This window comes from Lactuca sativa, chromosome 5 (genome assembly GCF_002870075.4).
Source record: "Lactuca sativa cultivar Salinas chromosome 5, Lsat_Salinas_v11, whole genome shotgun sequence".
Lineage (NCBI taxonomy): Eukaryota > Viridiplantae > Streptophyta > Magnoliopsida > Asterales > Asteraceae > Lactuca > Lactuca sativa.
In genome coordinates, this window is record NC_056627.2 from 246,295,033 (window position 1) to 246,367,121 (window position 72,089).

Sequence of the window (72,089 nt, forward strand, 5' to 3'; positions counted from 1 at the left end):
AATCATACTCATTTCACAACTCCAAATCCTTTTCACAAGTAAAAGAATATCAAATTCTTGCTACTTATGGAATATGCTAGATTCTAACATTTTATGCAATGATCCTTTCGTAATGTCATAGCACAAAAGTCACAATGACTATCGCCAACGATATTATAAAGTCCTCTATCGAAGATTGTTACAAGACAATTCCTTAGATGTGATGTCTCTCACTCAAAGTACATTCCTTTGAACATCCTTTTGCATAAAAGTTTCTAATCTAGACATAGATTTTCAATATTCAATTCCCAATATGGACACGTTTCCATATTTTTCCATATGACAACTCATTCTTAATAGAATCTTTTCTATTCATAATAATGTCGATATGGTCCATCCAATACTATACTTCCAACTACTCACAAGCAACCAATCCTCGTCGAACTTTGGATTGTCCTTTGATAGTTGTTTAATTATTTTAGTCAAAACCGATTCTAGTCCCTTTTCCCTCTAAATGTGCTAGACATTTGGAAAATTTTAGAATGGTCAAATATTAAAGCATTTGCAATCGATGCTATACTCGAATCGTATGGGACACGATGCATAATGTCTTACATAAAGATTTGATACTTTATCAATCTTCTGCCAAAATATTTTATTTGCTATGTTCTCAAAATTCGAATTGTGAAGAGGAATGCCGTAATCATAATCGAAATTTTAAGAACACACTATGTACCTTTGACTAAATTTATTAACATTCCACAACCTAAGCATTTAGATTTGAGATGAAGCATAATATTCTCTCCCTTAATTATAGCAAAACAACTTTACAACCCTTACGACTTTGCAAGTTATAACTCTTGTTTTCTATAATTAATATTGCCAACTTGCAATACGTGCCTTAATAATCATACAATCATAACATTTATGCTCCCACTATCATTATTATTATTATAAAACATAACACTTATGCTCCCACTAGCTTCGACATGTATTCATAAACATCTTAACTTCCAGAAAAACAATACCTATTGAATTTCTTAAGTCCATGTTTCTAATACTTAATGCTTTGATAATCTTTTATCAAGGCCTCTTAAACTTATACACCTTTGCCTTAGATAGTTCATATGTGTGTCTAAACAATTAAGACTAATTGCCAAACCTCACTATTCAAATCATGGAAAGGGATACCGTAACCATAATCGAATTCGAGAATGCAATTTTACAATCACTATCTTCTTAAAATCTTTCTTAGTGAAAGTATTTCCTCACAATCATTTTCATGAAGGAGGAAATCTTATGACACTTAGATTTTAACGGTGTATGTGTTCCTATCCATGTGAATTTGTTAAAACCAAAGTTTACGACAAATTCAAACTCATATGGACCGAACTTTCTTAATCTTGATTTCTTGCCTTAAGGTATCACAGCTGCCCACCATGTCTTCCAAGTAGTTAAGCAACTCACCCTTTCCTATCAATGTACCTTTCATTGATTAAGGTGTCTTGCCTTTTATGCGTTCAAAATGAGAACTCATAGAACTCACATGCATAATTAACTCAATTGGAACAGCACAGAAATAATGTCAACACGATAGGTTGTAAACCTCAACTCGTGTGCTAGTGATGATCGATAAGGTTTATTTGATTTGTTCTTGAAACCTTTCAAGACCATTAAGACTCCCACTGACTCCTTGACATATAAGATTCTCTTGTCAATAATCATTTCTTGACAAACAAATATTCAAGAGTTAGTGTAGCTTATATCAAAACACTTCATAAATTGGTCTTAGTTGGTCTTTGTCTTATCCAAGACATCACAACTTTCCAGATTTGATGAATGTTATAAACCTTCTTAATACTTGTCACTCATTGTCACAATCTTAACTCTATGACTTATCTTGGAACGAAGTATGATTGACTTCTTGATTTAACCATTTCTTCAATTCTTGATTCCTCTTCTTAGACATACAATTGTACTAAGATTCTCTTAGAGGATCAATTGAGATATGGTCCTTAATCACTAAGACCTATCATAAAGCATAAAAGGTACTCTCCCTTCTTCTTAGAATGGAGAAACTTTTATCTTTCTGCCTACTTGATTCTTCTTATTCGTTCTGCTATTGATTTAAACTTTTTTAATCAATTCAGAATTATACTTAGTCGTATAAGTATAATCATATTTACTAAACCTTTAGCAAATCATGACGAATATTTTTGTTACTCTTATGGTGGACTTTGATCAACACACAACTTTGTGTACTCGATCTCCTAGTCCTTCACTTGACACTTTGTCAACGAATTAGTCTAATTTCCAAATATGAAATTTTTCATTCATCATGCAACCAAGTTGCATGATTCCAAGTTTCTGTCCAATTGAAACTTGGACGATGAGAAACTCTCCCTATTTGGTAAATTCTCGACATTTCCACAAATAATATAACTAAGAATCAAATCCATTATTGCTAATAATAGAAACATTCAAACATCAATTTTTCATATACGCCATTGTAAGGATAAATAAATAAAATCAAAATTTATTTTATTGCGGAAAAAATTTGTCCTTACAATGCAATTCATTGAAAAACTATGCTAATACATATTTCTTAGCAATCTAGTTCTAAATCTAAGTAGTGGCTCGGGAATCTAATCTTCAAGTAATGCAATCGAAATACATTTCTTCACGGTTAGATTCTGCTCACTTCTTCCCTTAAGCTTCCTCTCTTTTCTTCGATCCTACAAAACATCAATTGTAATCTTATGACATTATGTATTAAGAATCTAGAATAGCAGCTAAAAAAGAGTTAGTCAATGGATTTTACCTAAAGCAGTGCCATACGTTTTGACTCTCCCATCTCTTAGATCTCTTAGGTAAATAGGGCAGCTTCGTCTCCAATGCTCCTTCTCTTGGCAATAAAAGCAAATCGACTCTTTTGGAACAGGACATGGAACTACTTCAGACATTGCCATTCTCTTATGATCAAACTTTTCGATCATAGCATGTCTTTTGTTGCCATTGTCTATATCTATAGAGGTCTTGAAGGCAGATTCACCAATCAACTTTGCTTTTCTATTGCGCCAAACCATTGCTGATTCAGCAGCAATAAGCATATAGGTGATATCTATAAGGGTCACGTTGCAGTTCATCATATAGTACTCTCTTACGAACTCACTATATGAGTTAGGAAGTGACTGAAGAACCCAATCAACAGCCATCTCCTCACAGACAACGGATCCTAACATTCTTAACTTATCAATGTGTGACGTCATCCCTAGGACGTGTGCACACACTGACTTTCCTTCTTTGTGTTTACTTGCCAAAAGGGCTTGAGTGAGCTTGAAATTTTCAAGCCTTCGAACTTGTGGGTTAGGGAGAATAATTGGAGGAGGAGGAGGAAGCGAAGCATGATCTCTTGTTCCTCGAGCGAATCGTGGAATATCATCTTCATGCGGAAAGCTTGTTCCACGGGATTTAGGAAGACCATAGTTGTCGAACTTTGACATCCACAAAACGGGAGAAAACGAATTCAAGTTAGTTGATTGATTGAGTCCTTAGTAAATCACCCAAATGAGATACTAAGGCTAGGACCCAACACAATACGCTACAACCTAGAAAAGGGATGCGTAATCTAGTTGCAGAATATTTGAAGGTAAGTGAATGACGATTCACTAATTTCCACCACGAAAAATGAAAAAGAAATTTAAGTTTTAAAATTATGAAAACTCCTAGGTCCTATGAGATTCATTGAACATTTCAATGGCATGTTTAAATCTCGATATGCCCCTCTTGTTTGTGACTGGGATGCCGAGGATCACAAAGCGGGTGTGAATAACCATGCAAACTGACATGGTGCCCTCACATGTTACGGTCACCTATTCGATGTGCCGGTAAACCACACACGCTCCACCGAACTATGAAAAAAATTGAGTCACCCTTTGCTACCTTTGCTTAGAACCATTTAGTGTGCCGGTAAACCACACACGCTCCACTAACGTCTTCGCAAGGGCACAAAGTGTAATTTCATGGAATTGCATCAATTCACTTTTGCCTAAGTAACTATGATTGGGAATTTGAAAAATATTTAGTTACTTTTGTATTTCATTATACTTATAATGGAAGATTTCGTCCTATCCTACCCTTTCGGCTAACGACCCTCCGCTAGTCAAGAGTGCGGTGGGTAAGAGTGGATACCCATTCAATCGCCGTATTATAGGCAATTTCCTTAAACAACCCTTATAGACCAGCTTCGTGAATGAGGCCTACTAACGGTAAGACTGACTTTTACTCATACATATATATATATATATATATATATATATATATATATATATATATATATATATATATATATATATATATATATATAATGTTAGACATTTAATGTTATATATAGTATATGGAGTATTTTATACTTTTAAAATACTATGTGGTTAAATTTAACAATTATACCTTTAATTCAATTAAATTGTAAACCTAAACTTTTATGGATTTATTAAACTTCTTTTAATTATACACCTTAATTAATTAATAAAACCATAAGGGTGTGATTTGAACTTTTCAAAACAATACTAGGGTTTTAGAATTTAACATTCCCAAATTAAACTTTTAATCAACTTGTAAATTCCAAAACTTGAGGGCAAGTTTTGAAACATTTCAAAAACTTTGGGTTTAGAATTTAAATATACATCAAAATTAAACTTTTAATCAAAATTTAAATTCCAAAACTTGAGGACAATTTTTGAAACCTTTTCAAAACATTAGGGTTTCAACTATTTAAATTTCAAAACTAAACTTTTGAGTTCTAATTTAAACTATAAAACCTAAAGGGATTAATTTGAAAATTTTCCAAACTTTGTCAAGAATATTCTAGATCACATAATTCAAATAAGGCAATTAACTATAATTGGTGGTTATCTAATTAGATCTAGTTCAAATTTTTGCAAGATAATGATCAAATAATTTCCATAACTAAACATATATCAAATAAGGTAACAATTATCTAATTAGATGACCAAAATCTTTTATTTTGATAAGGATAATCATAAGGGATTAACAGAATTCGAATTTTATTAAGTTTAAACAATTATGGCAATTATCCTAAGCCAAAATAGGTAAAAATCCCGAAAATTCGCCTGTCTGACAGCAAAACTCGTCGAGTCCCCTTCTGGACTCGCCGAGTAGGGGCCTACTCGCCGAGTCCACAATGGGACTCACCGAGTACATCAGGCAGGAGGCAAAAAATGATTTTTTCAAGCATGAACAAATTAACAAGGCATCAATACAATAGAAACCAATCAAGGCTCTGATACCACTGATGAGTTTTGGCTATAAGAACATCCTATGTGCTCATACAAACCCTAATGCTTGGATCTAGGTTTCTCTATTGTACATGCAAGCTATCCAAGACTATAAACCCTAATTCTAGCATACAAGTAATCATATTTACATGAGAATGGGTTTAATATATTACCTTGATTGTTATGTAGCAATAACAATCCAATTCCTCCTTGTATTGACTTTAGAAAGCTTAGAGTCACAAATGTCACTCCTCTAATGGTTCACAAACACCATAAGCAAGAGGATGAAATGGAGAGAGGATCGAGGCTGCCCAAAAACGTGTGAAACCCTAGAACAAAGCTTAGCCACATTTTTGGGTCATAAGGGATATATATATATATATATATATATATATATATATATATATATATATATATATATATATATATATATATATATATATATATATATAGTTAGGCTATTAGGGTTATCTAACAAGGAAACCCTAATTTGGATGCTTAAGCCCTAAGCAACCCATGGATCCCTTTTCTTAAGGCCTTGGACGATTTTCCCATGGGTTTCCCATAGAATTCGTCCACTCCTTAATTTAAGACAATCCATATCCCAAATTGCAATTATCTTATAATTACAATTCCAGTCCCTCAAGTTTAATTAATCTCTTTTAGTTACACAACTAATTACCAATTAATTCTTGACTAATATTAATTAAACAATATGATTTCTCCTTTAATATATTATTCTCATAATATATTAATAAATCATATTTAATCCTTTCTCTCCATAATTCATCCTATCAAGTTGCTTTGGTGAAGGCAACCCAAAAGGACCATGCACCATCGGGTCAAATACATACCAAAATAGTTATGGACTTAGACACTAATCCAACAACCACAACCCTAGAAGGATTCTAAGAGCCGAAAACAACCTTCCCCCCTCTCTCTTTAATATTCTCCAATTGCTTTGGTGTTTGTGATCTATTAGAGGCATCACATTTGAGGTGCTAGGTTCCTAAAAGTTCAAGGTTATCAAGCTTCAACTAAAAGGTAACATTCTAACTTGTTTATTAGATGTAGTTTTTGATTTTTGTATCCTAGAGTTAGGGTTTACAAGCTTTGGATGATTATTGCATGTACAATTAGAAAAACCTATATCCAAAGCTTTAGGGTTTGCATGTGCACCATAGGATTGATGTTTTGCTCATAACCCAACATATTGTGCATCCTTTGTTTTGGTCGTGTTGGATTGTCCTTTCAGACCCTAGGATGGGGCCTAAGGCATAAAAATGAGGTCCCTTGAGCTAGTTTGGTCCCTTGTTCTTTGTAGGAGGTCTTAATGGATTAAGACCATGCATTAAGCCCTTTTTGGACGACCAAAGTCTTAAAGTTTGAGACTTTATGGTTCTAGAGTGCTTTTGAGTCATAGATCTGAAGTTTGAGCTTAAATGATTAATCCATTAAGCACTTCTGGAGGTATTAAGTCATGCGAGGGTACGCCCCGCATAAGGCATCGTACGCCCCGCATAAGGCAGCATACGCCCCGCATACTGAGTCAACCACCCCCGTGGTGGTCAATGCAAGGCGATGTATGCCCATCGTACCGAAGGGGTACGCCCCGCGTATGCCTTCTGTGTGGGTTTCAGAGTTTGGGCTTCGGGTGTTGGGCCATCTATTGGGCTTTGATACTTGGGCCCTAATGGACCATTTAGATAAGTGTGTTTTGGGCTAAGTAGAGGATCGTACCTTTGGATGAGGCCCAATAAGGGGTTTGTGCCCAATTTTGGAAAATTGAGCCAAGAATGGGCCTTGAAGTAAGTTGGGCCTTTTGGATCAAAGATTTGGACTTGGTCCTTGGCCCAATTAGGGAAAGGGTAAAATGGACAATTACCCTATGTTTGGGCCCTTAGTCAATAATGGTATCCTAATTGTTAATTGGGTGTTTGTTTATTGTAATAGTTCAAGATTCTCCGTGAGTCAGCAGTTAGGGATTTCAGTGCAGCTTGACATTTAAGAGGTGAGTTTTCCTCACTGTATTTACAGGTACAAGGCACCAAGGCCGACCCTTTGGATTGTTATCCTAATTATCGTATGATTTAGCATTGTAGTGATTTGTTAGATCTAAATCCTGGTAGATAGGATGATGTTATGCTTATTAATCTGTATGATATGTGCTTGACTATTGATTGATTATATGTTTATGAGTTATGCATATGTCGACATGTGTGTGTGGTTGGATTGGGGCGATCATGTTTTGTACTGAAGGGAAACATACCCAGGGAGGCCCAGATAGACTGAAGGCCTGTGAGGCGGACCAGTTAGGCCAAAGGCCCAAAGAAAGGTCTAGACAAGCTGAAGAAAGGGTGCGGAGGTCCAAACATGTTGAAGGTTCTGTATGCGTGTTGTTGCTATGTTATTTATGATTTATGTATTGTGGTGGTATTTTGGGGGAACTCACTAAGCTTGAGGCTTACAATTTGAATTATATTTCAGGTACCTCAGAGGATCGAGGGAAGGCGAAGACGTGATCTTGCATCTCCTTATGTTTTTGCTTTACGATTTTGGGATTTCTCTGATATGAAGCTTATTTTGAAAACAATTTGTAAACAATGATGGTTTTGGGTTTGTTTAAAAAGTTTAAAATTTTCAAGAATTATGAATGTTACAGTATATGTGATGGAGGTAGCGGTTGTGCGCTCGGTTGGTGGTAGTGGTGGTGGCGATGACGGCTGTGGTGGTGGGGAAGGTGGCAGAGGAAAAAGGAACAAGCGACGCTGAATAATCATTTATGATTATAACTCTCCTACCGCACCGGTACGTTGGAGCGCTAGAGCGGCAAATGAGAAATATGTAACTGAAGTTAAATCTCAAGATCTCTATTTTTTTTGAAATCTCAACGGAACCTACTTATATATATATATATATATATATATATATATATATATATATATATTGTAATAAATAAATAAGTTTATTCTCCTATTGATAAATGTCACAATAGTATAAATCTTCATTAATATTATATGTCATTTATCATGCCACATGTCAACCTATTAATTCTCCATTTTAAATTTTAAATTTTAAATTTTTCACTCTAATTACAATAAATTAATAATTGATTCTTCATTTCAAATTCAACATTTAAACTTCACACTCAAATTACATTAAATTAATAACATTAGAAATATATATATATATATATATATATATATATATATATATATATATATATATATATATATATATATATATATATTATAGAGTGATATAATTTCATATATTTATTTAAATTAACGATTATAATTTTATATAACTAAAAAAATATCTCTTAATTAATAAATGAAAAATAAAATCATTAATGAAAGACTACGATTGCATTTACTATAAGAAAGAAAATTCTAATTCGAATTTCAAATCCTGATTGAGGGGTAATATGGAGATTTGATATGTTCTTATTTTAGGCAACAAAGTATTCAAATCCGGATTTTAGGAATTCATTTTTTTTTTTGCAAAAAAATAAAAAAAAGCAAAATTCTAGGAGAACCTATTAAAAAAAATACACATTATTGACAGAGTAAGTTTTCATTATTGAAAGAATATGAATTTTTGGGGGCAATACATTCTTAAAAGAGCATCAAATGGAAATAAATAAAAAAAACATACACATTCCTAATAAGAATTACAACAAAAACAAAAAGTGTCTACTAAAATCTAAATTCATTCTTTAAAATTGATATATTTTTAAAAGAATTACATAAAAAAACATGTTCTTTCAATAATATGGTGTTATTTTAGAAAGAATATAACTTTTCTTCATCTTGGTGGTAGCTGGTTGTGTTGGTAATAAAAATCAATCCATTAATTGAACTGATGCATCAATGCAAGTGCTTCTTCCCTGATATATTTCTAATTTTACTAGTCATTCTTCAAGAATTTGTCATATTTTTGGGTAAGTTTATACAAAAACGATTCTAATGTCCATGAACACATGATCTTTCTTCAACAAAATTTATATGAACGTATGAGAACGCAAAGAAGAAGATCCATTTTTCATCCAATGATCCTGTAGACCGAAAGTTAAATAAAAATCAAATTCTAGTGAAAATGTTATCCATGAGAATTACAAGCAAAAAGAATGACTAACATGTTCATGACCTGAAAAAGAATAATAATACAATTAGTTGGATTTAAATCAAAATCATCAATGTGTTAATATAAGAAACTCAATTATTTCATCTTAAAGATGATTGGTTTATGAATATAGTTTTAAAATTAAAGTATCAAAACTAGGGTGTCAAAAAGGTAATTCAAAATTCAAACCATGACGATATCATAAAATAAATAAATTGATGATTCTTGATTGTAGTACAATTATACATTAAAATATTATCATTAATTAGTGGTTGAATGTCCATTGTATTGCAATTAAAATATATGTATGTGATTTGAATGCAGAGGATCCATAATTCATGGTGCATTCTACGCAAAAGACGATTATATATGGTTTTTAGTTTCATTTTTTTTAAACTAAAGTATATAATTACATTTATATTGCTTACTAGAACTGTTTTCTTATGGTTTGTGTGCATAAAGGAACAAAAAGAAATCATCAAAATTGGTATATCTTATTCTTTCTCTTCCATCAAATAACACCAGATAAATAGATATTTACCCCTTCTCCTTTAATCAATCAAAATTCCAGGAAAAAATATTTAATTCTTCTTGCTGTGCGATGAATATAGGAGCGTAGGAGGAGCATGTTATGAACGACGACTTGGAGGGTTGCCTCGATTAACTAGTTGTTGATGGCGGTGCACAGATGAATACAGTTGCTTGACGAACTGAAACATTGTCGATGGAGTTTTGTCAGTGGCCGAAGGATGATGTATTTTTGATGACACCATTGCTTCTTGACAGACGAAGATAAAATAGGTGGTTCTCGGCAGTGGTATTGGTGAGCACCAAGGGTTCGTCCACTATGGAGAGCTGAGCATTAGAGTGAGTTACCAGAATGGCAACTTGGAGGCTGGTTAGGGTTCAAGCGGACATATGTAAGAGACGTGAGAGAGAGAGAGAGAGAGAGAGAGAGAGAGAGAGAGTCTATTTAAAGTTAATTAGCCTGACATTTAGAAAGATAAATTCTTTATACCAAAACTACCCCTAGCTAATTAATTAAAAAGTCAAAAAAAATTAATTAATGATTGGTCTATATATATATATATATATATATATATATATATATATATATATATATATATATATATATATATATATATATAGATCCGGTAAGAAATTTTTTTTGGTAGGAAGGTAAGAAGTTTTTTTTCTACATATTTTTTTTACGAACAAAAGAAATGAATCACTAGATGATTCATTTGTAAGATGATTCACAAGAAAAAATTCCCCAAAAAACATCTTTATGATTCATTTTTAAGTAAATTAAGAAAAAATTCACTTTTGTGACAATTTTAGTGAATAACAACAAAATCATTGTATAAATGAATCATCGAGATATTTTTTTGAGAATTTTTTCTTGTGAATCATCTTACAATTGAATCATCTAATGATTCATTTCGCGAAAAAAATATGTAGAAAAAAAACTTCTTACCTTCCTACCAAAAATTTCCTTCTTATTTGATCTTGACTCTATATATATATATATATTTGTATGCACAACTTTATGTCATTATTTAGCAATGAAAAAATGAATATTCACATGTTAAAACTAAAATTATAATTTACTATAAAAATACACATACATAAATTTATAATAGAATAATAACATTCTAATGAATATATATATATATATATATATATATATATATATATATATATATATATATTTAAAATCAAATGTTAATATTCATATTAGAATTACTTCAATAATATACATATACAACATTCATTACAGAATAATAACATAAACCTAGTGTTTTTAAGTTCTCACACTACTTACTATTTTTATTTGAGCTTTTATATATATATATATATATATATATATATATATATATATATATATATATGTGTGTGTGTGTGTGTGTGTGTGTGTGTGTGTGTGTGCACGCACGCCCGCACAAAACAATGGTGATAAATAGTTTCTTACGGGGAAATAATTATTAGTTATTATAAAATAAAAAATTATAACTTTATATAAAATATTTATGTTTATTAATTATGTTTATATTATGTGATTATACTATTAATGTAAATTAATTAATATTGATGTTTAGTTTAAGCATGAATTTAATATTTTATACTCTTCATTTAATCCAAATTAAATTTCTTAATTACTTTCCTTAATTCAAATCTTCAAATTTTGACAAGTATTAATGAGTTATCTATTACATAATTGATTTGTACAAAAATAATTTATAACTTATACTTCTTAAAATTCAAAATATGACTAATATGCTTTATAATATAGTATAAGATATCAATTTATGTCTAATGTTTGACCATCAAAGAAAGCAAATGTTGTGTTTGACTAAAATGATAATCTTTCTATTACTTGAAGCTTTGTTGTTTTAAACTCATAACCAAACATGTTTCATAACTCCGAACCAATTTCTAACATGTAACCAGCAATCCTTAAGTCCCTAATTAGAAACTTCTGAGGAATTAAAATTTTACCTCCCAAATCTGATTTCATGGCTAAAATTGAAGTGTGTGGTGTCGACCGTCACTAAAACTGACTACTTTTGCTGTCGTCCAGCTGCCGAAACGGCTGACTCATACATAGCCCCTGGCTGCTCTTTCCTGCCTTACCAAAAAGAGACAAGAAAAATCATACTTAAAAAGGAATAAATGTTCATAAAAACACACTGTTTAAAAACTTGTATAACCTTTATTATTCTATTATGAGTTTGTAGCCACCCATGCACTTCAGATGTGACACGGAAAATAGTTAGAATTTACAAAGGCCATTTATTATTGAAGAAATCAAACCTCTTCCCTCTAAAAACAAAATTCGGTACATCTCTATTCATTTTGTCTGTCCACAACATATGATCAGATGCATTGACAAGATGAACCTGTTTTGTTTCCCCATCAAGCCTCTTCCCCCTAAAAACAAAATTTGATATATCTCTATTCATTCTGTCTGTCCACAACATTTGATCAGATGCATTGACAAGATGAACCTTTTTTGTTTCCTCATCAAGTAATTGCTGTTCGTCATTGCCTTCATATATTAAGTTTATACAACATTCCTCCACTACACCTGGACCCATAATGACGCGTATAAAAATCTCATCTCCAGCCTCCAATAGATTGCCACACCTCCAAAAGCTTAACCATGCGAGCTTTTCCACAGTCCTAGGGATTTCTTGATTCTTTTTTTGGTATGTCCACCACACATGCTCAGTCTTATTATAAACTTCAATCTCCAAAAAAGGATGGCATTTGTTTAAATAATAGAACACGACACACATATTAAAGCCAATTATTGTCCAACTATTTTGATGCCAAGGAACTTTGAATGAAATTTGTTTGCCCTTTTTTTTATACATGAAGAACGAAGGGATCTGTTTCTCTGGAACATAGGTGCTGAATATACCAAACTCATGTAACACCTGTGAATATACCAAACTCTTGTTATTTAGCCTAGAAGAAACATACAAACCAACAAGAGAGAGAAAGAGAAAGAACCTGAAGACACAAGTCTGTTCTTTCACCTGCATTTGATTCTTCTAAACCCAAACAACGTACGATTTTTCTATCAACTTTATCTAGTGATTGAAGCTTATAACGACCCTCCACTTCGCACAATTTTGGGCAGTTATGTTGGTAGACTGCGGTCATGGAAGTTTTTGCAGGCTGTACTTTTTCCAACGACTTATTGTAGTTGGCATACAATGTATGGACAAATTCTGGGAGACCTAGAATTGATTGGATTTTTGAACACCTTTCAACACTGAGCTTCTGTATTGTAGGTAGGGTTTGAATACAGTTTGGTAAGGAAGTGACATAGTTGCCACTTATATTCAAATCTTTAAGTGAGACGAGACCACTCCAGTCATTTGGGAAGGAATTATCAAAGAGATTGCAAAATGAGAAATTTGCTTTCGTCAAAAAAGAAAATGATGCAGATGGACGTGAACCAAAGCTTTGGATGCATCCAAGAACTCCAAGGAATGGGCAACCAGACATTTGAAGCGATACAATGGATGTAGGTAAGCATGGAAACTCTCTTAAGCTTCTACAATTGGTTAGATCCAACAAGACCAGTTCTTTAAGGTATGAAATCGATTCTCCAACCCGGATTAAACCCGAACAGCCTTTCAGGATCAAGCTCTCAAGACCAGGGAGTCCAGAAAAATCAGGGGTTTCGATTAGCTCAACAGAATAGCTAAGCTTCAGGATTTTTAGTGATCCGATAAACTGCAACATGAAAACACCACTCTCATATAAAGACCCTTTCATATAAATGAAAATGTGATGTAAGAAGGTATTATACCTTGTAGCCATCCCAGACTCGCTTTAGTTTGCTGTAACTCATGTCGAGAACCACCAGCTTCTCCAAAGAAATGTCACATGGTATAGCTTTTAAAGAAAATCCATGCCAACTCAACCATCGTAACTTTTTTGGCAGTTTCTTGTATCTCCCAGAAAACGTTACATAGTTTAGTTGAAGCAGCATTAGGTTCTTCATCTTTTCCAGTGCACCAATTTTGAAATTTGCATCATTTCCATGCATTCTTTTCCCAAGATAGGCTTCAAACCCATGTGTTGATTTAGTTTCCTTGATCTTTTGCATATCAAGCATGAATCCCTCTACTTTGTTTGTACCCTAATTCAGAAAATGAATAAATTTCTTTGACTGATCGACTCTTTATCAAAAATATATATATATATATATATATATATATATATATATATATATATATATATGGCTTAACACACACGATAAATTTAAGTAATGATACATGAAAGGGGTGTGTAAACATACAGAATGGCTTTGCAACACATTGAAACAGTCGTCATGATGCCACAGTCTACTTCTTTTTCCAGGATTCTTTGGTGATTCCTGGCGAACAACACCTCGTCCCATCTCCTTGATCAATTGATGCATCATCACTCTCTCATCTTCAATATATAGTAGACATCTATCCATAAGATTCTTGATCCCACCCACAGGGTATAGATCACATTGGTCCAATAACTTCACAATGTAGTCTTTTTCCTCACCCTCAAAGAAACAAGCAATATGCAAGAATAAATCTTTAACCGTGTCATCTTCCAAAGTCTCATAACTTATTTTTAGAACATTCTGAACCCCGGGATGAGGAATTGCTGCCAGCTTGTGCATTGTATCTTCCCATTCATCATTCGTCTTTCCACGTAGGGAAGAACCCAATACTTTGAGAGCCAAAGGAAGACCTGTGCAATAACGAACAAATGGATCTGACTTGAAAATGTAGAGCTGATTGGATTGATCTTGATGAAAGGCATAAAAACTAAAGAGCTCAACAGCATCATCCGTGGATAATGTTTTAACAGAGTGAACCTTAGGATGAACTGTGAAGGCGGTTGACAACCACTTGTGCCTAGTTGTTATCATCACTTTACTTCCAGGGGCGAACCTTTTAGGTCCTAGTAACACATCCAACTGTTTTAATGTTGCAACATCATCAAGGATAACAAGTACCTTTTTCATGTGTATGGCATTTTCAATCTTATTGGTTCCTTCATGAATGTTCCATATCATTTCTTCCTTTTCACTTTTCAAAATATTGGAAAGAAGCTGACTTTGCAAGCGAAGCAATCCACCAGGTTGATCTGAGGTCTCATTAATATCTGCCAGAAAGCAACTGGCATCATAGTTACGTGAGTTTAAGTTAAATATGCATTTGGCTATGGTTGATTTCCCAATGCCTCCCATCCCATCAATCACAAGGACTACTGCATCAGGTGATGGATCTTGTAACCATGATTCAATCTCAGCAACACCATTCTCTATTCCCACTAGTTTCTCCTCAATGTAAAGGGATTTGTAGTCCAGTTTCTTTCTTACAACATTCACAATGTTGATTATGAATTTGGACTCGTACCTAGAAAGATCAAGTTAAAACGATTACATTTGTAACATAGTTGTTACTACATCTAGTTTAACTTACACATAAAAATACATCTCTCTTCGTATCATGTAAGCCTACAAAGCATAAAAACTAAATTGTTTCATATAAAATACTTTTTCACAATACAAAAAGCATCATATGAATAAAAATGTATCTTTATTTCAACAATACAAATCTTCAATAAACAAAATTCAATCTAATCTTTACCTGGAAGAAAATATATTTTTTCTTTTTTCCTAAAAATATTATTTATTATTTATTTATAAACTTTTCATGGGTCCAAAGTCCAAACCACACAGAAAACAGATTAATCCAACATGACCGATTTATTGGATGAATGGAGTAGCTCGTTTCCATATAAATGGATCTCATGTGAGATCTGGATCAAGATCCAATCCTAAGTAACACACTAGTGATTTTTTCTATACAGGATAAAAGGAAGCATGCATACCCATCTTTAAATACCATTCCTGTGAAGTTTGCAGCTTCTTTAAGAGAATATCTCCATGCCCCCACCTTCTCCAGCAATTCTTTCTTCTTTTCAAGGTCTGTTTCTGCCTTGATTTCATCATCATACGCATCAAATGCTTCTTTAAAGCTTCCTGTTTGATTTCGGACATCAGATGGGTCTGTTTTATAGAATACAGGTATAACTTCATGTTTACAGGTTGAAGTCTTGTGTTCTTCAATAATCATCAAAACCTCATCGAGACACCACTTGGAGGATGCATAGTTTTTTGAGAAGACAATGAGTGATATTGCAGCATTGTGGATGGCTTTCTTCAGCTCTGGCTTCAGCAGTTTTCCTCTCTCCGTTGCATCATCCCGGAAAGTGCGGATTCCTGATTGAGTCAAGGCTGTATAGAGATGATCTGTAAAACCATCACGAGTGTCTTCACCTCGGAAACTTAAAAAAACACCATAACTAGAACAAGGTTGAGCAGCAGCCATGGAATGAGAAGCCATTGATCAAAGTAGAGACATGAATGTTGGAATGGAGAAGTCGATATTAAGTCCACTTGAACCCAACTGGTACCTACACGACATATATTTTTCTTATTACTCACATGAAAACAAAATCTTTAGGTAGGGCCCATTGTATTGTTATCGTAACATCTTTCATTCTCAAGTAAATTATAAATTTGGTCACTATGGTATGTCTTTTGTTTTGAATTGGGTTCAATAAAGAGCTTTGTTGCTTCACAAAAACACACTACAAAATGATTGACTTAGCAAGTGCCTGCATTTTCCCTCTGATTTCCACAACTAGGGGTGTTGATTGGGTATTTCCAAATAAAAAACATAGCTGATAACCGAACTGTATTGAAATTCAGTTATTAGGTTTCGGGTATATCGGGTATTTGTTCAGGTTGGGTATCTGGTTTGATTACCCAAAAAACTTGCAGTAGCAGTAGGTTAAATTACAACGATAAGCTAATCACAAAGGAATCAATTGTCTTTTATCAGTCGGTTAAACAGAAAACATAACATAGCAGTGATTGGAACACTAATGACAAACTTCATCTCTTAAAAATACACTCATTAACGTTAAACATAACAATTAGGGCACCACCGATCGCCAAGTACCACCACAACCCATTAATTGGGCAACAATTAACCTATATGTGATTACACGACTCTATTTATTTATCGAGCAAGCAAAATACTTTAAAAAGTACCACCATAACAGATAATCGATTCAAACATAACATTAGGGCTGACTAAAGGATCATATGAATGACATAAGTGGGTTAACATAACATCTGACGCAAGAAGCAAATCCCCTAAAATTAGACACTAAAAAAAACTCTTAAATTCGAAATTAAGAACCAAGAAACTAAGAAACAAATCCACTTACTTTGAAAATGGAAGACAAGCTATAAAAAAAACCCCTAAGAAATCGTAAAGCAGTAAAATCGCAATTCTTGTTGGTGGTGGTGGTACGTGTTCCTGAGTCCTGACTTCGTTCCTTCGTTGTCGTGATGATAGAAATGTTTAGACGACTCTGACCAATTATTTTAGTTGGGTGGTATTTTTTTTTTATATGATATTTTAATACATTAATATATCACATATTATATTATTTAGTTTGTTAGTAAGATTTATAGAAATAAAAATAAAAAAATATTTAATTATTCAAAAAGAAAAGGAAAAATGACTCTTGAGGATAATTAACTTTTACGTTTGTACTTATTTGGTTCATTTTTTTTTTTTTTTTTTATTCAATATACCATTGAACTTGTTGTTGGTGTTTACCATAGCCCTTTTGACCGGCTTTTGACCTGTGATAGTCGGTCAAAGGGTTATGGTAAACACAAACAACAAGTTCGATGGTATATTGAGTACAAAAAAGGAAAGGGACCAAATGAAAACAAACGCAACAGTTGGTTACCCTCCTGATTTATTTTCCCTTTACTCATTTACAACAAATCTCACATCATCTCCTACTGATATTAATGACTTTATGAGATTCATTCTTGCTTATCTTCAAAACATAACCTTCGAAAGGACATTATTCATACATGTACAACTTTGTAATGCACTTGAATATTTATTAGGGGAATCTTGACTAAGCAGGCACATTTCATGACTACATTTACATTTCCAATCAAATGATTTATTGTATCATGGATTCTAGACAAGTCTACAAACAAGTGGATTCACAAGTGCTGTGATTTTTGAGTTTACTTAGCTTTAAGATCGAACTCATGGGATAAGATACAACATCAATATGTACAATACAACATCAATATGTACATATTGATGTTGTATCTTATCCCATAAGTTCGATCTTAAAGCTAAGTAAACTCAAAAATCACAGCACTTGTGAATCCACTTGTTTGTAGACTTGTCTAGAATCCATGATACAATAAATCATTTGATTGGAAATGTAAAAGTAGTCATGAAATGTGCCTGCTTAGTCAAGATTCCCCTAATAAATATTCAAGTGCATTACAAAGTTGTACATGCATGAATAATATCCTTTCGTGAGTTATGTTTTGAAGAGAAGCAATAATGAATCTCATAGTCATTAATTTCAGTAGGAGATGGCGTGGGATTTGCTGTAAATGAGTAAAGAGAAAATGAATCAGGAGGGTAACCAACTGTTGCGTTTGTTTTCATTTGGTCCCTTTCCTTTTTTGTACTCAATATACCATCGAACTTGTTGTTTGTGTTCACCATAACCCTTTGACCGGCTATCACAGGTCAAAAGTCAGTCAAAAGGGCTATGGTAAACACCAACAACAAGTTCGATGGTATATTGAATACAAAAAAAGGACCAAATGAGTACAAACGCAAAAGTTAATTACCCTCAAGAGTCATTTTCCCAAAAGAAAATCAAAATGTCATGGAAAAGAGACATAAAACCCGCCAACCCCGTTGGGTGGAGTAAACTCAAGTTGGTTGGCACAATTCATGATGTCGTTTACTTTTATTATCTAACAAACTTAATAATTTTAGAAAATATGTTTTATTGGTTGAAAATAAAAAAAAAATTAAATATATTAAAATTCATAATTTATTTTTGTCTATAAATAGAGACTATTATTGATATATTTTTTTATTATTTTTTATGCTAAAAATTTGGGTTTTGTTAGGTTGCTAATGAGAGTAAAAGTTTAAGTTTAATTGGGTTGTATATATGGAATAGAGATAAATTAATTTTTTAATATATAGTTAGGTTCATTTTGGTTATGAATGAGAATGATCTTAGGTCATTGGTCCATGGAAAGTATAATATTAAAAATGGGTGGATTTAATATACAACAAAAAAAAGAAAGACAAAATTGCAAAAACGATCTCTATGGTTGGTAAATTTATGTACTTTTGGTTCAAAGCGAAATGTTGATGCATCATTAGTCCAATTTTGAATACTTTATGCGATTTTGGTCCCTATGATTGACATTTTTGTGTGGTTTTGGTCCACACCCAACTTAAAAAGACGGATATACTCTTATATTTCTTTTATTAATTTCCTTTTTAATTTCTTATTATTAAAAGAAAAAAGAAATAACACCTACCCCACCCCTCGTACTCACCTTTACCCCCACTCACTTATATTCTCTCTCTCTCTCTCTCTCTCTCTCTCTATATATATATATATATATATATATATATATATATATATATATATATATATCACCCTACCACCTACCGACCACCATCTATTGGACCTCCACCTGCCAGACAACCATCTTTTCATTTCCAGATCTGCATAATGAGACCGGTGTCATCATAACACCCATCTCCCACTACCGGCGTTCATCATTGTCACCTCCCTTCACTGCCACCGAGTCCGACACTGTCACCCCTTACCATTCATACCCTCACCGGCGACCATTATACCACCAGATCCGACGAAAAACCATAGCTCCGTCGTTAGAAAACCTTAACTTTGTTTATGCACATATTCGTTCCTCTTCCTCCATCAGCGGTTTGTTGGTTTCCCTTTTGTTGGTGGCGGTGAACAGTGGTTGGAGAAAGGACAGATCTCTTCGGAGAGGGTTCAGGAGGAGCAGAGTGATCAAAAGGGAGAAGGCCATAAAACCACCAGATCCAAGTTTTTGGGTTTAGTACACTGGTTCTCTCTCGTCGTCTATGTTTTCTGACGACTTCAACATCCAATTTCTTTTGTTTCACCTGAATGCCGACAGAGGATAACAGATTATCGGTTAGTGCTTGTCGGAGCTGCAACTTCTCGAAAAACAAGACTTGCCTCCGTCATCTATAGCCTTCTGTATAGAGATGGGGGAAGGAGAGATGGATCCATCACTAGTGGAGTCTGGTTAATCAACGTGTGTCAAATTCCGGTGAAGTCTTTCAACTAGGAATGACAACGGGGCGGGTTCGGGGCGGGGCATGGTTTCCCAAACCCGCCCCGATATCTTTCGGGTTTCTTATCGGGGCGCCCCAATGGGTTCGGGTTTTCCAGTCGGGTTTCAGGTTTCTTATCGGGTTTACAACAATTCATAACGAAATCTTTATTCCGTTTTAGGGTACCCCGATGTCTTATAAAAAATATGTGTTATAGTCTCCCTTTTAAATTAAAAATATGATGAATCACTTTAATAAAATTAAATTGACGTTATATTAAAAATTATTTTATTTAATTTTAGTGTATTACGTCAAAACATAAAAAATGATCGTTCACACCGGATTGTTAATAACTAAAAAGATTTTCCACAGTAAGTATTTTATCTTTGATGCGTGCCATTAACACACACACACACACATATATATATATATATATATATATATATATATATATATATATATATAATCGGGGCGGGTCGGGTCGGGGCGAGGATAACCCACTCCCTGCCCCGAACCCGATAAAAAACCCGATAACGACCCGTTACCCAACCCGAATAATCGGGTTCGGGTTTTTTTGCCATCCTTACTTTCAACACCGATGATGGTGGTGTTGACTGGTTTTGGTGGGTGTCGTGTTGGGGGAGAAGAAGCAAATGAATTAACTGATATAAAGAAAGAGAGATACACACAGAAAGAGAGATATGAGGAGGAGGGTGGTGGGTATACTCTTATTTTTAATAACTTAAAATCATTAAAAAAATTTAAAATTAAAAAAACAAATATAAAGGGTATAATAGTCTTTTTATGTTGATATGGACCAAAAACAATAGAAAGATCAAATTTTTGACCAGTAGTGCATCAACATTTCGTTTTAGACCAAAAATACATAAATTTGCCAACCATAGGGACTGTTTTGCAATTTTGTCAAAAAGAAAAGAAAATGTAAGTATATTATCAACAAATAAATTAAAGTCCATTGTGATTTCTAGATATAATTTTTTCATTTTATGGAATAAACCTACTAGTATCATTTGCAGTTCACCTTACAGATTTTATTTAAATACAAAAAAATTTATAAAAAAGCTCTATGGACTAAATGTTCTTAAATACCAGGTAAAAGGTATGTAAAAAAACTCTATTGACAATATTTAAATTTTTTTGGAACCAAGTTCATTTGAAAGTTAGAAAGATTTGTTTTATCAGAAATACAATAAATTATCATTAAACCTCCTCACCAAATACGGTAAAATAATTAAATAAAAAATTATTGATAAACGAAAAAAAAATATTGCTTCTAAAAGATTAAACATGGAAAAAACACTCTAAGCTTTAGCAAATACAACAAGTAGTTAAATAAATTATTAATTAATAGATATTTTTGTAGTTATATAAAATTATAATCGTTGATTGAAATAAATACGTGAAGTTATATTACCTTATAATATGTATTAATTTTATATTATTTTTTAATCTAATGTTATTAATTTAATATAATTAAAATGAAAAAATTTAAAATTTGAAACTTAAAATATACAGATATACAAACTGATATAAAGAACTTTGATGCCCTGGGCCAAGACCCAAGCCGTCGGCCGACCTTGAATATTAGCACCCCGACAATTCATAAAACTAATTAAAAACTCAATCAAAAGGCAAAACACTAACTAATTAAATATTTGCATTCAAAACTATTAACACAGAAGTAAACTAACAAACTTCATATAAAACATACATGTTTCGGCAAGTTAGAAAAGAGGAGAAGATGGAAAACAAGGGCAGAGACTCTGTCTTCGTGACAATCGGTCGGTGTTGTCTGCGGCGATTCTACGTGTGACAGACGACTACGTTAGAAATGAAAAAAAGATGGAGTCGTTTGGGTGTTTTGAGTTTGTTGAGAGAGAGAGAGAGAGAGAGAGAGAGAGAGAGAGAGAGAGAGAGAGAGAGATATCATTTGTTTTCAAATAGATTAAGGCTACCTGGTATGGTAGCAAATTCACACGTAGGAACCAATGTGGTGGTTGTGACAGAGCTTCTCTCTCTCTCTCTCTTAAACACCATTTCCACAACCTAATGAAATGATTAGATGATGATGCGACTTGCTTTTCATCCGTGAGTGCTACTGATTATCTCGGTGTATCAACATCTTAAAACAAAAAATATGTATATGTATATGTGGTGGGACCAACATTCAAGTGAGGGTCCATACACTAGCTGCGCCAATGACATCATCTTCAAATAAATCGAAAACTATTCCCCCATTGTGTTCATTATCGAACCTATGCCTGCCCCCACTACAAACATAATCCGATATATCTTTATCCATTCTGTCGGTCCATGAAATATGATCATCGTTATGAGCCTCCTTTGTTTCCCCATCAAGTAATTGTCAGCACTAAAAAATGGTTAATACAATACACCATAATATAATACTGTTGTAAGTAATCCGTATTAGAGACAGATGTACCGCTCTTATTAAACATGTATTATACGATTCATATACCATTATACATATTTAGTTAGGTTTTCAAATATTTTATTTTTCGGTCCCGCCGTTCAAAAAAAAAGTGAAAGGAACAGAGCCTCGTCTTTTCATCTCACCGCCAAACTGCCACTCGATCCTTCCTCCTCCCTACGACCGTCGCACCACCATCTCTTCTCCTCTAGACTATCACTAAACCGTCATCTCTCCTCATCCCGACGACCACTGGAGCACCGCCTCCTCCCTCTTTTTAACCAAACAGAAAGGATTTCATTTTTTTTTGGATATCAGTTCGGGAATTTGGGATGTATGATCGATTATTGGAATTCGCTCGAATTTGTGAGGCAAAAAGGATATATGTACCGCATATCATATCAGATGTATGGCAGATCGGATCGGAGATAGGGTTGTTGTTTCATTGTCACTCGATCTTTGTTTTTATTCGGTTATCTATCTTTTTCCTCAATGTCGACTCTAATTTTTGTCACTTACAACCATTTTCGTCTTGATTTTTTTACCTAGTTTGTTATTTGGTTGTTTCATTCAGGATCAGACGACAAAAGGAGGAAAATCAAGCCATGCTACGGGGAAAGTTGATACAAAGTACGATTTAATCTATATTATGTTTCATAGTGCCATCTGTTAGGGTTTATGTTGATTTTTTTTTTTATCTTCAATGAAATTAGGTTTTTGTTCTTCCCCATGATCACGATTTTGGTATTTTTTTAACAATTTTTTTGTTAGAATTTTAGGTTGGATGTAAAGAAAACTGCAGCCAAGGGGAAGCTGCTAAGGATCCCAATAAACCTAAGGGACCTGCTAGCACTTTCTTTGTATTCATGTTAGTAATTGTTTTTAGTTTATCTTTTAGCTTTTACTTTTACTTTAATTTCCAATATTTAGATAGTTTTCCTTTTGTTAATGTGTTGTGAAGGGAGGACTTTAGAAAGCAGTTCAAAGAAGATAACTCTGAACACAACTCTGTTGTTGCTGTGAGTGATCTTCCTTTTTGCTATTTGCCTCGAAATTTATTAAGCTTTGTTCAAGTATTCTCTATCTAAATTGAGTTGAGTTTATGCTTTCAAGTTGTAGCTTTGGATTTGAATTTCACTTGCGTATTATCAGGTTGGTAAGCTGGTGTAGCAAAATGGAAGTCAATGGCAGGTCCTGTAAGTATTATACATTTAGTTTTTGAGGAAAAATTATAATGCGAAATAAAAGGCAGAACAATAATAACCATATAGAATAACATTTGTAGGTTCGTTGAATAAAGGTTTTAACTTTTAACATTTAGAATTAAAACTTATAAGAATATATAGAAAATTGATGTAGTATTTACCTGTTTTTTTGGTGATGTGAATGTAGGACACAACACCTTTTATAGCTAAAGCTGACAAAAGGAAGAAGAAATATGATAAGAGCTTGGAATTCTACAACAAAAAACTTGTGAAATCTTTGTCAGAAGTCTTCTTTTAATCATTAATATATCGTAGTTTTGTTTGATTAACTTTGAGTTTGCTGCATGAACATAGGTTGCTGGTGATAATGATGATGATGATTCAGACAAATCTAGTACCATATAGTCCCTTCCCCAACATTAACAACAGGTTAGTACTATTATTTAACCATTTAATTCGAAGTCTTGGGCTAAACAGTTACAACTTACAGATATCATTTGATCAATGGTATTTTGTTGATGTCTAACTTTTAAAGCCTTGTGGTGTAGATTGTACTATGTTCTGATTTGAAGTTTTATGTAAGGGATAAAAGGTTCACCATAATAAGAGGTATGATGATTATGTCATCTTTATGACGAAAAAATGTTTAAATCTATGTTTACCCATTTTTTAATAATAACTTGTTATTGATACAATGAAACATTTTTTGTAGGGAATCCTGAAACTTGGACAATATCGAGATATGATAAAATAAAGAGCGTGACCTTGCAAGTAGATGAAACAGACATCATTATACCATTTTACCATTTTAGGTTTGTAAAACAACTTTTAGCTTCATAATCTTGATCTGTTTTTCTTTGTCTTAAAGACATGTGTAACAATAACTATGATTGAGTCTTTCATATATGGTATGATAATCACTTAATTATTGTTTCAGGGCATTCTTTTCCCTCTCAAATGTACTTAGTAAATTTCAACCAATAATGGTTGTCACAAGGCTCCTATGAATCTTTTTGAAGTTCATTGGGAAGGTTAGTAAATAGTAAGCAATGCGTTTAATACATCTTAGATCTCATATGTTGCATGCAGTTACTTAATTTCCATGTTATATAAATCATGTTATACGAAGAACAAATCATGTCCAAAAAATGAACTTTGATTTATTTTATAAATCATTAATGTTGTTATGCAAGAAATAACAATGAACTTTGATTTGTTTATTATAGTCTCTACTTTCCCTTTTATCTATTATAGCATTATTCTTTGAAAAATATACAAATTAAGTTAACATAGGTTACTTCCAATTAATTGTTTAGTTTTTCTATTATATCATTCAATTTTTTTAAATCAGTTTTTGACCTTTTTGCCTAGGAACCAATGCCTAAAAGGATTTGAGGCTTGATGTGTTTAGAGAACTGGTCTTGGATTTGCTGTTGATGGGAGTTTTGTGCATGTTGAATAAGTTCTAGCAATTTGCCTTTGTTGGCTTCTTTAGTGCTACCTTTCAATTTATATTTTGGCTTCCTCATTAATGCAAATGGATGCCTCACTAACAATGTAATTTTAGTTGGTTTTGTTAGTTTGTTAATTGCTGCATTTGGAGTTCCATTTTATATATTTTATAAATTTTTTGTTACATTTTATCAGATTTTCTGAGATAAAATAATGTCCATGGCAGATGATGGGGCTGGAGGTGAAGAAGATGTTGTCACTGAAATCATTACGATTCTTACACCAAGGTATTGCCTCTATTCCATGTGTCAAGTGTCATAATTGGTTTTTATCTTATTTATCAAGCATTATAATGGGAGTATCTTTGTATTACAGGGGTCAGTCGATACAATGTTGAACTTTACCTTTCCTTTTTAAGGCTTGAAGGGCAAGCCACTGATTTCAAAATTCAATACAACAGCCTAGTCGATGTTTTTGTCTTGCCTAAGGTTCTCGGTTGTTCTCCTTTACACATGGCAAAGAGTTGTTTTAAGTCCTGATATATTTTTGTCATTGGTTTTACTCACTTACAAAATAAAATGACTATATTACCCTGTTTGCTGATGCAGTTTAACCAACCTCACACGTTTGTGGTTGTCACTCTGGACCCTCCTATCTGTAAAGGTCAAACAATGTACCCATATATTGTAATGCAGGTACCATTTCTTCACTACTTTTCACATTACCCCCTCACAATCCGGGTCCCACATATGATGCTTTCTTTATTTTTGTTGTATCAGTTTGAAACTGATTATATGGTCGAGAGCTCTTTGATGATGAATGAAGACTTGTATTCTACAAAATACAAAGACATATTAGAATCATCATATAAGGTAAAATGTACTTCATACTTAAGCTTCATGATGGTATTAAGTATGCTAAATTTTCAAATTTATCCTTGAAATCAACAGGAACTTATTCATGAAGTGTTCACAATGATCTTGCGTGCATTATCTGGTAGAAAGTATAATGCCCTAATAAGAAAAAAAATCCAAGTATAGTTCTATATTTAGGTAGATCTTTGAAAGATATTATATAGTAACATGCCTTAATAAGATAAAAAGTTAAAAGCACAATGTTGCAATGAAAAGAAATGAAAGTATGTTGCTATTTTTAGCATTTAGCCCTCAGAAATATACTGCAATTTTAACTATTTTTTGGTGGAAGAAAATTTTCCTAGAAAGAAAAACTTGAAGCATCTAAAGAGATGATGGGGATGAAGCAGAAAGTGGAGCATGTGGCACATCTCTCTCTCTCTCTCATTATTATTATTTTAGTAAGACTGGAATGCAAAGCCAGAATGGGCATGAATGGTGGAAAGGAAGGAATGGAATGCAAAGCCAGAATAGGCATGAATGGTAGAATGGGTAGGCATGTATGGTGGAAAGGAAGGAATGGGGATGTGAGACATCAAGTACGGTTGTTTATTGGTGTATTAGTTTATTGGTGTATTAGATGTGCATATGTGGCGTATTAGATGATATGTTACACATCAAGTACGGTTGTGTATTGGTGTATTGGTGTATTAGATGTGTATATATGGCGTATTGGATGATTGTATGTGATGGTCCTAGAAAGTAGATAGGATACATATAGAGTACGGTTTAATAGCCGTACTCTATTAGGCATGTAATCTAATACACCCCTCTACTAATACGCCCTCTATGTACGTACTATATTCATAATTTCAACCGTATTACATTAACCTTTTTCTAGTAGTGTGTTGTTCCTCATCATCTTCATATATAAGGTTTATAACACATTCCTCTACATCTGGATGAAGATGTTCACCCCCTATTTTCCAATTCCTAGTGTGTGCTTCCAGATCATAGATGTTTATGAGAATTTGATCTTCAGCCTCCAATAGATTACCACACCTCCACAGGCTCAACCATGCATAATTTTCCACATTCTTAGGGATTTTCTGAAGACCTCTCCAGTAATCCCACAAACAATCCTTGGTAATGTTATGTACATTTATCCACAAAATAAAATTTTCATATTTCCTTGATGGAAAAAGCACAACACACATATTGAAGCCACGTATTCTCGATCTATCATTATGCGAAGAAACTTGGAATGAAATTTGTGGGCCCCTTTCTTTATACATAAAGTCGGAAAGGATTCCTTTTCCAGAAACATATGTGCTGAATATACCAAACTCATGTAAAACCTGTGCCACACACACGCACCATTTATGATTGTGTTTGATTTTAAGCATTAGCCTATTAAACAAATAATCAAGCCAGGACAGAGACAAAGAAAGAGAAAGCACCTGAAGACCCAACTCCATTCCTTCACCCGATTTTGCATTTACTTCTAAGCCCAGAAAGCATATGATTTTCCTATCAACTTTGTCTATTGATCGAACCTTCCAACGACTCTCGATCTCACACAACTTTGTGCAGTTCCTGTAGTTCATTGGGGTCTGACTATCTGGAAGCTGTACTTTTTCCAAGGAGTTATTGCTCTCGGCAGACCTAGAACTGATTGGATATTTGAACAATTTTCAACGCCAAGGAATTAAAGTATAGGTAGGGTTTGAATACAATTTGGTAAGAAAGTTATATTGTTACCACTTATATTCAACCTCTCCAGTAAAACCAGACTACTCCAGTCATTTGGGAAAAAAGTGTCAGAGAGATTGCAATACGAGATATTCATTTCCACCAAAGCAGACAATGATAGTACCAAATCCAAGCTTTGAACCTGTCCAAGAACTACACAACCAGACGTTCGAAGTGATACAATGGATGCGGGTAAGCATGGAAACTCTCTTAAGCTTCTACAGTCACTTAAATCCAACAAGGCTAGTTCTTTGAGGTATGTAATCGATTCATCGACCTTGATCAAACTTGAACAACCTTCAAGGATCAAACTCTCCAGACCGGGGAGTCGACGAAAATCAGGGGTTTTGGTCAGCTCAACAGAATAGCTAAGATTAAGGATTTTTAGTCAGAAAATAAAAAGGTGATGCAAGAAGACAGACATACCTCTAAGTCATCCCAAACACGTTTTAGTTTGCTGTGACTCATGTCAAGAACCACCAACTTCTTCAAACAGCTTTCACTTGGTATAGCTTCTAGAGGACATCCATGCCACCTCAACAATCGTAGCTTTCTGGGCAACGTCCTCCTGCATGTCCCAGAAAACATTACATAGTTTAGTTGAAGTAACATTAAGTTCTTCATCTTTTCCAGCGCACCAATTTCGAAATTTGCATCATTTCCATGCATTCTTTTGCCTTCTAAGCTATGTTTCCTTGGATTATTTATAGTTATAGCTGAAGTTGAATCAGCTTCCTCGGTCTTTTGCAGATCAATCCTGAGTCCTTCAACTTTTCCTGTACCCTGATTGAGAAATTCAAAAAAAAAGGTAAACTATGATGGGTCTACAAGCACGATAAATTAACTAATAATATTGTACAAATTAAAAAGGGGTGTTGTGAAAACATACGGATTGGTCTTGCAACACATCAATACAATCCTGATGGTGCCACAATCTACTTCTTTTCCCAGGCTCCTTTGGTGATTCCTTGCGAACAACTTCTCGTCCCATCTCCTTGATTAATTGATGCATCATCACTCTCCCATCTTCAACATACACTAGACATCTGTACATCAGATTCCTGATCCCAACAACAGTGTATAGATCACATTGGGCCAGTAATTTTATAATGTAGTCTTTTTCCTCACCCTCAAGGAAACAAGCAATATGCAAGAATATCGACTTATCCATGTCACATTTCAAATTTGTATAACTTATTTCTAGAACTTCCTGAATCTCTACAGGATCAGGATTGGCTGCCACCTGGCGCATTGTATCTTCCCATTCATCAATTGTCTTACCACATAAGGACGACCCCAATACTTTAAGAGCCAAAGGAAGGCGCTTGCAATGGTGAACAAATACTTGTGATTGGCTAATGTAGGGTTCAACGGGTTGATGTTGATGAAAGGAATACAAACAAAAGAGCTCAATAGCGTCATCCGCTGATAATGTTCCAACAGGGTGGACCTGAGGATGAACTGAGAATGCAGTTAACAAGTCCTTGTGCCTGGTTGTTATGATCACTTTACTTCCAGGATAAAACCTTTTCGGTCCTAGTAATGCATCCAACTGTTTCCTTGTTGCAACATAATCAAGGATAACAAGTACCTTTTTGTTGGATATGACTTTCGTAACCTTGTCGGTTCCTTCATGAACATTCCATATAGTTTCTTCCTTATCATTCTTTAAAATTGTGGAAAGAAGCTGACTCTGCAAGCGACACATTTCCTTATCTTGATTCGACACCATCTTATTAATATCCGCAAGAAAACAATTGTCCTCATAGAAACTAGAGTTTGTGTTAAATATGCATTTGGCTATGGTTGTTTTCCCAATGCCCCCCATCCCTGCAATGAGAAGGACTACTGCATCAGGTGAAGGATCTTGTAACCATGATTCGATCGCATCAACGTCATCCTTTATTCCCACTACTTTCTCCTCAATGTATAGGGCCTTGTATTCCAGCTTCTTTCTTATAATATTCACAATGTCGATTATGAATTTGGACTCTCATACCTACATCAATTAAAGGTAAAGATAAAGCAATTAGATTTGTAATATATTTTTTTTACTACATTCATTTTACAGTACACAGAGAAATATATCTCTCTTTGTACGTACCGACTAAGCCTAGAAAGCATAATATATATCTAAATTTACTCCGTATATAGTATTCTTTTACTTTACAAATGGTACCATATTAATAGAGATGCGCCTTTATTTGAACAATACAATATTCAAAATCAAGTACCCTATCTTTCTCTTTCGTTGTATTAAGTTTTCTCAAAATATTTACATTTATTGAATTCAAGAAAAAGGTTAAAGAAAAACTTATTTCTATTTTTTCTCAAAAAACTTATATAACTTTATTTTCGATATATATATTTTCATGTATCCGATCCATGTAGATCATAAATCAATTCAAAAGGATGGGCTTATTGGATCAATGGATTAACTTGTTTCCATATAGAGGACGTCATATGCATGTCAGATCTACATCAAGATCCAATCCTAAGTAACAAACTAGTGATTTTTATAACTGGAAGCATACATATATACCCATCCCCAAGTACCATTCCTGTTAAAGTTGCAGCTTTTTCTAAGAGAATCCTTCCATGCCCCCACCTTCTCCAACAATTTTTTCTTCTTTTCAAGATCTGTCTCTGCGTTGATTTTATCATCATACGCATCAAATGTGTCTTCAAAGCTTCCTCTTTGATTTCGAACATCAGATGGTTCCACTTTATAGAACACAGGTACAACTTCATGTTTAACGGACAAAGTCTCGTGTTCCTTAATAATCATCATAACCTCATTGAGACGCCGCTCAGAGGATGCATAGTCGTTGGAGAAGACAATGGGTGAAAGTGCTGACTCATGGATGGCTTTATTTAGCTCTGGCTCCAGCAGTTTTCCTCTTTCCATTGCATCATCATCCCGGAAAGTGCGGAGTCCTGCTTGCTTCAAGGCTGTATAGAGATGATCTGTAAATTAAACTCTTACGGGTGTCTTCACCTCGGAAACTTAAAAAACCATCATAACTAAAACAAGGTTGAGCAGTAGCCATGGGAGAAGATGGAGAAGAAGCCATTGATTAAAGTAGAGACAAGAGTGTTGGAATGGAAAAGTTGATATTAAGTCCACTTGAATCTTCAGCAATAACTGGTACCAGCCCCACATATTAATTCCTATCATTCACATGGAAAGAAATAACTTTAGGTAGGGCCCATTGCATTAATATTGGAAAATATGGATGATCTCACATTTTTTTATTCCTCTGACTTCCATAGTTGGTAGTTCACCTTGAACTCAATGTTCCATAACCAGCCCAACTTTGCAGGGTTTTTGTGCAGTAGAAAATGATGCATAAGTGATGATTGAACTCAGTGTAATGTGTAATTAATTATAGTAATGTTAATGGGGATCAACTGAAGCTCTTGCTAACTACAAATACTACTCCGTTCGGAGAACAAATAAATAAATACGTGTTTTCCCTGTGGCTACATGTACTACTAAATTTAAGAGTTGAAAATCTAGAAAGGGATGACTGGAAAACAAAGGAAAAACTGCTGCCTGCCAATGGATCGAGCAAGTGGAAGAGGGCCGAATGGCCATTTAAAACATACCTTTTAGATCAAAACTAAGGTTATCGACTATAAAATCTAAATAAACAAAAAAAGGCACACATCACAACTTCACTTAGGGAATTGGATACAATTGATGTGAGATTTGTTGTACAGAGGAAATGCTTCTGAAGCCACCATTCAATACACATCACCGCTTCAATTAGGAAACTTCAAGACGTTATAGCATCCTACTTTAAAAGTTTTGTTAGCATTACCTAGATGGTATATATCATACTATCGTAATTGCTGAAATCTTTTGTGTATTTGTTGTTACCTAACAATTTTAACAACTTTTAGAACAAAAGATTCAACATGCATCAAGAATCACCAATTATCCCCAAATTTATAAACCCTAATCATGTCGAAGTTCAAGATTAAGGTAAGAAAGTGGTATACCTTAAAACTTCTCTGATCCAAAATCACCCAAAAATGGAAGAAATGGAAGGAACTGATGAAGTATTAAGGAAATCTCAAAGAACTGGTTTGAACCCAAAACGACAGGTTTTTACGATATTTGGCGTCTTAGAAAGTTGGCTAATAAAAGTCAAAGCATCAAGAGTCATGGTGCTTTACATGAACATGGTGTCCCATGTCACAACCTCCATGATACTTACAAGTTTCAACGGTAATGCAAGTGTAAAGGGATAAAACTAGGGATGAGATTTAGAACCGGAAAACCGGAATCGGACCAGAACCGTTAGAACCGGAATATATAGAACCGTTTTCGGTTCCGGGTTTAAAAGTTTGCTTTATCAGGGTCCGGGTAATTTGGGTTTGGGTCCATCGGGTCCGGGTAAACCGGGTCTTAAAACCGGAACCAGTGTTTGGAACCGGAACCACTTTTAGGGCCGGAACCGGTTTTTGTGAAACATTTAAAATATGCATATTTCATTCGTTTCAATTCCGATTGACATGCAGTTTTTTTCCAACGTGTAGCTTAGAGTTTATACATAATTTTAGACTATAAATTTTTCATTTTTTGTTTTATATTCATTGAATTACAGTCCCCTAAAGTCGAGATATCAAAGCTGAAAGTTTTTAATTTTTCAGTTTTTTTGTATTCTGTGAAAGTTTTAAAACATACATATCTAATTCGTTTGAAGTCAGATTTACATGTGGTTTGTTCCAACTTGTAGTTTAGAGTTTGTAGATGAGTTTAGACTATAATTTTGTCATTTTTAGTTTAATATTCAATGATTTATATTCCTCCGAAGTCGGGATATCAAAATTGAAAATTTTCAACTTTTTAGCTATATGTTTTTGTACTTTGTATTCTATAAAATTGTTAACACATGCATATCTCATTCGTTTAAAGTCGGATTGACATGCAGTTTTTTCCAGAATGTAGTTTAGAGTTTATACATGATTTTAGACTATAATTTTGTCAATTTTGGTTTTATATTCAATGAGTTACAGTCCCTCAGAATCGGGATATCAATATGAAAAATTTCAAAGTTCAAGTAAGTAATTACCAAAAAATTCTGGCTTTTTCGGGTTTTTCGGTTCTAAACCATTTTCATCCCTAGATAAAACTGTGTTATCGTTACCCCCAATTTGACCATGACTATTTAGTATTTATATTCAGCCTTGACCTCAAACTAAAAATCGAGGCTTGTTATAATCAAATTGATTTATTTAGGACGATTTGAAATATTTTATTTAAGAAAAAAAACCCAATAAACCCTTAAAAGGATAACAAGGAAGAGTGAAAGACCCAATCACCCAACTAACAAATTATGTTTTTACTCAATTTGGTCACTGAACTTAGGTTGTTACAATTCTTTGGTATTTGAAGTCGCTCACAACATGGAGAAAGTTGAATAAATGAATAAAACCTGAAATATGCAATAGCACTAGAAACAGTAGCTCTAATCTGTCACAACTATAGCATCAACCCCTAGCATCATGTTCATGTGCAGCTGGGACCAAAATTCATGGGAATACGCTAATATTACACTTGTTGTAAGCCCTTCGGAAGAAATTTTTAGCCTTTATGCCGTTCATCTTTATTTTAGCATTCGAAATGGTCTTTGCAGAATATAAATAGTTTAAAACTAGTTACATGCAGAAAAGTAGATGAGTCAACTCTTGGAAGCAGGAGTTAAGGTATGCCTCTTTCCATTTAAAGGATTGAATCGACTATAAATAATGAAAAAAATCAACTACATATGTTCAATGGAGACACCTTAACAAGGAAAGTCAGGGTCGTCCACTCTTCCCCTGTTCCTATCCTCTGTTTTCTTTCTAAGAGCTAATTAAGTTTTTTCTTACATGAAAGATTTCAAGTATGTTTGAAACAAATCAATCTAATAATTATGGAAACAACATGATTCTTTACTTGTATAGAAACCCGTCATTTGTGATTGTGGGCATCGGTAAATAGTCATGATCATACTTGGTGAGTAACAACAACATTCCTTTATCCCATTCTGCTTGAATCCCCAGAATTTGTAAGAAACAACAAACATAAGTGAATCAACACCAAAAACTACGGTTTATTAGTTTCACCAGGTTCTTTATCTTTCAATCTCCACAGCAAGCCTCTATCAACATTTGTGCACCAACTAAAAGTGATTAGAGGGCAATTCCCCTTACAACTATCCATGAAATCGTAACAAAAGTCTAGCAATAAAAAGTTTTTGGATGAAACAGCAATGCAAAACTCAATTTAATCAAAATACATGTTGATGTATTGAACTAAAAAAGAACAAAACTAAAAAGAGAAACAAAAATGATCAAATAAAAAGAAACCAGTTATTAAGATTCTTTTAAAAAACATAAGGAACTTTCATATAAAACAAGCTATAGATCTCGTATAACCAATATAAAAATATATTCAAGCTACTACCACAATTTGTGATTTTATAATGAGTTTCTCTAATGTTTTCATGGACATGACGTATCAATAAAATTTAGAAAAGATACATTCTCTAATAAGTTAATCCAAAATACAGATCCACCTCAAGATGGTAAATGATGCCACTCCACACATGAAAGTTACAAATGGACCAACAATGTGATCTCCATTCTCCACACACCAATTGATTGACTCACCTGCAAATAGATGTTCCGAAACACATGTGCTGAATATTCCAAACTCATGACAAACATTCCATTTGTTATTTAGTTTGATTGTCAGCAATAGCCTAAAACATATATGCAAACCAGAGAGAGAGAGAGAGAAAACACCTGAATTATTCTCTCAACTTTGTCTATTGATTAAAGCTTATATTGACCCACCATTTCACACATTATCTGGCTGACCATTGTCATGCTTGATCAAACGAAATGTGTATCCAATAACACACTAGGAGTTTCCCAGCAGCACTGATATGGCATCCAAGAAGAAGATTAATTTTCCACATCCAAGAGGAAACAGGAGACATAATCTTTGACTTTTAATTGGCTTAATTTTGTCGATGCCTTCATTTGATAGAGCAATAAGAAAACTAGAAACGTGCAATGTTTGAACCTTGAATCCCCTTTATGAAACCACTAGGCTCCTGTCTTGGGGGCTATTAATGGGGTAGGAGATTGTTGGTCTCTCCCATTTTTCTTTTATTGCATTATATTCCAGATGATCATCTCGGAACACATGTTTCTTCCCTGGGAAAACATAATGAGATATATCTTTATCCATTCTATCAGTCCATGACATTTGATCAAAGACATTGACATCATGAGCCTCCTTTCTTTCTTCATCAAGTAATTCTTCATAATCTTATAATATAAGGTTTATGCAACATTCCTCTACACGTATTATACGAGAAAAGTTCATCTCCACCCTCCAACAGATTGCCACACCTCCAAAGGCATAACAATGCGAACTTTCCTGCATTCTTACGGATATTTTGATCTCTTTTAAAGTAACTCCACAGCAAATCTTTGGTCTTGTTTTGTACTCCAATCTCCAGATCAAAACCCATTTGCAAGAATGATAGAGAAAGAACGACACATATATTAAAGCCAATTATTCTCAAACTATTACTATACCATGGAACTTCAAATGAAATTCGAGAGCCCATTAATTATACGTGAAGCAGGAATAAGAAGGGGTTTGTTTTTCTGAAACAAATGTGCTGAATATGCCAAACTCATGAAACACCTGTGACACACTCACACATACACCTTATTAGTTATTGAGTTTGATTCTCGGCAATAGCTTATAAAACAAATATACGCAAAGATTAAAGAAGAGATAGAGAAAGAGAAAGCACCTCAAGATCCAACTCCATTCCTTCACATGCATTTGATTCTAATCCTAGATATCGTATGATTTTCCTCTCAACTTTATCTATTGACTGAATTTTATAACGACCCTCGATCTCACACAATTTTGGGCAGTTCATGTGGTGCACTATGGTCCTTGAATTTTCTTCAGGCTGTACTTTTTCCAATGATTCATTGTCATTGACAAACAGATGATTGACGGAATTTGGGAGACCTAGAACTGATTGGAGTTTTGAACAATGTGAGACTCTGAGCTCTTCAATTCTCGGTAGGGTTTGAACACATTTTGGTAAGAAGGTTATATTGTTGCCATCTATATTCAACTTCATGAGTGAGACCAGGCTACTCCATTCATCTGGGAAAGAATTGTCAAAGAGATAGGAGTGTGACAAATTGAATTCCGTTAAAAAGGAAAGTGATGAAAATGAACCCAAGCATTGATCGACCCTTCCAAGAACACCACAACCAGACATTTGAAGCGAGTCAAGGGATCTAGGTAAGCACGGAAGATCCCTCAAGCTTATACAATAGCTTAGATCTAATGAGTATAGTTCTGTAAGGTTTGCAAACGATCCAAGAACTTCAAGCTTTTTGCAACCATATAATTTAAGATAATTAAGGGATCTAGGTAAGCATGGAAGATCTCTCAAGCTTTCACAATTGGTTAGATCTAATGAGTATAGTCGTGTAAGGTTTGCAAACGATCCAAGAACTTCAAGCTTTTTGCATCCATTCATTTAAAGCCATTCAATGGAACTAGGCAAGCACCAAAGATTCCTCAAGCTTTCACAATCGCTTAGATCTAATGAGCCTAGTTTTGTAAGGTCTGCAATCGATCCAAGAACTTGAAGCTTTTTGCAACCAGATATTTGAAGGGATTTAACGGATCTAGGTAAGCATGGAAGATCCCTCAAGCTTCTACAACTGGTTAGATCTAACGAATTTAGTTTTTTTAAGGTATGGAATCAATTCACCAACCTTGATTAAACTCCAACAATGTCTAGTCTCAGGATCAAGCTCTCCAGACTAGGGAGTCCGCCAAAATTCGGGGTTTCAATTAGGTCAAATGAATAGCTAAGATTAAGGATTTTTAAAGATCCAATGTACTGTGACAAGAAAAACCACAATTATACAAAGAACTTTCTACATAAACATCTTATAATTAAAAGAATAATTTGATAACTAACAAACAGTCCAAAACTGAAATGGTGATGCAAGAAGACATACCATGAAGTCATCCCAAACACGTGTTAATTTGCTGTAGCTCATGTCAAGTATCACCAACTTCTCCAATGAAATGTCACCTGGTAGGGCTTTTAAAGAAAATCCATGCCAACTCAACAATCGTAACTTTCTGGGAAACTTCTTGTATTTCCCAGAAAATCCTACATTTTTAAGTTGAAGTAGAATTAGACTCTTCATCTTCTCCAGGGCACTAATTTGGAAATATGCATCATCATTATCTCTTGATTGGGCTTCCAAGATCTTTTGTATATCAAGCGTGAGTCCTTCCACAGTTTCTGTACCCTAGTTAAGAAATTCAAAAAGGTAAACTATGGCTCAACATGCATGATTACTATTACTGAAGTAATAGTAATATACAAAAGGGGTGTGTAAGCATACGGTATGGTCTTGCAACACATTAATACAGTCCTGATGGTCCCACAATCTACTTCTTTTCCCAGGTTCCTTTTCTGATTCCTGGCGAACAACTTCTCGTCCCATCTCCTTGATTAATTGATGCATCATCACTCTCCCATCTTCAACATAAACCAGACATCTATCCATTAGATTCTTGATCCCAACAACAGGGTGTAGATTACATTCAGTCAATAATTTCACAATGTAGTCTCTTTCCTCACCCTCGAGGAAGAAAGCAATATGCAAGAATAAACCTTTATCCTTGTCATCTGCCAAAGATTCATAGCTTATTTGCAGAACTTCCTGAATCTCACGATGAGGAGTACTTGCTGCCAGTTTGTGAATTGCATCTTCCCATTCATCATTTGTCTTTTCACGTAGGGAAGATCCCAATACTTTAAGAGCCAAAGGAAGGCCCTTGCAGCGCTGAACAACTAATTCTAAGTGGACAATAGAGGGTTCAACGGGTTGATAGTGTTGACCAAAGGCATGCAAACTAAGGAGCTCAGTAGCGTCACCCATGGATAATGTTCCAAGGGAGTGGATCTTACCATGATCTTTGAAAGCAGTCAACAACCATGTGTGCCTAGTTGTTATGATCACATTACTTCCAGGATAAAACCTTTTCGGTCCTAGTAACGCATCTAACTGTTCCATTGTTGCAACATCATCAAGGATAAGAAGTACCTTTTTGTTGGATATGGCATGTGTCACCTTATTGGTTCCTTCATCAACATTCCATATAGTTTCTTCTTTTTCACTCCTTAAAATAGTGGAAAGAAGCTGACTCTGGAAGCGATTGAGTGAACTATTTTTATTCGACGTCTCCTTATTAATATCTGCCAGAAAGCAACTGGCATCATAGTTACGTGAGTTTAAGTTAAATATGCATTTGGCTATGGTTGATTTCCTAATGCCTCCCATCCCATCAATGAGAAGGACTACTGCATCGGGTGACCGATCTTCTAACCATGATTGGATCTCAGCAAGATGGTCCTTTATTCCCACTAGTTTCTCCTCAATGTGTAGGGCCTTGTTGTCCACTTCCTTTGTTACAACATTTAGAATATTGATTATGAATTTGGACTCGTACCTAGAAAGTTCAAATTAAAGAAATTAGATTTGTAATGTATTTGTTTATTATACAAATGATATATATATATATATATATATATATATATATATATATATATATATATATATATATATATATATATATATATATACTAGCCGTTTGCCCGCGCAAAGCAGCAGCGGCGAATAGTTTCTTTCAAGCAATTAGTTCCATTCGGAGACATGTTATATTTCTAAGAACACTTGCACCATTATCGATCGGTTTCACAAAAATAAAAAGTGCAATGCCAAAACAAAAAAATATTGTGGTGGTGGATTCCATGGAGGAAAAGGAGATGAAGATTTGAATTAGTCTCCAGTCAACTATATTTTATGCAAAAAATTAGAGAACTCCAATTTGAATGAGCTTTTAAATTTCAAACGATTTGTCGAAAAGTAGTGTTTCAGATTTCGAATGCACTAGATACCAGAGAATAGATATTTTAGGTGTACAAGTTGGGTTAAAATTGATGAAAATACTAATTCAATCCCTAAAAATAAGTAAATACTAATTTAAATGTGTTTCTAATACTTGTATCCCTAGCATTATCATTTGTAAGATATATATTATAATATTATTATATTAATAGTTGGTTGTACTTTAAGCTTAAAGACTTGAACGTCTTAAAAAAATATTATTATTATATTGATTCTATTTATAGAAATAGTAAGATTTTTTTTATAAGGTAGTATATATATATATTAATGAAAGATGCATCTTTATTTGAACAATACAATCTTCAAAATCCTATATCCTATCTTTATCTTTTAAATTTCAAAGTTTTGGAAAAAATTGTTGAGAATATGAGAAATAAATAATTTTTGACAACTTATTTTATTGAAAAACCAATATATCAAAATTCATGAATTTTCATTCTCTCTAAATAAACATTTATCTTGATGTGGTTTTTTTAGTATATCAATTCTAGTCATAACTCATAAGTATTATTCATATCTGAATAAACTTTATATATGATTATTATTCAGATGTAATAATATTCTTATTCACATGTGAATAAAAGACCAATTGTACTAGAAATTGAATGCAATGTGTATTCACATGTAAATAATATACATGAGCAAATCTCATGTAAAAAGTATATAAAAAGTATATCGATGTTAATGTCGATTTATAGAGAATATAAAATTATAAATTTTGATATATTTCGGAAATCTTTTTTGATAAAAATAGCACTAAAAATGGAAGTTTTCGAAAATACTTTTATTATTTTTTATTTATTGTATTCAAGAAAGAGGTTGAAGAAAAAATTATTTCTATTTTTCCAAAATACTCATAATTTTATTTTGAATATTTTTATAGATCCAATCCATATAGACACGAGTCAACTGACAACTGGATCAACGGATTAGTTTGTTTACATATAAATGGATCTCATGTGAGATGAGGATCAAGATCCAATTCTAAATAACACACTAGCTAGTGAATTTTTTCTTTACAGGATTTAAGGAAGCATGCGTACCCATCTTTATATACCAATCCTGTAAAGGTTGCAGCTTTGTTAAGAGAATCTCTCCATGCCCTCACTTTCTCTAACAATTTTTTCTTCTTTCGAAGGTTTGATTCTACGTTGACTTCATTATCATACACATCAAATGCGTCTTTAAAGCATCCTGTTTGATTTCGAACATCAGATGGTTCCACTTTGTAGAACACAGGTACAAATTGATGTTTACAGGATGAAGTCTCGTGTTCTTCAATAATTATCATAACCTCATCGAGACACCATTTGGAGGATGCATAGCTTTCTGAGAAAACAATGAGTGAAATTGCAGACTCGTGGATGGCTTTCCTCGGTTCTGGCTTCAACATTTTTCCTCTCTCCATTGAATCATTGTCCCAGAAAGTGCGGATCCCTGCTTGCTTCAAGGCTGTATAGAGATGATCTGTGAAACCGTGGCGAGTGTCTTCGCCTCGAAAACTTAAAAAAACATCATAACTAAAACAAGGTTGAGCAATAGCCATGGAATTAGATGAATGAAATCTAGATAGCATAGCTGTTGGTCAACGTGGTAAAATCTGAGAAGAAGGTTGGAATGAGAAAAGTCAGATATCAAGTCTACTTGAACCGTATAAGAGCATCCACGCTGGTTCTGTGATATGTCAAAGGAATTGCATGCTCACTTTGAAAGCCGCGCATAGGAAAATATTATTTCAAAAATGGAAAGCCTTGCAAGATGGTTGATGGTCCAGCTCACACATCTATTTATTATAATGAAGTTTTTTTTTTTTTTTTTTTTTTTTGCCGTTCATTCATTTGGACACATGCCATTTTGTAGAACTTTTAAATTTTTTATTTTCCACTTATCATTTTATTGTATTTTTTATTTTATTAAATTAAAATTTCACATTTAATATGCAAGGTAATATATATGTAAGCTATTTATTAAAAATGGTGTATATATGTAATGTATTTAATACATTAAAGCCTCATTAATTTTAATAATTCAAAAAAAAAAAATCATTTTTCTTACAAATTCAAAATTTTCAAATTGTTAAAATTTCATATATATTTTTTAAATAAACCTATGTAATACATGGGTTTCACACCTAGTATAATAATAAACTAGGTATATAATAATACATAGGTGTGATGGATTTATTTAAAAGAAAAATTAAATACGTAGTTCTAAATATTTTAAGTTTGAATTTATAAAAGTGACAACAAATATTGAATTATTAAAGTTAAAGTGTGTTTGTCTCTTTTAAAATTTTAAAAAATAATTTAGATAAATAAACAAAATAAAACTAATGAGACTTTAATTTAGTAATTTTGAAATTAAAAAGAAAGTTCATTAATGAATTAATTGATATGGATTTATTATTACATTAAAATATTATATGCAATTTAATAAAATGGAAAAACCATAAAATAACATGTGGAAAAAAAATAAAATGAAAATAATAATAAAAAGTCATGAGCCATAGTGCATCAAAAGTTGATAAGTGACACAATTATTTTTATTTATTAAGGAGGATTGCAAGCAATGGATGACACAATTATTTTTATTTATTAAGGAGGATTGCAAACAATGGATGGTTCCCTGTGGCATCTTAAATTATATATAGTTGTTTAGAATAATTATGTTATTATATTAATAGTAGGTTTAAACGCATGGAATATAAATTTACATAACATATATAGATAATAATAACAACATAGTACTTCCTCCGTCCCAAAATTATTGTCCATGTTTGACTTTTTAAGTCTCTTTTGTTCAACTTTAACCTTAAATAATTTACTTTTTGTTGTATAAATTTTTATGCATATATGAATAGATTGTTTTTTAAATATATTTTCATTGTTATAAGTTTCATCAAAAATTATATAACACAAATAAAGTTATTTATGGTCAATGTTGATATGGAAAGACTTCAAAAGTCAAACGTGGACAATAATTTTGGGACGGAGGGAGTATAACACTTATTTGCAGTTCAAAAATTACCATAAAATTAGTAGGTAAAACTGAACAATGGTAATTTTATAATCGATGCAAAACCATATCTTGATTAAATGACAACAATTTGTGTGTGGTAATTAGATGTGTATGTTGTGAAGGATCGATAATTAATATATAAAATTCAAAATCAAAAAGATTTCCTTCTTGAAATTTTGAGATTAGGATAAGCAAATCATAAATGCATTATTGATTTGAAATTGAATGTGCAAAGAAAGGAAAGAATGGAGAGAAGAAATAGAAAAAGTGATTGTGTTAGAGGAGGAAAAAATGATTGAAGAAGCAATAGGAGGAGCAAACAATGTTTTAAAAACCGGTTGGACCGGGCATCGGGGGAGAGAGTGACTCAACTATCACCGGTTTTATGTCAATTTTTGAACCGGATTGAACTGACCGAACTGACCGGTTTTTAGAAAAAATCTGGTTGAACCAGTCAAAATAAACCGAATTGAATAAAAACACATGAGAAAGAAACATTTGCATAATAAACTTTGGTGATTTTTTTCAAATTTATTTAGTTTTCTTTAAATAAAAACATATGGTAAATGTTATAATATTTTTTTATGTGTTTGTATTCATCTAAAACTATATTTTGTTTCGGTATTATATTTTCTTTTATTTTCGACGTATATAGATTGATGTAAAAAACACTAAAACTTATGGTTAGGTGTTATTTTAATATATTTTGAGATCTACAATTTATTTTTATGTATATTTTTAATGTTTGAATTAGTAACGTCAAATTCATGATTTATATATATGTAGGAAAATAGAAAAAAAGATAAAAATTATGGAAACCGGTTGACCCGCTGGTCGGCAGTCGAACCGGAAACCGATCACCATACCGGTTTAACTAAAAAATCGGTTTTTAAAACTTTGCTTGAAACACTTCTCCCATAAGTGATTGCTCTACAGGAACCGTTCGCCTTCTAGGATCTGCCTCTACCTACCAAGTACTAACCCAACAATTTAAAAACCTTAAAGTATCCCAATTCCGTTAAAACATTCTTACAAAGCTTATTTATGAATCTACAAATTAAAGAACCATGTCACTAAATTGAGTATTATTATAATTAAAAAAAATAAAATAAAATAAAATAAAATAAATAAATAAATAAATAAATAAAACTAATATTGTTAATCCTCAATGCAATTCCATGACTTTCTTTAGCACATCAAGATATAACCTCGTTAAATCAATCGAGCACCAAAGGAAAAAAAAAACAACAAAATGAAACGAATACACCAACATCAAAATAAAGGCAACCAACAAAAATAGAACATAATCCAAACCGAATATTACAAAGATTCAGTATGTATATAGAAGGCAGTTGATGAGTATTATTATTGTATACTCGAAGCAGATACTTCGGTGAAAGCTGTTAAGTCAACAAACGATCCTTGGATACACACAAGCAAAGTCATTTAAACAGGATCCAACCATCAAAAGCTCCTAATTAAAGGTATTTGTAGACAACACTAATCCATACCCACCTATTCTAAGTTAAGACTCTTACACCAGGATTTCATAACACGTTATATCTTTAAAGAAAAACCCAAACATCTTTCCATATGATTTCCCATGAGGTGAGGTCTTCATCGACCCTGCAACAAAAGATTCAGTAAAATGGGCATCAGATAGATTCAACAAGAAATAGCAATGTACTTTCTTTATTTGTTTATTATAGCATCCTAGTTTTGAAACATTTAACTACAGAATTGTAAGCCATTGTACTTGGAAAAATTCATTATAATTTCAATTTATTCTTTCTTAATAGGATATTCTACTTTGCAATTTTCACCCAAATATAGCAGTGAAAATTGCTTTGTATTTGGACGATCTTGCTATAATTAGATGGATTTTTCAAGGTATAATGATGTAATAAAGAAATGAAAGTATGATGCTATAGAAAACAAAAAATAAACGAAACTATGTAGTTATTTCTTGCATTTGACGTTTTAACCAGGAAATAATATATTAACACCTAAGAAACCGAAATGTTCTTGTCAATCACCTAGCTTAAAACATGGAAGACTGTAAACAACATAACTAATAGTACAAAAACAACAGAATTAAAATTTGAAAGTAAGTCGATATTCCTCCATCTACAAGACCTTTTTCTTAAACCAAGACCTAACAAAACATTGGGTATGAAAGCAATTATCATTAACTCCTTCAGTTCCCACAAAACATATACACATCTAGTTTTCTTTTCAGGTCAGGAACTGCTATTTTATTTTCATGCTCAAACATATATTAATCATTTTGAAAATCTAGCGGTATCATGAGCTAACTGCATTAAATAATGATATAAAGATATATTACAAAGATAACATGTGAAAGATAAATTCACTTAACTTACTTCTTTCTTTAAAGTACAAGCCGGAACCCCTTGGATAAAAAGTCATCTCTTTTGTTGTCATCTTTTTTCTCAATTTTCTCCTTCTTTGCACCACTTCCAGTAGGGTTACCAATGTTCACCTGAACAAGGCTTCCTGTAAAGGTTTCAGTAACAAATAGCCTTGGCATGCCAGCAACCTTAAATCTTTTCACTGTCTTATTCTCAAGATGATACCAGTAAAGGCTGTCAAAGTTCTTTTCAAAGAGCACTTCATCACCACTCCTAGAATACGAAACAGGCCTCAAGAAATCCAATTCCCTGATGAGCTTCACATCTGTGGTTGAAATCAACTTAGTCCATGAATCTTTGACTCCATAACTTCTCATCACCCATATGTCTACATTTTTCATGGGATAATGACAGACCATAGACAGACATCCTCCCAATATAGCCAAATTGACATGGAAATGCTCATTTGAAAGTTCAGGTCGGGGAACCAATCGCAACTCATCATTTGTGAGGTCAAAAGCAGCAATTAGAAAATCAACCCTCTTTCCAGGTTTTTGACTCACCAACCAATGCAAAGCACCCTTAGTAAATGTATTGAAGTTTCTTCTGTAACAAAGGTAGTAAGGGAAATCCCCAACTTCTCTCCATGCATCTGTTTTTGAGCTGAAAACCTCTATCTTCGAGTGAACAAGTTCATTATGCAAACTACAATACTGAACCAATCTCACCACCTTGTGGTCATCGTGCACATGGTCGTAACCAAAACCCTTGATGCATACTCCTCGACCAAGACCTTCTGAACATTTCGCTGGGGCTAACCGTATTTTCTTAAACTTCCGGACTATTGGATTCCAAAACGCAATTTCATTATCCGGTTCAGTCGTACACAGGCACACCACGCCGTTACAAGAACCCAAAATTACAGTTTCGAAAATTGCAAAGTATAAAGGGTTATCTATTTTGTTAACAACTTTAGCAGATGAATCTAAGTTAAGATAGCAAAGCGTTCTATCACCGCCGAAAATGATATTGAGATTAGTGTTGGTTTGGAGTGAGTGATTGAGTTGGAGCTTAATCACATAGTCGCTATCAATTAGGGCACGAAAGGTTTTGGAAACAGACCTGAATCGCAGAAGCGGAGCTACCGGCAACCATGAGAGGATTTGGGCGAGTAGATCCGGCGGCATCGGAACATCCGACATAGTTCATAGATCACTTGTGAGCATCAACTGCTTTTTGGCTTGCAAGCTTTTTACTTCTTTCAATTTACTTTACGTTCCGTCTATGGACCATTTCATTTTATCACTTTATCGGAACCAAATGCGCATTTGCCATTTGAATGGTGTAAATAGGAACCCCAACTACCATATTCAATTCCAAATCAACCCCTCAACTTTTGAAGAATCACATGCTTGTCCTTAAAGCTTAGGGAAAATGACTTATGTGAGTAATTAACTATTGTCTTTTTTGGTCATTTTTTTTTGTATTTGATTTACCGTTAAACTTGTTGTAGGTTTTCACAAAAACCATTGAAACCGGCTATTAAAGGTTTCCGACAATTTCTTATCTCCGATCGTCTTCTTCGGCGAGCCTCCGACAAAAATGAGTTTTTCAACGGATCATTGGGTCTCGACTGGATGACATACATAGGGATGTCAAAAACTCCCGCGGGACCCTGTCCCCGTGGGACCCCGATACCGTACGAGACTAATTTTAAAAAAAAAAAATCGGGAGCGGGAGCGGGAAGGGGGCGATATTAACTCCCGTTTATTTTCGGGACCGAGGGCAGGAGTGAGTATTTCCGTCCCGTACTCCCGTAGGGGCCCCGTTTATTTTTTTATTATATATATATATATATATATATATATATATATATATATATATATATATATATATATATAATGGAAATTACAAATGAAAAATTAGGGCTTGATCTTTCTTCCGTCCGTTTTCAATCGTCACTCACGAATGGGGGGCAAATAGGAAGGGCGACTTTCTAGTTTTGAGGACTTCATCTTCCTTCTCCTTCTCCTTCCGGTTCCCATAGTCGGCGACCTGTACTCCCAGTCTTCGACCGGCGAGTGGTGAGTGAGTAGTGACGACTGCCTACGCAACTTCTCCAATCTCCAACTCCCACGGGCTACCTGCGAGGCTGCGACTTCGGCTTTCTTCCGTCACCGGCTCACCGTTGCCGAAGCCTTCCACAATTAACGGTAAATACCACCTGTTGTTGCTATCAATTTCTGCTGCTTTCAATTTCTGCTTCTAAATTCTCACTCTCACCGATTTCTACTTCTCACTCTCACCGATTTCTGTTTATCACTCCCACTGATTTCTGCTGCTTGCAATTAATCTTTTCCAGGTTTCGTAATTTCATATACTGTATGTTATCAATGAATTAAGTATAAGTTTGTAGAATACTGCTATAGAACTCGATGCTTGCAATTAATCTTTTCTAGGTTTCTTAATTTCATATATTGTATCTTTAATCATTTATATTGTTGCTATCAATTAATTAGCTACAAGTAAGAATGCTTGATCAAATTTTGTAGAAAGTTTGATGTTTGCAACCTCTAGTGAGAATGTTTAATCATTTTATTGCTGCTTGCTGTTTGCCTAAATAAATAGATAGCTTTGCCATAAACAAAGCAGTTTTTTAGCAAAAAAAAATCTAATTTTAAGTCGGGGAACCGGGGGAGCAGGGGCGGGACTGGGGGCTGTGTAAACGGGGGAACCGGGGGCGGGAGCGGGAGCGGGGGCAAAAGCTGATTTTGGGGGCGGGGGCAGGGGCACCTATTTCTGCTCCCGTTTGCCCCCGTTGACATCCCTAGACATACAGCAGCAGCAGGAAGTGGTGATGGTGGTTTACCAACGGCAAAAGGGAGGTGGCAGGTGGGTTCCAGTGATGGCAGGAGGAGGTGGCAGGTGGCATGCTGCCTCGTCCTTTCTTCATTTTTCTGGCAGCAAATCGACATGAGGGAGAGAGGGGAGGGTAGAGAAAGCTAAGCAGCAGTACCAACAGTGGGTGTCGCTTGGATGACAGTTGAGAAAAGTCCGCTGGAAAAACTCATTTTTGTCGAAGGTTCGCCGGAGAAGACGACCGGAGAGTCGCCGAAGATAAAAATTATCGGAGACCTTCAATAGTCGGTTTCAATAGTTTTTATGAACACCTACAACAAGTTCAATGGTAAATGAGATAAAACAAAGAAAAAAAAAAGTAACCAAATGAGTACAAAGGCAACAATTAATTTCCTTCATAAGTCATTTTCCCTAAAACTTACTTGGCATCGACTTTTTTCATTAGTATGTAATATTCTACGTTTAATATGTTCATTAACTTTTACATGATTGGACCTAAGTAGTTGTTTCTCAGAACATAAAACATAAATTTTTTACTTTGATTATAGGAGTTTGTTACTCCCATGCAATTTGACTCGTAAGTTGTAACAAAATGTACTTGGAATATTTCGAAGTTTTCTAAACATGCTATTTGATTTAGCTTTTAAATACTTAGTAAATTAATGAGAAATGTATAGAAAAATTAAAAATAAGTACAAAGACGTTTGTCATATATGCCCTACACATATTATTATTTTCTATAAATACATTCCTATACACTCTATAAATATCTTGTTATTATTTTATATAAATAAATATCTCTATTCTAATAAATAAATAAATAAATTCTCTTATTGACAAGTGCCATAATATTAGAAATTTTCATTAATATTATATGACACATATCATACCACAAGTCAATCTATTAATTCTTCATACCACATCTCGATCCTACTCGTCGAGTCCTTTCATGAACACGTCGAGTTCATCCTCATAGTCATAGCATAATCGGGACCTTTTATCCACAACTCATCATGTCCCTCCTTGAACTTGTTGTGTACCTCAATCTTCATAACCCAAACCATGGCCAACTCACCGAGTCATCTTCTAGACTCAACGAGTTTGCTCAGTAACAGAAAAGGTTAGGGGGACCACGAACCAACTCGCCGAGTTGTATGAACAACTCGTTGAGTCCCCCATAGTCCAAATCCATTTAGTCGTTTCCAGTCGAGTTCTAAGCTTCCAAACCATAGATCTGGTTTCATAGGGTCGATATATCACATAAAGTTTCTAACTTTACGTCTATACGTGGGTTACTTAGCTCAAAAATCCCTAAAAAGTCGTTCACAAGTTGCATGGGACTTCTATGGCCAAAAAGTTGGTACCTTTATGCCTTGGAGTCCCCAAAGGCTCCAGATCTAAAGCCATGACTCAAAAACATGCTTGCATCCATGAATGGTTCCGAAATATGCTCCTTAAATCCCTAAACCACCCCATGAAGAGATCTAGTAAATGAATAGTCAAGGTATAGACTTTATACCTCAATAAGGCTGCTTTGACAACGAAATCTCTAGATCCAAAGCTTCATCCTTCAACCAAGCACTTTAAGCTTCCAATCCTTCAAGGAAATACCAAAGAATCACTCTCTTTTCATTCACACACACTCAAGAGGCTCTAGATCACGGATTAGGGTTTTATGGACTGGGGGAGGCGATGAGGGAGGCCCCAATGAAGTGTTAAGGTCCTAAAATAGGTGCAAACCCTGAAAATTAGGGTTTCACTCTGGCAGCTCTACTCGTCGAGTTGAGGCTTCTCAACTCGTCGAGTAGACTTCAAGTCTGCGTCCAAAAATCCAATTCCTGCTCGACGAGTTTAGGGCCTCCAACTCATCGAGTCCCTTTGCAAAAATGAATAATTCTTATTAAAATACATACCAGGAACCGGGTGCTACAAATCTCCCCCACTTATTTTAGACTTCGTCCTCGAAGTCTGTTGCATCTGGGAATAGCTCGGGGTAGTGCTCCCTCATCTTGTCCTCCGTATCCCAAGTCCGTTTCGATCCCTTGTTGTGCTGCCATTGCACCTTCACTAACTCGACCTTCTTGTTCCTCAGATCCTTCGTCTTCCTGTCGAGGATGGCTACCGGTTGCTCGATGTAGTTCAGGTTGTCATCCACCTGAATATCCTATAGAGGTACCACCGCAAAGTCATCTACCAGGCACTTCCGCACCTGGGAGACATGAAAGGTATTGTGGATTTGACTAAGCTCGGCTGGCAGGTCCAGCCTATACGCCACCATGCACACCTTGGCTGCAACCCTGAAAGGACCAAAGTACCTGGGGTCCAACTTGCACTGCTTCCTGAACCGGATGACACCTTTCCAAGGTGACACCTTCAGGAGAACCATATCCCCGACTTGGAAGTCCAGGTCCGATCAGTGTCTATCAACATAGCTCTTCTGCCGACTCTGAGCAGTCTGAAGCCGACTCTGGACCTATTGAATCCTCTCCGTCGTCTTAAGTACCACCTCGATACTCCCCATGACCCTCTGTCCAACCACACCCCAACATATCGGGGTTCTGCACTTCCTCTCATATAATATCTCAAAGGGAGGACGGTCGATACTCATGTGGCAACTATTATTGTAGGAAAACTCTGCCAAGGGAAGGTAGGTATCCCAGCTACCACCGAAGTCCACGACGCATGCCCGTAACATATCCTCCAAATTATGGATGGTCCGCTCGCTCTGACCATCCGTATGTGGGTGAAAAGTCGTGCTAAAGTGCAGGCGAGTACCCAACTCATCATGAAATTTCTTATAGAATATGGAAGTAAATCGCACGTCTTGGTCAGAAATCACAGAAACTAGCACTCCATGTCGAGCTACTACCTCTCTAATGTAGATGTCAGCAAGCTTCTCGTCCGAAATGCTCTCCTAGATCTGAATGAAATGGGCACGCTTGGTCAACTGATCCACGATGACCCAAATCGAATCCACTCCACGTGCGGTCCTGGGAAGTTTCGTGATAAAATCCATAGTGATATCCTCCCACTTCCATATAGGGATATCCAACGGTTGTGTCTTGCCATAAGGCCTCTGGTGCTCAGCCTTGACCTTCCTGCAGGCCGGGCATCTCTCGACGTACCAAGCTACATCCTGCTTCATGCAAGGCCACCAGTAATCAGGACGAATATCTCTATACATCTTCGTCGCCCCAGGATGGATGGAAAATCTGGACTTGTGGGCCTCATCCATCAGAATCTGTCGTACTCTACCCCAGTACGGAACCCATACCCTCCCATGCAAGCTCAGAAACCCATGACTGTCATAGTCAAACGAGGCCACTTGGCCTATGATCCGCTCACACTTTCGGCACTCCTCTTGCATACCCTCAACCTACGCCTCTCAGGTTTGCTCCAAAAGTGGAGTCACCACCATCATCCTTAAGAAAATGTCTCTGATCAGGGCTGCCTTTCGGCTAAGTGCATCAGCCACCACATTGGCCTTCCCCGGGTGGTAGAGGATCTCACAGTCGTAATCATTTACCACATCTAGCCACCGACGCTGCCTCATGTTCAGATACAGCTGATCCATGAGGTACCTCAAGCTCTTGTGGTCCGTGCAAATGGTACATCGGACCCCACAGAGGTAGTTCTGCCAAATCTTGAGGGCGAAGACAACCGTCCCCAACTCCAGATCGTGTATCAGGTAGCTCGCCTCGTGAGGCTTCTGTTGCCTCGAGGCGTAGGCAATGACGTGCCCCCTCTGCATCAAAATTGCACCTAATCCCGCAATGGACATATCGCAATACACTACAAAATCCTCCACGCCCTCTGGCAGGGCAAGGTTCGGCGCCTAGCACAACCTCCGTCTCAACATCTCGAACGCTGCCTGCTGCTCAGACCCCTAGCGAAATACAACGGTCTTCTTCGTCAGTCGGTTCAAGGGTACTGCTGTGACATCCCCAAAATCACGGCCAGAAAAGACCGGTTTGTTTATGCTTTGTTTAAAAATCAGAGTTACATTTTAAATGAAAGTGTTGCGGAATTTGTCCCAAAACAAAAATATGATAAAGATTTATCAAAGCATTTCCATAGAAATGTATTTCATTAAAAGACTCGGGATGTCATGTTCGTACAGATCAAAAGCATAAACAGTACAATATAAGCCTTACTACATTATTTCATATCTACAGGCCTATATCCGTAATCCCTCGTCCAAAACATCACACCTATGCTCATGCGCCACTACCTGTAATACATAAAACTGAGTGGGTCAGGCTTGGGAGCCTGGTGAGCACATAGGGTTTTCAACCCACAATAAATAAGTTTATTAATTCAATCAACAATAACCCGATTACCCGTTCCCGTTATCCTCACTTTACGTCCCTAAACACCTATCATAAGGGACCTAGCCTAAGGATCATCATCGGGACGGACACTACTGCTAAGGGGATTCCTCAGCAATAAATGTCCTAAAGGCAACCATGTGGGGGATGGAGTACACCGGTGAACACGTCGTTCACAAACACCTACAGGTTGCGAGCCTGCTAGCGTTCCACTGGACTGTCTAGAAGAGTCCGTGGTCGTCATCCATACTCCGCTAGATGACAGAAACAACAACATCAACATCGAGGCCTCTCATCATTTTATCACACATCAGCTATTACATCTACCCATGTTTTACCCCAACATTTTCGTAGATATAAAATACATATACAGTTTAAATCATTGAAAACATGTATAACAATGTTCATCTAGCATAGATAGCAAGTATTCAGATAATATGCACATATAGCACGTAATTTATATAAAATACTTCATATCTATGTGTAAGCTGAAAGTAACTATGCACTCACTTGTTAAGGTGATGATTCCAAAATCGGGCAGCGCTTGCTTCTAACGATTCTATTTTCCTTCGACGAAACCTAGCATTATTATCGCTAAATTTTAGTCTAATATTTACCGTGACCAACTATTAGTCTTAGTATTATTATTATTATATAAGCGTTAAACAATATTTTCCAACCACTATGTACAGACAGGGGCCAGACATAAAACACCGGAGGGCAGGACCATTTTGGCATATAGCACTTCTGAAATCCAACAACCCTATGCGGCCCTTTAAACCAGATTCCCCGTACCGCGAGTAGTTAAAAAAAATATTATAACGACACTTATATAAGTTATAATAATAGCTCAAATATTTATTATAAGTTCATAATAACAATATTAATTTTAAATATAAGCTATATTAAAATAAGGTAAGCATAACTTACTTACAAGGGGGTTTTAGCTAGGAGTCGGGCTCTGCAGGGGCAGAACTTCGTCGCTGAATCTTTCTAAGAAAGATTCGTGCAGCGCTTCAGCGCTCACCTTACTATACTAAGCTACAGAAAGAGAAGTCGAATCACGAGGGACCGAAATGCTCGGGGGATAAGGAGAGAAAGACTCTTGAATCAAGAGAATGGTGCAAGAAATATGAGAGCCCAAGGCTCTTATTTATACTAATTGAATTTTCAAAAACTACCCTCCATAATTACTTAATGACCTTTTAGTTATATAAACAACTAAACACCCCTCTATAATACTATTATAAATGGATTTAATGATATTTGTACTAAACTAATGTCGAAAGAACTCAACATTAGTCTTATAATGACCGCATCGTCGATACCTTTCTAATGATATATACATATGTATATATATGTGTACGTATACATGATTTATACTTTATTTTAATACGTAAATATGTTATTATAATTTGTAACTCGTTCATACGAACTCCGTTTTTGACGTTCTTTATATCCACGCGTAGGTGAAGACGTACTCTACAACTTTCGTTTAGACTCCGTCAGCTAATTCTTGACCGATCTCAAATTTAACAGTAGGAGGCCTTTAGACTGTTAAATGACCGCAAAGAATTCGTAACTCCTTCATACGAACTTTGTTTTCGTCCATCTTTTTACCGTTGAGTTCCTATTAATGAGATCTTCAACTCTCATTTAGGTTGCGTAGGCCAAAAACCGCTCGAACTAAAATTCGAGTTTCGGGTCGTGCACTGCTAAGCCGAATCTTAGAAAAATCATAACTTCCTCATACGAAGTCAGATTTGGGCGTTCTTTTTATCGACGCTCTTAGTTTAACATATTCTACAACTTTTGTTTAGATTGCTAAGGCTAAATCTCGCTCTATCGTAAATTCACTATTTACGCTTCCCGGTGCCGTGCCGGTTTTGCCGTAAAACTTCGACGGGTCATAACTTCTTCGTTATAACTCGGATTTCGGCATTCTTTATATGTACGAAAACCTTGAGACATATTCTACAACTTTATGTAGAGATATCGGGATTATCTTATACTTTAATTTTGACACTTATTTTTATTATTTATTAATTATACATTTATAATTAAATTATAAGCACATAAATACACATAATTCACATAATACTCAAATATTTCATTTTTATTACTTCAAAAAAAGAGTTACAAGAGTTGACCTAGACTATTATATTGACAAAAATGCTTAGCCCTGTAACCCGGGCGTTACAATTCTCTCCCCCTTAGGATGATTCCGTCCCGGAATCATGCATCAGCAAACAGATGTGGATAGCGACTCATCATGTCATCCTCTGTTTCCCAAGTGAGATTCGGCCCATTCGAATGTTTCCATCGGACTAGCACCAAGTCGACCATCTTGCGTCGTAACTTCTTAGTCTTATGGTCAACAATTGCCTCAGGCTCTTCGATCAACCTTTTATTTTCATCCATCCTTAACTCTGAGATTGGAATTATGTCGGGAACATCTCCCGTGAATTTCCTCAAATAACACACATGGAAGGTGTTATGAATACCATTGAGTTCTTCGGGCAATTCCAGCTTGTAAGCTTGGTTCCCTATCTTCTGAAGAACTTTGAACGGTCCAATAAACCTTGGACTCAACTTTCCTCGTTTCCCAAATCATATAAGTCCCTTCCACGGTGAGACTTTAAGCAAAACGGAATCCCCAACTTTGAAAGTTATCGGTCGTCTTTCTTGTCAGCATAGCTCTTCTGACGATCCTGGGCTGCTAACATCCTTTCCCTAATCTCCTTCAACTTCTCAGCAGTCTCATGGACTATCTCGGGGCCCATAAACTGCTTCTCTCCGGCTTCAAGCCAACAAGACGGCGTACGACACTTCTGCCCATACAAGGCTTGATAAGGAGCCATCTTGATGCTCGAGTGAAAACTATTGTTGTAGGAAAATTCTACCAGAGGTAAGTGCTCGTCCCAATTCCCTTGGAATTCGAGGGTACATGCTCTCAGCATATCTTCCAACGTCTGAATCGTTCTTTCGCTCTGACCATCAGTTTGCGGATGGTAAGCCGTACTCAAACACAACTTTGTACCTAACTCCTCTTGTAAACACAACTTTGCTCTCCCTCCTCAGGTTATCCAACATCTCCCGCAAGTGATCCTTGTGCTGCTCCTGCGTCTTGGAGTAAACCGGGATGTCATCGATAAAGACTATCACAGACCGATCCAACATCGGTCTGTATACGCGTTTCATGAGGTCCATGAACACGAAAGGAGCATTGGTGAGCCTGAAGGGCATCACCACGAACTCGTAGTGGCCATAACGAGTTCGGAAAGCAGTCTTCTGTACATCCTCATCTCTGACTCGCATCTTATGGTAGCCTGAACGCAAATCTATCTTGGAAAACCAAGATGCCCATTGTAGTTGATCGATGAGATCATCAATCCTTGGGAGTGGGTAACGGTTCTTCACCGTTACCTTGTTTAGCTCCCAGTAGTCTATATACATCCAATGCGACCCGTCCTTCTTCTTCACAAACACGATCAGGGATCCCCAGGGCGAATTGCTCGGCCTAATGAATCCCTTGTCTAACAGCTCCTGCAACTTTGTAGACAACTTCCTGCATCTCGGGAGGAGCCAACCGATATGGTGTCTTGGCTATCGGAGCCGCACCTGGGACTAGGTTGATCATGAACTCCACCCATCTCCCCGGAGGTATCCCAGGCAGCTCCTCTGGAAATATGTCTAGATACTCTCACACCACTAACACATCACTCACAGTCGCCTCACCCGTCTCCCGGGTATCCATGATGTAGGCGACATACCCTGCGCAACCTTGCTGAAGGTAGCGCCCATCCCTCACTGCCGAACACATGGTTGGTCCGTGCTACGGCCTCTCACCCTGAATCACCAGCTCTCCCCCACTTGGGGTCCTAACATGTACTAACTGTTGCGCACAGTCGATCACCACCCCATTAGGGCTCAACAAGTATATGCCTATGATAACCATGTTCCCCCTCAAAGGAATGGGAACCAAATCCATGAGGTATCGCTCATCAAACAACCTCAAAACGCAGTCTCTGAAAACCTTTAATGCCCGGATAGATTGGTCGTTAACAATATCGACCTCTAAAGGACAATCTAACATGCCTGAAGACTCTGAAAACCTCTTGCTAAGAACAAAAGAGACAAATGATCGGGTAGCCCCCGAGTCAAATAACACCTGTAATGGGATATCGTTCACATGGAACGATCCTAAGCAAAACACATAAACATAGCACACAAATATCATAACTGACATGTAATAAGAGTAAGGGAGAGGAAAACATACCTTTCACCACATCCGGTGCGGCACGCACTTCCTCGGCGGTCAGCTGGAAGGCTTGGATCCTCACCACTAGAGCATTTGTCTTGCCCTGTCGGCCATCAGTAATCCGTAGGGTCGCTGGAGCTGGCGCCACCATTGGTTTTGTTGGTGCTAATCTCGGGCAGTTGGCCTTTTTATGTCCCTTTTGATTGCAATGAAAGCAAATAAGGTCTGATGTCTGAAGGGTGGGGGTAGGGGCAGTACAATCCCTACCAAAGTGCCCAAGCTTGCAGCACTTATATGTGACATCCCCAATTTCACGGCCAGAAAAGACCGATTTGTTTATGCTTTGTTTTAAAAATCAGAGTAATCTTTTACAGAAAACAGTTGCGGAATTTGTTCCCAAAATAAAATATGATAAAATAAAATTTATCAAAGCATTTCTTAAAGAGACTGTACTTTTCATTAATAATAAAACCTCAGGATGTCATGTTCCGATACAGACACATAAGCATAAACAGAACTTACATTCAATTATACTAATGATTTATATCTCCTTTAAATCTCTCGGTGAAATATGTCTTTGTATCGATACCTGTGATACAAAGAAAACTGAGTGGGTTAGGCTTGGGAGCCTGGTGAGCATCTAGGGTTTTCAACCCATAATAATACATTTATTATATTCAATCATCAAACAATCAACCCAATTACCTATCCCAGTTATCTCCATTTATTTCTTAAGTACCTCCCTAAGGAGTTATCCTAAGGGTCAACTCCTACATCGTATTTACCTCTCATCTCCTTACATCGCATTTCCTTTATATATATTCGTTCCTAAAGCATGAATACGCAGTCACAACAGCGCTTGGACTCGTAACTCATAGTAAGGGTTAGGATATCATCGCATGAATACGTAGTCACAACATCGCCTGGACTCGTAATTCATAGTAAGGTTTAGGCTATCATCACATGAATACGTAGTCACAACATCGTCTGGACTCGTAATTCATAGTAAGGGTTAGAGTATCATCGCATGAATACGTAGTTACAATATCGCCTGAACTCGTAATTCATCACCTACAGGTTATGTGCCTGTTGGTGTTTCCACAGGGTCATCTAGAATAGTCCGTGGTCGCCATCTATACTCTGGTAGATGACTACATCGCCGGTCAAGGTTATGGTATCTCCTCTCATCTCACATCACCTATTTATCATCACCTATCTATCATCACCTATCTCTCATCACCTAATTATCATCACCTATTTCTCATCACCTAATTATCATCACCTATTTCTCATCACCTAATTATCATCACACATCATCTAATTCATCTAGCCATGTTCTACCCAACATATTTGTAGATATAAAATACATATACATATTAACTCATTTAACACCAATATAAAACATCCATTCCACACTCATCTCAAATAAACAACAATATATAAACACATAACATGTATCTCATAGCAAATACTTCATATCTTTATGTTAGAAGAAAATAACCACACACTCACACATATAAACAACAATATATATACACATAGCATGTATTTTATAAAATACTTCATATCTATGTGTAAGATGAAAGTGACTATACACTCACTTGATCAGAAGATGACTGGACAACACTACGACTCTTCAAATAGTAATCTTCGGTGAAACCGGAATATCTTCACACACCGGGTTTCTCGCGGATAGAGCTTCGGCTCAGAAACTATTTTCTTCTCGGGATATTTGGGCTTCGGGACTTGCTTCGGGTCTCGGGATGTTATCGGGGCTTCGGGGGGTTAAAATAGGGCTTAGAGGGTGTATAGGGAGTGGGAGAGAAGAGATGGAGCAGCCCTAAACGACTGGCCCTTCAAATCTATTTATAAGGCAAAATTTTCATTTTCCACGTCGTGGACAGTGTTTCCACGTCGTGGGCTTGATCGTCACTGCATGCGTCATCGCAAGTTGCGTCTGGGGGACTCCAGGAGGTGTCAGAAGACTTGCCACGTCGTGGTATCTGACAGTTTTGGGGTTTCGCGCCCCGAACTTTAGAAATTCATAACTTTCGCATACAAACTCCGTTTTGACATTCTTTATATCGACGCGTAGGTAAAAACAATATCTACAACTTTCATTTAGACTCCGTCGGCTAATTTTGACTTTATTTTTATTATATTATTTTTATATTATTTTTAGTAGGCCGGGACAGGAAAACTCCGTTATAAACTCATAACTCCTTCGTCTGACGTCCGTTTTCGTCTGTCTTTCTGTCGTTGCACTATTATCGATGAGATCTTCAATTCTCATTTAGATTGTTTTGGATAAATATCGCTCTAACGTAAATTCACTATTTACGTCGCGCTGTGTCGTGCCAGTTCTTTCGTGAAACTTTGACATGTCATAACTTCCTTCGTTATAACATATACTATAAATTAGTTAAAATTAATCCTTCTAAATAATCTTCCATCAAAAAGTCATTTTTGATGCTTATCGTCTCTAAAGTGACTAGCCCGGATCTACAGGCGTTACATTATAGTAGCCTAATGACCCTAGTATACAAACCCCCTCATGTGTCTTGCCGCACTTCCCACAGCGGCTCCGGCCCTGCTGGTCCTTCAACCTAGTGCCGGATCCCTTGGGTTTCTTCCCCAAAACCCTAGTCACCTGCCCAACCTCCGCCTTCCTCTTCCAGATGTACTCTATATCAATCTCCCTCTCTCTCGCCATGGCTATCATGTCCTTTAAATTCGGGCATGCTGAGTAGCTGACATGTTTTCGGATGTCAGATCTCAGCATATCATAGTATCGGGTCTTCTTCATCTCCTCGTCACCCACGTACTGAGGCACCAGTAAGGCACTCTCCTTAAACTTGTCGGTAATCTCCACCACTGGCTCAGTCGTCTGTCTCATATCAAGAAACTCCCTGCCCGACTGTTGGATCTCCACTATTGGCGCAAACTCAGCCCTAAACCTAGTCACAAAGTCCAACCAAGTCATAGTGATATGTGTATTTTTATATATATTTTTATGCACTTTATCCCAATATTTTGGCCTTATTTATTCTATTTTAGAACTAAAAAGTACTCATAATACTTTGAATTATGTTTTGCAGCTATTCGTTGCCGATGAACCACAAAAGAAAAGACTGAAGCAGAAACCGGGCTTAGAAGCTAAAAGAAATCAAAATTGCTGAAAGAGTGATTACGCCCCGCGTCCAGAATGATTACGCCCCGCGTAATGACCAAAGCGACTTACGCCCCGCGTAAGGTAATAGTACGCGCCGCGTACCTGCTTGCACCGGATAAACTTGATCGCGTGATTATCTTGAGTACGCGCTGCGTAATCCTAAGTACGCCCATCGTACTTAGGTCGGCCACAAAGATTATAAATGTCGATTTTTATCTAACCAGGAGAGGGGATTCGACTTCTAACCTAATTTAGTCGACAATTAACTTCTATTAAGCCGTTTTGAGGGTCTAGAAGGCGGCCGGAAGGCCGTTAAGCTAACGGGAGCGGAGATCGGAAGGATTGGAGAGCGGATACATGTCGATTATCATATGGTTTGCTGACGTAACCATGTTTAGCATTCCATTGTGGTACTTTTCTGTATTTAGTTTCTGATTTAGGTGTAAAAACCTTTTACTTTGTGTTTATGATTGAATGAAGTTTTGATTATTAGACTAATTGCTATATTAAATAGTTTATTTGTGTTTAATTTATCTTGCCAAGCTTGTTAAAAGATCCTCATGTGTTAATGATGATTATTTTCTGTTAATTGTTAAGTAAATTGAGTTGCTTGAACATCTGCTTGATTTGCTTGTCTCTTATGATTTTTGATGACCATCGAGATTATAAGACTAGAAATAACGAATGTGAAACTAGAATTAATTTGAGAATAAGTAAGTTAATGTGTGAGCCTTGTTTGATGACCATCAACAAGAGGTTGATTAAATGTCTACATTGATTAACTATATTTACAAGTCTTGCTTGATACGAACTGAACACTAGGAAACATGTTAGTTTAATCAACTGATCACTGTTTGAATTGACTTGTTTGCTAAAGGATTAGTTATAGTGAACATGAATCTAATCATTTTAGGAATCGGTGAACATGAATAAATGAATTTCTGTATGCAATTGTCTATGTTTTTAAAGTGTAATTTATCTAAACCAAAGTACCTGAAGAGATGTGCTTTCCTGTTAGTTTATCGAGAGTTGCTAGTTTGAGATTTATTAAACCATTTTATTTATTATTTTCGTGTAACCTGTAACCTATAATCAAATATATTAAATTAATCCACCGTTCCCTGTGATCGACACCCGACTTACCTAAGCTATACTGTAATCTGACTAGGTACACTGCCTATAAGTGCATAGATAGTCTAAGTTTGTTAGGTTATAAATATTAAAATTAGTGGGTACTTTTGTGCACATCACATAACCTCAATGGTTGGGGCTCCCAACGAATCAATGACTGCCTCCCACCAATCTCTAGCTCTGTCCCTCAAACACCTTGTAGCATACCTGACCTGCGACCCCTCAGGGAAAAAGCTCGTCAACTGTGCAGACTCGATGTCTACAATCCACCTCCTGGCTACAATGGGGTCCTTCACCCCGTGGAAGTCTGGCGCACCACATCCCCTGAAATCCTTGAAGGAGAGTGTGTGTGTGTGTGTGTGTGTCCCTGACTGGCCAGATACCATGTCGCTCCTGAACGCCCTGAGATGCTCCTCCATCAGCTCGATGATCCCTTCCTTGATCGACCCGAAAATCACCGGGGTCACCTCAAGGATGCCTCTCATAATCTCAGGCACGATGAAATCGCGTAATCCGTCATCAACCGGCTCGGAACCTGAACCTGATCCTGACCTAGACCTTGAACCTCCTGCTCCGTGACATGTCACCACCATTATGAAACAAAACACATAACCATCAGGGTCATACATAACCTCGAGAGGTCTCACGCACTTTACAAGTTCCCTGGTTCTATCTCAACCCTCCTTGACTCGAGTACGGGTCCTATGCTTTCAGTAGTACGGGGCCATACTACCTTCCACACCTATCTGTATTTTCCTCAAGGATTGCCTTAACTTCACCAAGTCCCTTCTACTACTACTGCTCACTGCACTAATCTCATCCTAGGCTTTGTTGGATTAGGTGTCTAAGCCCATAACTATAATTGGTATGTACTTGAATTGATAGCAGTAGAGTCCTTTTGGGTTGCCCTCAAACCTAGCAACCAGACAAGGAAATTATGAAAGGAGAGATATTAATTTATTATAAGATTAATAAATTAATATAAATGAATTTATTAATATGTTAAAAGATTAATATATTAATTAGAAATCATTATGTTTAATTAATTGTTAGCCATAAATTAATCAGAATTAATTTTGGGGTTAAAAGAATTAATTATAAAGTGCAGGGACTAGTTTGCAATTATCTAATAGTTGAGTGGAAGGCTCTAGAACCCCCTTGGAAGAGGTTGGACAAAATCTTTAGGGGAAACCCTAATAATTTCGTCCATAGGGGCTTGGATAAGGCCCTTGGGTTTGCTTAGGCCCTAAGCAAAGGATAACTAGGGTTTCCCCTAAACCCTAGATCCCTCAGCTATATAAGGAGCCTCTTGGTTCATGTTTTGGTCACTCTTTCTTTTGAAGAAACCCTAAGGGCTGAAATTTTGCATACTCCCTCTCCACTCTCTCCTCTACTTTCCTTCTTGCTAGTTTGGGTGTGATTCCATTAGAGGCATTACACTTGTGGTGCTAAGCTTCCAAGAAGATCAAGATCAAGATCAAGGGAATTATCAATTGTTTACTATAACAATTGAAAGGTATGTAATTACTAAACCCTAGTTTGTAAATTTCGATTATAGCCTCTCTCCTCTAGGGTTCTTGTTTTGCAATTCAAATTTGTATGTTCAATAGATAAAACATAGATCCAAAGTAGGTTGCATGTGAACTTAGGAATTGTTTTCTAGTTTATTTGTTTTACCTAAAACCCATCAGTGGTATCAGAGACATTGTTTGTTTTAAATTGAATTGTTATAATTGTTGAATTGCAAATTAGGGTTTATAGCTATTAAACCCTAAAGGCCATTTTTTTCGATTTTTAGGGTTGTGGATCAAAGGTTTTTTGAAAACCCTAGCCTCCAAAGAACCCTAATCGAAATTAGGGTTAGGGTTTTGAAAACCCTAGCCTCCTCCCTTGAAAATTTCGAAATATGCTATAAAAATTAGGGTTTCTTTGTTTTGGATAATAGTTGCCTTATTGGATAATTGAGAAAAATAAGGAAATTATCCTATCCCCATATTTTCGAAATCAAGAAGGGATATGGATTAGGATTAAATTAATTGTTTAATTTAATTAGATAATTCTTACAAGATTTAATAAATTAATTAAAAGTTAATTAATAGATAAATATTAAATCTAATTAATTGGTTTATTTAAATTTAAAATTTAATAGTTTAAATTTCGAAAAAATTTATATAAACCCTTGGAGTTTTAAAATGTTTTTAAAACACACCTTATATATATATTATAATTAAAACTTAAATATTATATATGTATAAGAATATGGTCAGTCAAATCGCTAGTATGTCTCATTCACGAAGCTAGTCTATAAGGGGGTATAAGGAAACTGCCTATAAAATGGTAGTTGAATGGGTGTCCACTCTCACCCACCGCTTCCTTGATTAGTGGAGGGTCGTTAGCAGAACGGATTTGATAGGACAACTACTTCCCATTAAAAGTATAATGCTATTAAAGAAAGTACTAGAACGCTATTTTTCAAAATCTCAACTCTAGTTACTTTAGGAAAAATGTGAAAAGTATGCTAATCCATGAAATTGCACATTATGTTTTATTGGTCGTTAGTGGAGCGCGTGTGGTTAACCGGCACACTACAAGGCACTAATAAAGAGTAGTAATGGGTATCTTATGATTATCATTTTGATGGAGCGTGTGTGGTTTACCGACACATCAATAGTTAATGATAAAGACAATAAGGTTACCAAGCACATTTGCATGGTTATTCACATCTAGTTTGTGATCCTCGGTATCCCAGTCACAAATAGTAGAGCATAATCTGAGATTAAAACATGCCATTAAATAGTTTTAATGTATCTCAAAAGAATTAGGAATTTCACTTCGTTTATTTTGTCTAATGGTGGAATTGGTGAATCGTCATTCACCTACCTTTATGAGATTTGAACTTGGATCTCGGCATCCCATTTCCAAGTTGTAAATCGTCATAGTTGGGTCCTAACCTTGATATGATATCTTTGGGTTATTATATTGAGGTGTCTTGGAATCTAACTAAAACTATCTTTCTTTTCAGATGTCTACTCCTAGAAACACTTCTGCTTCATCATCCTCCAGCCACAACTTCTCTCTACTAAACATCTACTCCAAAGTCGTTATGGATGGCTCCAACTATAACGATTGGATGTGTAACATCAAGATGGCGCTTAGATTCGAGGACAAAGAGTATGTCCTTGAAAATGAGCTCAAAGAACTTGATGAGTCAAAAGCCACTCCCGAAGAGTATGCTGCCTACAAGAAACACTATGATGATGCTACCAAAGTGGCATGCATCATGGTTGCAACCATGTCCCCAAAATTGCAGAGGTACTATGAGGACTACTGGCCTTTTGAGATGAACAAGGACCTTATGGAAAAGTACCATAAGCGAGCTCGTCAAGAAAAGTTTGAGGTAGTCAAGTCACTCATGGCTTGCAAGATGAAAGAGGGGGAATCGGTTGTATCTCATGTGTAAAGAATGCAACGCTACATAGAGCGTTTGGTCAAGCTCAACATTCACTTCGATGAGGAATTGGCCATTGACATGGTCTTGAACTCGTTGCCTGATTGTTATGGTCAATTTATCTTAACTTACCATTTGAACAACACTGAGCAGACATTGGCCTAATTGCACAACTTGTTGCAGACAACTGAGGCAGGGATGAAGGGTAAAAGTATACCCTCCACACCTGCAAGTGCCCCTGTCTTGGCCATTGGACAAGGAAAGGGGAAGAAGAGGAAAGGTCCTCCCAAGCAAAACTGGAAGAGCAAGGCTCAATTTGTGTCATCTAGTAATGGCCCGAAGGCTAAGCTCAATGGTTCCACTCCCCATGTTTCTGATCCAAAAGAGGCCATTTGCTTTTACTGCAATCAAAAGGGGCATTGGAAGAGATCTTGCCCACAATATCTGCAAGATATCAAGGATGGCAAAGTGAAGCCATCCTCGGCAGGTATTTACACTATTTCTGCTAATAACTCATTATCTTCTCGTTCATGGGTCCTTGATACAGGATGTGGATTTCATATATGTTCTGATTTGCAGGGGCTAAGGGAAAGTGAGGAGATAGAGCATGGGAGAATAAACTTGATCACGGGGAACAGAAAGTCTTCACCAGTTACCAAGATCGGAGTTTATCAACTTTTGCTCAGTAATGATGTTAGATTAGATTTAATAAATTGTTGCTATTCGTCTGAGATGACGAGAAACATTATTTGATTTCATGCATTGTTCAGACAAGGTTTTAAATATTCTTTTAATGATTTGAATGGTTCAATTTCTGTTTATAAGAATGGTGTTTTTGTGTTTGAAGCTTTACCTTGTGATGGTGTGTATGAAACAGTGACTTGTGTTGATAGCTTAGGAAATAGTGTACTTAATATTGACTTGTCTAATAGTGTAGACAATGCATGCTTGTGGCATTGTCGTCTTGGACACATTAACAAGAAACGCATAGCCCAACTCCAAAAGGATGGAGTGTTGGAATCATTTGACCTAAAATCAGATGATATGTGTGAATCTTGTCTTTTAGGAAAGATGACAAAATCACCATTCACAGGGTCTTGTGAAAAAGGTGAAGGTCTGTTGGATCTCATACACACAGATATGTGTGGGCCCTTCAGATCAACCACAAGGGATGCTAATCGATTCTATGTGACTTTCACTGACGATTATAGCAGATATGGTTACATCTACTTGATCAAACATAAGTCAGAAACCTTTGAAAAGTTCAAAGAGTTTAAGCATGAAGTCGAAAATCAATTGGGCAGAAAGATCAAGATACTTAGATCCGATAGAGGCGGGGAGTATCTTAGTACCGAGTTCAACGACTATCTGAAAGAATGTGGGATAGTCTCACAATTGACTCCTCCTAGGACACCACAGTTAAATGGTGTAGCTGAGAGGCGTAATCGAACCTTGTTAGACATGGTTCGTTCTATGAAGAGTCGTGCCTCGCTTCTTATTCACTTCTGGGGGTATGCCTTAGAGACAGCCGCCCACATCCTCAATCTTGTCCCTACAAAGAAGGTTGCCAAAACACCTCATGAAATGTGGACATGGAAAGTTCCCTCGTTAGCACATATTAAAGTTTGGGGTTGTGAAGCTTTCGTAAGACAAGAGACTCACGACAAGCTAGCAGCTAGAAGTGAGAAATGTGTTTTCATTGGTTACCCAAAGCAGTCTTTTGGATATTTGTTCTACATACCCAGTGAAAACGTGGTGTTTGTAGCTCGAAGAGGAGTCTTTCTGGAAAGAGAGCTCATGTTCAAAGAGGACAGTGGGAGTACCATTGACCTTGAAGAGATTCAAGAGTCAACCAATGAAGGAACCTTATATGACACTAGCACTCAACCAGAGGAAACAGTTCCTGTTGAACCGGTTGATAAATCATTACCTCTTCGAAGATCCACTAGGGTGAGTGTGCCACCTGAGTGGTATGGTTTTCATATTACTTCAGATGGTGACACATTCATAAGTGACAGAACATTGGTAAACTTAGATGAACCACTTATAAGGAAGCAATGGCAGGCCCAGAGGCTTCCAAGTGGAAAGAGGCAATGGACAGTGAGATTAAGTCCATGTATGACAACCAAGTTTGGAATTTGGTTGATAGTGCACCAGGTCGGAAGACAGTTGGGTGCAAATGGATCTTCAAGAAGAAGACAGACATGGATGGGAATGTACATACGTTCAAGGCTTGACTGGTTGCAAAAGGTTTCACTCAAACCCCAGGGGTTGACTATGATGAGACTTTTTCGCCGGTGGCTAAGATTAAATCTATTAGGATATTGCTCGCCATAGCTGCCTTTCATGACTATGAAATCTGGCAGATGGATGTCAAGACTGCCTTCCTTAACGGGAAGTTGGCTGAGGATGTTTACATGAGTCAGCCAGAGGGTTTTGTTGATGCAAAGTTTCCCAATAGAGTATGCAAGCTTGAGAAATCCATTTATGGATTGAAATAAGCATCTCGCAGCTGGAATCTTTGCTTCCATGAGAAAGTCAAAGAGTTTGATTTCTCTAGAAGTGAAGATGAGTTTTGTGTGTATATCAAGGCTAGTGGGAGTGTAGTAACTTTTCTGGTGTTATATGTCGATGACATATTACTCATTGGTAACGACGTTCCAACCTTGAATGAAGTTAAGTCTTGGCTTGGAAAGTGTTTTTCCATGAAAGACCTAGGAGAAGCCGCCTATATTCTTGGGATTAGAATATTGAGAGATAGAAAGAAGAGACTAATTGGACTTAGTCAAAGCACATACTTTGATAAGGTACTAAAGAGGTTTAGTTTGGAAAATTCCACGAAGGTAGAGCTACCTATCCAGAGCAATACCAAATTGAGTAAGACTCAATGCCCGAGTACAGATGAGGAAATAGATGACATGAGTCGTGTACCTTATGCTTCCGCTGTCGGATCGATCATGTACGCTATGACATGTACTCGCCCTGATGTGGCATTTGCTTTGAGCATGGCCAGTCGCTATCAGGGAAACCCAGGTAGAGCTCATTGGATAGCCGTGAAGAATATACTCAAGTATTTGCGAAGAACGAAGGACTGGGTCCTTGTACTTGGTGGCAATGATACTTTGAGAGTAGATGGTTACAGTGATGCCAGCTTTCAGACGGATAGAGATAACTTCCGTTCTCAGTCAGGCTGGGTATTCTTATTAAATGGAGGAGCAGTTACTTGGAAGAGTTCCAAGCAAGATACGGTGGCTGATTCTACTTGTGAATCAGAGTACATAGCAGCAAGTGAAGCGTCGAAAGAAGCAGCTTGGTTGAGGAACTTCATCGGGGATCTCGGAGTTGTTCCAACCATCCAGGAGCCTATGGAACTGTTCTGCGATAATGAAGGAGCGGTTTCCTTGACAAAGGAACCGAGAGATCATGGTAAAACCATACATATCGACCGAAAGTACCATTTCATCAGACATAGAGTAGAAGAAGGCCATCTTATAGTAAAGAGGGTGTCATCTGAAGATAACCCAGCAGATCCCCTCACAAAGGGTCTGAGTAGAGCTAAGCATATTCAGCATGCTCGGAGCATAGGATTGAAAGATGATATTAGTTTTAGTAATTAGATTATTTTTCTGAAACTTGTAACAAAGTTAATGTAATTGGCTTTTGGTGATTAAATAATAAAGTATTATTTATAAGATTGGGTTCTACCTTTTGACAATTGTTTATTATTGTGTTTCATTTTTGCATGTTTTACTTCCCGAATAATAAGATTATTCAAACTCCACAGTCGCTCGCACTTTTGGAAGTAAGTAGTGAATCAAGACTGTCATGAACTGGATAGTAGATTGTCTAAGGATAGACATGGCAATGTATTTGCTGCAACGTTCATGAGAACTCAGAAATTGAGATTTGAGTATTGGATAAACCCTCGCTCAGAGTATTACTTCATGGAATTCATCACGAGTAATACTAAGACGATAATATCTTATAATCTTGAAACAGAGATATCTGAGTTGTGATTTGCAAGTCGGCTATACATTGGTGATACGAAAACGTATCAGTAACTTGGTGTTATAAAACGTATTATCATGTATGGTTTGATGAGTAAAAGATACAAGCATATGAGTCAATGTTTATTCGTTCCTTTTGCCCTAACAGGAAAAGCGTTATCTGTGGGCCCCTCGATGATTTGGTGTTGACTTATGTGCTGGGCCCAGCCAGGACTAAATTGATGTGTTCAATTAGAAGTCCTACATCATCACAAATCAGGAATCGGGAAACATAGATTCTGGATAAAGAGGTTGATTGCATTCCATGTCTTTTGTCTAGAGATATCTAGAAGAACGAAGGATTATATGATCACTTATCTTAGGACACGTAACTGACTGGGTCAGAGTTCAGCAACAGCTTTTTGGAAGCTACAATTTGCTGGTCAAATTTAGAAGGCATACTAGCAATTATAGTTACAGACTTATCCAAGTGGGAGACTGTTGGATTAGGTGTCTAAGCCCATAACTATAATTGGTATGTACTTGAATTGATAGCAGCACAGTCCTTTTGGGTTGCCCTCAAACCTAGCAACCAGACAAGGAAATTATGAAAGGAGAGATATTAATTTATTATAAGATTAATAAATTAATATAAATGAATTTATTAATATGTTAAAAGATTAATATATTAATTAGAAATCATTATGTTTAATTAATTGTTAGCCAGAAATTAATTAGAATTAATTTTGGGGTTAAAAGAATTAATTATAAAGTGCAGGGACTAGTTTGCAATTATCTAATAGTTGAGTGGAAGGCTCTAGAACCCCCTTGGAAGAGGGTGGACGAAATCTTTAGGGGAAACCCTAATAATTTCGTCCATAGGGGCTTGGATAAGGCCCTTGGGTTTGCTTAGGCCCTAAGCAAAGGATAACTAGGGTTTCCCCTAAACCCTAGATCCCTCAGCTATATAAGGAGCCTCCTGGTTCATGTTTTGGTCACTCTTTCTTTTGAAGAAACCCTAAGGGCCGAAATTTTGCATACTCCCTCTCCCCTCTCTCCTCTACTTTCCTTCTTGCTAGTTTGGGTGTGATTCCATTAGAGGCATTACACTTGTGGTGCTAAGCTTCCAAGAAGATCAAGATCAAGATCAAGGGAATTATCAATTGTTTACTATAACAATTGAAAGGTATGTAATTACTAAACCCTAGTTTGTAAATTTCGATTATAGCCTCTCTCCTCTAGGGTTCTTGTTTTGCAATTCAAAGTTGTATGTTCAATAGATAAAACATAGATCCAAAGGAGGTTGCATGTGAACTTAGGAATTGTTTTCTAGTTTATTTGTTTTACCTAAAACCCATCAGGCTTACCCTAGGGTAACTCTCCGACCTACTCTCCGCCATCAGCTGCATAAGAAATCCATGGTACCTTTACCTAACTAGCTCGCGAATACCATTACATATCACTAAGACCAGATAATTCTTCGAATGAGAGGTCCTACCCTACAACGGTTGGACTCAAACAAGTGTTGCGAAATACGGCTAGACCTAACCTTCTGAAATTATTTAGTCCTCGCAATATGTAACTTAACGTATTCATTTACTACTTAGTTAAAGATAACTAGAACTCCTACAAGCACAAAACAAGCAGCATTCGGGCATCGAGTAACCCAAACCAAGCATATCCTATTCATGCCATCATATCACTTACTAATTAGTTCTAGCATGAAATTCAATAAGTACGTATAGCAGGCACATAAGGCATCTTCCTAGATCCTTAGCCTTAATCTAGCATGCAGTTCTTATACATATAGCAGGCATACATATTACTATGAAAACATATACATTACATTACTATGAGAGCATATACATGATATTACTATGAGAACATATACAACTATACTAGAAGGAAAACATATACAACTATACTAGAAAGAAAACATATACAACGATACTAGAACAGGAACAATACATATACATATACATACATACACTTACATAAATGTGATCCACTGTATCGGAGCATGCCTTAAATGTCATGGCCCGAGTTGTAACCAGAGTCTCTTGGAGGGAGAGCGTGAGTTTGCGTATGGATCTATACTGGATTGACTATCCTACACCTTGCTGCTAGCTACAGCCGGACCTGCAGGTCTGCGGGTGCCAAACATCATACCTTTTTACGACCTACATTTGTCGTTGTTACTCAGTCGATAGTATGGTATAATAAATCACATGATACCTTAATATAAATCCGGTTTAAGGTAGTTAGTACAGCAGTAGTTCCTATAATACAACACTACAGTACTACAATAATTTACCCATTACATATATTTAGTGATTATTTCACTTAAACATTAATGTACGAACTATATTTTGTTAAATGATAGTTACACTTGGGAAATTACACATTTTTACAACAAACGAACATACAAAACAATTAAGCCTTGGTAGAAGGCTACTTTAATGGAAAATATAGGTTTTTCTAAGAGATTCAAACTTTTACAAACACTTACAAACATTTACATACATTTTACAAACTTACACTTGAGACATGTTCAAACGTTTTGATAACAAACACCGACACTAAAATACTTATGAACTCACCAGCTTAATGCTGATAAACTCTTTCAAAATAACTTGTATTCTCATGTCATCAGTAGACAGGTACCGAGACCAGCTTTTGAGAAGATGGAGCGCATACAGGACTCATCTCTTTATTTTGACTTACATTATTTTTGGTGTCTATACTGTACATAACACACTTGTATTAAAATTATATATTTAATGCAATGGATGATGTTGTTTGCTTGTTTACTATTACTGTGTTGTGATACTTTACATGACGTCCTCCGCCCCAGAACGTTTCCGCCATTCTCGGTTTTGGGGTGTGACAGATTGGTATCAGAGCATTGTTTATAGTGAATTAAGTATATCAACCCATAAAAGATATACTAAACTATAAACCCATTTGGGATTAAAACACTCTGACTAAGAGTCTATACATTAAATACCAAAATATTTAATTAAGTATACTAGGCTGCATTCATACTAAAATCAGTGTCAAAATGACAAGAACAAAAGTATTACGATTGTTAAATATCACAGGTAAGCTCGGGGATGTATGGTCAGTCTTGGGTGTAACGACCCAATTTTCACATCCAAAAATTTCGTTATAAAACATTACATGAAAGCATTAATAGTTAAAACATTGTTTGATTAAACCATTTCACATCGAAAACCAAATTGAAAACCACAACATTCGATCAATCAAATATCAGAGTATCAATCCCAAAATAAACTCGTAACTGCGGAAACAAGAGAGTGTGTGTGTGTGTGTGACATGCTGCTACCGCGTCGGCTCCTTTCCCCTAGCTGAGGAGGTACCTGAAACCAAAACTGAAAACCGTAAGCACGAAGCTTAGTGAGTTCCCCCACTGTACCACATACCATATAATCTCATAACATACATATATTGTCAGGCATATCTGGGTGCCCGACCTACCCCTTCGGCCCTCTCGACCGAGTATTGCCTAGCATATCTGGGTGCTGGCCTCCCCTTCGGTCCTCTCGACCGGATATTGCCTAGCATATCTGGGTGTTGGCCTCCCCTTCGGTCCTCTCGATCGGGTGCTGGGGAACTATTCCTCCCCTCCACTACTACCACATAACATGTATCACAATATCAGAATCTATCTAACATGGTTGGGTATGACTACCCCTTCGGCCCTACCGACCGGATACCTTGGGGACTATCTCCCCCCTACTATCACTAGCACATAACATCATATCATACTAGCACATAAACATAACACAGGTAGTAGTAATCCCTAGATGAATATCACAAAGACAATCATCTACATACAACTCCTACTGGTGGGCCGACATTATGGTCGTAGACCCATCGCTACTGGAAGGTAACTCAGCTCGAAGTAGCTGTTGATCTGATCGGGAACTGACTGTCTGCTGCTGCTCCGGAAATCCTCCGGCTGCAATTCCCACTATAATGACCGAAAAATACAACCAATTTTAAATTTTTCGAAAACATCCCGATTCCATTAAATCTTTACAAAAAGGTTTTCAATACAAAACATTTAACGTGTTCCCAGAATCACAATGCTACGAAATCATGAGGAGCGGTACGATCACGCCTTCGCCCTTCCACAGTCTCCTGAAGAACCTGAAAAACATGAAACCACAACTGTAAGCCCGAAAGCTTAGTGAGATATCCCCAAAATACTAACCACAAATACCATACACGCATAACATGCCATAACATATCCGATCACAGAACAGCCATGCACTTCGGGTCTACTGTGTGACTGGTCTGCCGCACCGGCCTACAGTTCACCTGGTCCACCCTCTGAGTCTATCCACATACATCGAGTCTGCAGTGTGATTGGTCCGCCCACTCCCGGGCCTTCAATCCACCTGGTCCACTCTCTGAGTCTACAGTATGACTGGTCCGCCCGCACCGGGCCTTCAGTCTATCTGGTCCACTCTCCGAGCCTTCGGTATGTCTGGTCCGCCCTTTCGGGGCCTACAGCCTATCCGGACCGCTCGCTGGGCCTTCGGGACAACCAGTCCGCCCTGGGTATCTTGGCCTACAGCACA

At 36.1% G+C, this 72,089-nt stretch overlaps 5 protein-coding genes and 1 long non-coding RNA gene across 33 annotated transcripts; 1 reads left to right on the forward strand and 5 right to left on the reverse strand.

Moving 5' to 3' along the window:
• Window positions 1-8,975: 8,975 nt before the first annotated feature.
• LOC111908734 (disease resistance protein RUN1) lies at window positions 8,976-17,361 on the reverse strand. 15 transcript variants are annotated; one of them, XR_006192705.2, is made up of 8 exons: window positions 17,205-17,361; window positions 15,798-16,382; window positions 14,218-15,319; window positions 13,726-14,058; window positions 12,918-13,649; window positions 12,216-12,841; window positions 11,901-12,026; window positions 8,976-9,333 (listed from the first exon to the last, which is right to left on the reverse strand). XR_006192705.2 is itself a non-coding variant. In XM_042902788.2 (7 exons), exons 2-7 carry the CDS (start codon window positions 16,310-16,312, stop codon window positions 11,963-11,965), a joined length of 3,372 nt encoding a protein of 1,123 aa, XP_042758722.1. In that variant the 5' UTR covers window positions 16,313-16,382; window positions 17,205-17,361; the 3' UTR covers window positions 11,745-11,962. The 15 variants fall into 15 exon arrangements, 2 of the variants coding, with proteins under 2 accessions (XP_042758722.1, XP_042758723.1); XR_006192707.2 differs by having other exon boundaries at window positions 8,976-9,425; XR_006192713.2 differs by having other exon boundaries at window positions 11,901-12,030.
• A 5,344-nt stretch (window positions 17,362-22,705) lies between these two features.
• Window positions 22,706-27,024, forward strand: LOC122198298 (uncharacterized). Of its 10 annotated transcripts, none has more exons than XR_006192722.2 (16): window positions 22,706-23,046; window positions 23,188-23,243; window positions 23,393-23,481; window positions 23,575-23,632; window positions 23,766-23,809; window positions 24,006-24,097; window positions 24,173-24,247; window positions 24,367-24,427; window positions 24,531-24,630; window positions 24,756-24,849; window positions 25,190-25,375; window positions 25,497-25,557; window positions 25,646-25,758; window positions 25,879-25,965; window positions 26,050-26,142; window positions 26,221-27,024. It is a non-coding gene; the product is annotated as an uncharacterized LOC122198298 (long non-coding RNA). The 10 variants fall into 10 exon arrangements; XR_006192720.2 differs by having other exon boundaries at window positions 24,006-24,086; XR_006192726.2 differs by having other exon boundaries at window positions 22,706-23,085; window positions 23,385-23,481; window positions 24,006-24,247.
• On the reverse strand, window positions 25,584-30,607 carry LOC111908697 (disease resistance protein RUN1). Of its 5 annotated transcripts, none has more exons than XM_042902793.1 (7): window positions 30,485-30,607; window positions 28,766-29,875; window positions 28,303-28,659; window positions 27,886-28,029; window positions 27,585-27,795; window positions 27,016-27,482; window positions 25,584-26,104 (listed from the first exon to the last, which is right to left on the reverse strand). In XM_042902793.1, exons 2-4 carry the CDS (start codon window positions 29,702-29,704, stop codon window positions 27,970-27,972), a joined length of 1,356 nt encoding a protein of 451 aa, XP_042758727.1. In that variant the 5' UTR covers window positions 29,705-29,875; window positions 30,485-30,607; the 3' UTR covers window positions 25,584-26,104; window positions 27,016-27,482; window positions 27,585-27,795; window positions 27,886-27,969. The 5 variants fall into 5 exon arrangements, with proteins under 5 accessions (XP_042758727.1, XP_042758725.1, XP_042758726.1 ...); XM_042902791.1 differs by having other exon boundaries at window positions 30,433-30,569; XM_042902792.1 differs by having other exon boundaries at window positions 30,419-30,551.
• Window positions 30,608-33,695: 3,088 nt separating this feature from the next.
• On the reverse strand, window positions 33,696-36,929 carry LOC111908735 (probable disease resistance protein At4g19520). The gene is made up of 2 exons (XM_023904553.3): window positions 35,703-36,929; window positions 33,696-35,590 (listed from the first exon to the last, which is right to left on the reverse strand). The coding sequence occupies exons 1-2, from the start codon at window positions 36,450-36,452 to the stop codon at window positions 35,510-35,512; spliced, it is 831 nt and encodes a 276-aa protein (XP_023760321.1). The 5' UTR covers window positions 36,453-36,929; the 3' UTR covers window positions 33,696-35,509.
• On the reverse strand, window positions 36,686-40,453 carry LOC111908698 (disease resistance protein RUN1). Its single transcript, XM_042902088.2, has 3 exons — window positions 39,951-40,453; window positions 36,943-38,449; window positions 36,686-36,821 (listed from the first exon to the last, which is right to left on the reverse strand). Exons 1-2 carry the CDS (start codon window positions 40,451-40,453, stop codon window positions 37,276-37,278), a joined length of 1,677 nt encoding a protein of 558 aa, XP_042758022.1. The 3' UTR covers window positions 36,686-36,821; window positions 36,943-37,275.
• A 2,810-nt stretch (window positions 40,454-43,263) lies between these two features.
• LOC111908736 (F-box protein CPR1) lies at window positions 43,264-45,623 on the reverse strand. Its single transcript, XM_023904554.3, has 2 exons — window positions 44,310-45,623; window positions 43,264-43,551 (listed from the first exon to the last, which is right to left on the reverse strand). The coding sequence occupies exon 1, from the start codon at window positions 45,497-45,499 to the stop codon at window positions 44,318-44,320; it is 1,182 nt and encodes a 393-aa protein (XP_023760322.1). The 5' UTR covers window positions 45,500-45,623; the 3' UTR covers window positions 43,264-43,551; window positions 44,310-44,317.
• Between the last annotated feature and the right edge of the window lie 26,466 nt (window positions 45,624-72,089).

Coding starts and splice junctions, on each gene's coding strand:
- LOC111908735 (XM_023904553.3), bottom strand. CDS start 36,452: ATGAATGGATGCAAAAAGCTTGAAGTTCTTGGATCGTTTGCAAACCTT. Junction 35,591..35,702: donor GAATGGAGTTGGATCTTGAG/GTGCTTTCTCTT, acceptor AGTGTGTCACAG/GTGTTTCATGAGTTTGGCAT.
- LOC111908698 (XM_042902088.2), bottom strand. CDS start 40,453: ATGGCTATTGCTCAACCTTGTTTTAGTTATGATGTTTTTTTAAGTTTT. Junction 38,450..39,950: donor GGATTGGTATATAAAGATGG/GTACGCATGCTT, acceptor TGAACTTTCTAG/GTACGAGTCCAAATTCATAA.
- LOC111908697 (XM_042902793.1), bottom strand. CDS start 29,704: ATGGGGGGCATTGGGAAAACAACCATAGCCAAATGCATATTTAACACA. Junction 28,660..28,765: donor ATGTGTTGCAAGACCAATCC/GTATGTTTTCAC, acceptor TTTCTCAATCAG/GGTACAGGAAAAGTTGAAGG. Junction 28,030..28,302: donor GTGTTTGGGATGACTTAGAG/GTATGTCTGTCT, acceptor CTGGTTGTGTAG/TTCTTGGACAGGTTCAAAGC.
- LOC111908736 (XM_023904554.3), bottom strand. CDS start 45,499: ATGTCGGATGTTCCGATGCCGCCGGATCTACTCGCCCAAATCCTCTCA.
- LOC111908734 (XM_042902788.2), bottom strand. CDS start 16,312: ATGGCTTCTCATTCCATGGCTGCTGCTCAACCTTGTTCTAGTTATGGT. Junction 15,320..15,797: donor GGAATGGTATTTAAAGATGG/GTATGCATGCTT, acceptor TGATCTTTCTAG/GTACGAGTCCAAATTCATAA. Junction 14,059..14,217: donor ATGTGTTGCAAAGCCATTCT/GTATGTTTACAC, acceptor TTTCTGAATTAG/GGTACAAACAAAGTAGAGGG.